The sequence below is a fragment of the Drosophila miranda genome (assembly GCF_003369915.1).
Source record: "Drosophila miranda strain MSH22 chromosome Y unlocalized genomic scaffold, D.miranda_PacBio2.1 Contig_Y6_pilon, whole genome shotgun sequence".
NCBI lineage: Eukaryota > Metazoa > Arthropoda > Insecta > Diptera > Drosophilidae > Drosophila > Drosophila miranda.
The window spans coordinates 694,968-766,721 of record NW_022881651.1 but is presented as its reverse complement, the minus strand read 5'-3'; the positions used below and the strand labels follow the sequence as shown (position 1 = coordinate 766,721).

The following is a 71,754-nucleotide window of genomic DNA, read 5'->3' as shown; positions in this document are numbered from 1 at the left end:
CCATTATTTTGAGAGCCATGAACACTACAGTTGTAGCATAATATACTGGGTTTCTGTTGAAATCTTCTTTAAACGATACTTTATTATGTTTATAAAAATTGTTGATAAATGCTTGCCACGTTCCTCGAAGGTATTGCTGTTCATGTTGTTAAAACATATTGGTTCGTTTCTAAATTCGAAATGTTTTTCAACAGCGCGTAATAAGTTCATTATTTCATTTTTAATGATTTCTTTAACTTTATCAGACATTAGGTAGTCGGGCAAGTAGTCTACCGACTTCGTAGCCTCAAAGATACTCTTGTAATTTTCTTTCCTGTATTCCTTGACATACATATTTGACAACAACACATCCTCATGTATATCATTTTTTAGGATAACCTTTTTGAGGTGGGGCAGATCCCACAATATGGGGAAAATTCTGAGTCGCTTAGTTTCTGTAAATTTACAGTCATGTTAATGCGTCCATCATTATGTTTCCTTGCATTTTCAGTTCTTCCAATGCGTCCGTTACCAGATTTTCGGGGGCCTGTACCTTTGTGCAATTCATTGCTCGCTTGAAGGCGACCAATATCGTTGACCAGATCATCGTTACCGACGATACCTGGAGGAAGAAAAGTCTGATTCACCTGGTCCAATGTAATTGCCACAATCTACTCACCTTCAGTGTCGTCGTCGTCAACATCCATAGGCAATGTACTAACCAGCCGGTCCAGCGGTCCACACGGCAGATGTTCCTCTGCCTCTTTGTCCTGATATGGCTCGAACAGATTGAGTTCATTTATGTCCTCATCGAAACACGACAATTGCGACGGCTCCAACAGATTGAGTTCATTTATGTCCTCATCGAAACACGACAATTGCGACGGCTCGAACATATCTTCCTCTATATCCTGATACGGCTCGAACAGATTGGGTTCCTTTATGTCCTCATCGAAACACGACAATTTATTCATTTCTGAATCTATCTTTTTATCCATCTTGGCGCGGTTCTTGGGTTACTCTTATTAACTTATTTCACTCTTTTCTCTATTTTTGTCGATCGTCGAATAACTCGCCTCAGACTTATAGCAGTATAATATCGCATAAAACCTATCGCAGTATCATATCTGTAATGTGCCAGAAATTCATATTCGTAGAGGTGTGAGATTGTATGTACGGATGGAGATTGTACATACTTTTTTTGACGGTCAGACACCAATAGTATAGCAGGATTTCGGAACGTGTACCTCTAGCTATGCTCTAACTAGCTTGCCGGAATGTCGTGGGATCTTTCCTACTCTCCTATCTGCTATACGAACACATTCGCAAAGATGTTTTAGGTACACTTGATTTAATGTTCAAAAGGAACTCTACAAAAGAAATCAAAAAGAAAATATTGTGAATTTTAACTAACTGTTTAACCGACTACCGACAAATAGTCAGGCTATATTCCGTCGCTCTTGGGGAACTCATATGACTTTGACCCCTTCTCTACCCTCCCTACCTTTGTATGCCGTTTAATCGACAGCATAACCCTAATCGAGCGCATCTCTATTTGATCATCGGACTTCCTCAGGCTCTACTCAGGACAAACACGAAAGGTTTAATGTTCCATTATTATCTACTAATTATTATTTAATAATTCAAAATTTAAGGGTTTGGACTTCATGGTTTTCCAGATAAGTATAAACTTAGCATAAAGTAATTAAATAAAGAAGGAGGAAATAGTAGCAAGTTATACCTAGTTATATGTGTATATGTATATAGGACTTATGTGTAGAGAATATGGCGTAAAAGAAATTAAATTGGAAAGAAGAGAAAAATATGATAATTATATAACTAGAAGGCAAACGTGAAAGAAAAATTAGTAGCCGATCCGCTTTAAATTATGGCACGGATATGGTTGTTTTATATACCGGAATAGAAGTTTTATAAGACAGATATATATTTCGAAAATACTCGAGAATTCCGTTTAAGGAAGTTTCGTAACTCACTCATACTTTATACGAATTATACGGCGTGTCCGTTGAGCTCAAGGGGCGACGTAGGAACATATTCTGAGGAAGGGAGAAAAATTTTGAATATACAGGTCTTCACTTCTAATTCGGATAAAACACCGATTTTCTTTCCATTTCCATACCCGTACGACGACGATTTGCCACTCAACGGCTGATCTAAAAAAATGTGGTTTTCATTTGCGCTAATTTCTAATTATGGGTAATTATTTACATTATTGGTTTTTTTTTTTCTTTTTAAATCTAGACAATACAAAAATAGTTAGTGCGTAGCCTAATCTTTAATACATGGAAAATCTCATGACGAGACTCAAAACTAATACTTTGGTACATTTTCACACGACGACTATTAAACGGCAGTGTGGATCGCCGCAGAATAATGTTTTATTTTCACAGTTAGAGAGCCACTCCACACATTGCGAAGAACTACATGCGAAAGCCTTAGCCGCGCGCTTAATTCATAAGCGAGAAGGGTGACGAATTCGCAAGAAAACCATTCTTCTCGTCTTACTCCAAAATGTACTTCAGCTCAAGTATGCCTCCACATAACTTCGGGTTTCACTCTAGTATATCTTCGGACGGCTCTTTCTGGTTTATTTGGTTGTAGTTATCGTTGGTTTATGTAGATGCTGGTTCCTGGGAAATCCGAGGTCTTTCCCAGATCTACTAAGAAATCGATGGACTTTGACGACCTCGTTCTTGGAGGTGTCGAACGTAGTAAGATTTCCAGCCCTATGATACGAGACTGTTAAAGCTGTGTCACTATTGTAAGGTCCAAATACCTTTTATTTTTCTTAATCCAATAGGAATAATGTAGTCCACCAGAACTTCAATTTACTTGGCACGTGTTTGATTGCACAACGTTTTCAAAATCAATTGTATATATATATTTGTATAAAAAGACACATCCGAATTCGCACAGCTTCACTATAGCAATGATCTAGCCAGAAGTTCTATTACTTGCATTAGCCCTTACGATCGGAACTTTACCTTCCACAACCAACGGGGTAATCGTACGATTTTAGACAAAGCTTACACCTTGCTTCCCTAGATAACGGAGTAATCGTACGATGCTAAGTAAAGCTTACACATAGCTTCCACGACTAACGGAGTAATCGTATGATTTCTAGTAAAGCTTTAAAACATAACTCCCACAAATCCACGCTGCTTCTCTAAATTAGACATTAAGCTCTTCAATGTAATCTTTAACTACTGCTCTTTTGTAATTGATCTCTTATCTTGTTTTTGTAAAGAGCAGAGTTAATGTTAAACGCGAGGGCCGTACTTCCCAAGCTGTTCTCTGGAGTTTTAGAGTCACAACTGGCCACTACACCACAGTTGAGGAAGCGCTAGTTTTAACTGGCGAAGCCTAAACGGAAAAAGGACAGTTGCCTAGTGTTTCACTTGTATGTCTTTGAGGTGAAATATTCCTAAGTTTTTACCCTGTTCGTTCTTCAGTTGATAATAGGATGAGCCAAGTCGTCTAGATACCACGGCTGAAATAAAAACCGGCGCTAACTTTGCATTGAACTTTTTAATAGCATTGCTTTGGCAGAAATTGCGGGCAAGTACTGGCTCTCCAACCTTAAACTCTACTTTCCGACAGCGTAGATTATATCGCCTAGCATTTTGTTCATGTGACTCTATCACCTTTTTCTTTGCCGATTCGCGAATAATTTGTAGTGCTTCCGGATAACTAATGCGGCTATCCTCCGATAAGAGTCTTAAGCGGCGAAGCAACTCATAGTCTTTGCCATTCAGAATCATATTTTGTCCAAAGGTTAGGAAATAGGGCGAGTACCCGGTGCTTTGGTGAATGTTGGATCTGAGAGCAGCACTGATTTCCGGTAATTTGGTATCCCAAGTGGAATGATCCCGGCTTATGTAAGCTCTTATAGCTGCTAACACCGATCTATTGAGTCTCTCACTGGCATTCGCCTGTGGTGAATATATCGCCGTACGAATATGTTGTATCCCAAAGCGGGTTAGAAAAGCCTGAAAGGCTCCAGAAACGAATTGAGATCCGTTATCTGTTAATATCACCTCGGGGACTCCAAATGTACAGAACAAATAATTTTCGAGGTAATCGCACACCCGATTGGAAGTAAACACCCTAAGGTGGCATAGGAAATGAAATTTTGTGAAGTGATCTACGATAATAAGTAAACCAATATGCCCTTTCTTGGATCGGGGATATGGACCCAGCAAATCCATATAAAGCTTTTGAAACGGACGATCAGACACCATTGGTTTTCCCATGGGTGGTTTCAACACGGTGTTCGGGTGTTTGGTGTGACGACACACTTCACAATGAGTTACATACTCACGTATTTGCTTGTTCATTTTGGCCAAAACAAATATCTTTTAATCTTTTCGATGGTTTTCCCTACTCCACTGTGAGCGGCATTGGGCGGATCATGAGCCCGCGAGATTACACCTTGGGTGAGTTCCCTAGGAATCCACAATTTCCAAGATAGATTATCTACACCATTATTTCCCTGATCAGGTTCGGTTCTTTTGTAGACAAAATCATTGAGAATCTTCAAGTCTGGTAATTTGTCTTGCTTAGCGCGAATATTATCAATTAAGGTCATATATTCTGGTGATTTAAATTCTGAGGCAGATAGATCAACTATCGGACCCTGCTCTTCCATTTCAGAAACAGTAATTTCCTCTTTACGCGATAGGGCATCCGCTACCACGTTTAGTGAGCCCTTCCGGTGCGTTATCTCAAAAGAGAATCCCTGTAGTTTTATGGCCCATCGAGCTAATCTACCAGACAACTCCTTCTGACGCATAAGCCATTGTAATGAGGCATGATCGGTTATCACCTCGAATGCCTGACCTTCTACATAAGCACGAAACTTTTTAATTCCCTTTATCACCGCTAAACATTCTAATTCCGTGACTGAGTAGTTTTTCTGAGCTTTAGATATCTTCTCGGACACGAATGCTACGGGTAATTCTTCTCCTTCTTCGTTTTTCTGAGCTAACACACAACCAATTCCTACAGTACTAGCATCACATAACAGCAAAAAGGGTTTTGAGAAATCAGGAGTAGACAAAATATGAGCTGACGTCAGGCACTGTTTAAGTTTTTCAAATGCCTGATTGGCCAAAGTGTTCCACGCATACGCTTTCGGTTTCTTTAATAGTTCTGTGAGGGCGCAACTTACCGTTGCATAATTGTCGACGAAACGACGGTACCACCCAGCAAGACCAACGAAACGTCGCAATTGTTTTACCGTCTTGGGAACGAAGAATTCTTTAATAGCTTCAATTTTACTCGGATCCGTCTTTACCTGTCCTTATCCAATGATGAACCCCAGATACTTAATCTCACGCATGCAAAAGTGCGACTTGGCAATGTTTATCGTAAGATTAGCCTTTCGAAAGTGTACTGCAACTTCTCTCAGTAACATTAAATGGGATTCGAAATCGTCTGATAAAATTAGTAAGTCATCGAGGTAAACAAACACTCTCGTACGCAAGTTAGCAGGTATTACCTTATCCATTAAACGACAGAGGGTTTGTGAGGCATTGGTTAGACCAAAAGGCATAACTTGTATTGATACAGCGGTCGGTTAGGTATGGTAAACGCGGTGTATTGGCGTGAAGACTCCTCTAGGGGAATTTGCCAATAAGCATGCTTCATATCGAGTCCCGTTATGTATTTGGCAGGTGGCAATCGACTGAGTATCCCATCTATATGGGGAAGGGGGTATGCATCTTTTCGGGTATATTTGTTGGTCTCTCGAGAATCAAGGCATAACCTATTCTTGTTCCCTTTCTTTACTAGGACGCAATTGCTACTCCATGGACTATTTGAAGGTTCTATCACGCCCAGCTTAATCATCTTCTCTACTTCTTCGAACATCACTTTCTCTTTCGCGGGGGAAATGGGCCAATGTCGTTGTTTGACGGGTACTTCGGCATTGATAACCATAGAATGTTGTATTAGGTGTTGTAACGGACCTGCTTCTTGGTTCGCTTGAGTTTGCTGGGCTCGCTCAGCGGTCGGCCGATTCGTCGCAACGTATTTTTATTGTTGCCCCCAACGACAAATGATAAGACCTTCCTTTTTTTTAATCGAATCTCTCTTTATTCGTGCTTATATTAGGACTTAGGGCTAGATGCTACAATTCAGCTTAGCTATGGATCTCCACCACGCGTGGGCTCTCGTCGGGTGTGGCAGCGTTGAGGCTATTGATTGGGGCAGTTTGACCTCCGCTATTGCTTTGGCCCGCCACGCAAATCCGCACTCTACGTCTCGCACTCCCCTCTTAGCTTCCGCCGGCAACTGTGGATCACCTCTTTACTTAGACTCACTCTGGGGGCAGGCGGGGCCTGTCTTCCTGTTGCTATTCACTTCACTGCACTTCTTCGAACCGTACCGGGTATTACTCTTACGTTTCGGCGGGGTTTCAACGTGCGCGCGCGATCACTTCTCCACGGAAAAAGAGACCCGCTTCGTTGCCGCAGCCTCCTTTTATAGCCCCTTGACGGGCCCCGGCTCGGCTTTGGTAGTTTTCCATCGCCGTCTCCTGGTTTCCACGGCCTTCGTAACGGGGCCTGGCCGGTGGCGTGATCCCATGCCCATATTTGGTCATGCGTCGGATCGCTGCCGGCCCGATCCCGCCGTCTCCTCTGCCTTTCGCGTTTCTCTTGCTCCGAGAGCGGGACACTTCTCCTCTCGGGGCCCTTGGCCTCTTCGCCGCATCCGGATATCCGTGGGTATCTGGGCTGACCTTCGCCTTATCCAGCCAGCCATCAGCCTTTATCCGACCGTCCCACCGCCTTTATCCGGCTATGCTTTGGTCGAACTCGGCCTGTGGGAACCACGGTTCCTCACACCCCCCTCTTTCTTCCCGCAGCGGAATACTCCCGTTTTCCGCGACCTTGCGACGGAGTGTGCTTTCCTCATTCAAACGGCCCCATTTTACGCGCGCTCCTTACGGCATCTGGGATCACGGGCGCCCTGGCGCCCTCTGGCGCCTTTGCTCGGGCGGCGCTGCCAGCCCTTGCAATTTTCTGGCTGGGGCCGAACCCTCGCCTATCGATAAGGTGTAGGGGCGTTTAGGCGATCCACTCGATATCTCTCCCCAGTGAGTATTCCACTTTTCTCTTTTTCGTCTCTCTTTATTCATTTTCTTCCCGCGTGTTTCGCCCTTGATTTTGTTCTTTCTTTTTTTCCTTTTGCTCTTTTTTTTCCTTTCCTCTTTTTTTTCCTTACTTCTGCTCGCGGAACACCTCTGTGCGTGTGGCCGACATCGCAATGCGGTACCGGGTACCCCGCTCGCTCACCAGCTTCTTCACCCTCCTACCCACGAGGCGAATCTGGGTCTGCGCGCGGACCACCGCCGCCGGCCACTCCTCCCGCGGGATCGCCGTCCAGTGGACCGTGGCTGCTGGTGCCGAGCTCTGCCGTTGCAGGGCCGGTCGCTTCGGTCCTGCACAGGGCTCCGGGCAGGAGGCCTGCCGCTTCAGAGCCGGGCGCTCGGCCGCCGTCGACCTCTCCGGTGCGGGCCACACCCACGGTCCGCGCTCCCACTCCTCGAGTTCCACCTCCGTCGGTGCTGTCGCCGCCGTCGCCGTTTCCGCGGCCCGCGTCTCTGCTTCTGCCGCTGCCTCGGCCGTCGCCGTCTGGGCCGCCGTCGCCGTTTCCGCGGTCTGCGTCCCTGCTGCCGCCGTCGCCGCCTCTGCCGCTGCCTCGACCGTCGCTGTCTGGACCGCCGTCGCCGTTTCCGCGGTCTGCGTCCCTGCTGCCGTCGTCGCCTCCACTGCCGTTCACATCGCCGCCTCCGCCGTCGCCGCGGCTGCCGCTGCTTCGGCCGCCGCCGTCGGGACCGCCGTCGCCGTCTGGGCCGCCGTCGCCATTTCCGCGGCCTGCGTCTCTGCTGTCACTTTCGCCGCTTCTGCAGTCCGCATCGCTGCCTCCGCCGTCGCCATTGCTGCCGCTGAGGTCGTGGGGGCGGGTCCGGGGTCCCTCCTCCGCGGGTCCCTGTTGTTGCTGCCGCGTGGACTCTCCTCCCACACCCGGGCGCCGGCCTCTGGCTGGGCTTCGCTCGGGGCGGGCCGAGGCCCACGTGATGTGCAGGATCTGGTGGTGCCACACCATCCCCTGGCGCACGGCGGTCCGCACCTCCTGCGATACATACGGACCCATTACGGCCGCCTCCGGTCCCCTCCACTGTGGTGGCTGCTGCCACTGCTCCTGCCCCTGCTGCTGGTGATGCGGCTGCTGGTGCTGCTGGTGCTGCTGGTGCTGCTGTTGCTGCTGCTGCTGGTGCTGCTGCTGCTGCTGGTGCTGCTGGTGCTGCTGCTGCTGGTGCTGCTGCTGCTGGTGCTGGTGCTGCTGGTGCTGATCATCCTCGGCCTGCGGCTGCCGCCTCTCGGGGCCCTCGTCATCCTCGGCCGGTGGCGTAGGTTGCCACAGCTCGCCTTCCTCCTCCTCGGCCTGCTGCAGCCGCCGCTGCCACTCGGCCTCTGGTTCGTAGCCTGCTTGCCCGTGGCCTGGGGCGGCGTTCCCTCGGTCTCCGCCTCGTCGGTCCGGGGCTGCATCGGCGGCAGCACCACCCGGAATGGTGGGGGTGGCGGCGCCTCGTCGCTCTCTTGGCCGTGCTCCTCCGTACTGGCGGCTCTTTCCGCCTGTCGCCGCCGCGCCTCCATCCGCTCGTCCCTCCGCCGCCTGATCGCCCGCGCCCTCTCCAGCACTTGGTGCGTCCGGCGCTTCTCCTCCGGCGTCGCCTCCTGAAACCTCCGCCTCACCGCCTCGATTTTGTCGCGCAGGGTCAGCGGTCTTCCATCCCTCGTCTGCGGCTCCGCCCTTTGCTGCCGTCTCCATCTGGCCTTCTCCTGAGCGGTTGGCGCGCGCGGGCCGTCGGTGCATATGACCTCGTCGTCGTCCTCCTCCTCCTCATCCGATGACACCGTCGGAGACACCGAGTCGTGCCCCGATGGCGCCGGTGACACCAACGGCGAGGCCAGCAGTTGAAGGAACTGGGAGCCATCGCACCAATCCTCCTCGTCGCTACGCGAGAGCAGAGACACCCGTCGCTGACGAGAAGTACCGGCGCGATAGCCCCCTTCTCCCACGATCGCCTGTTGCTCCTCCAGGAAGGCCCTCATATCATCCATCTTCTTCCTGCCATCCTCGTGGTTGAGCCCGCGTTTCATCTCCATTTTTTTTCTTGCTGCTTTTCTTGCGTTCTTTCTGGTGATAATTACCTTCAAGTGTTCGCTGTTCCGTTCTCCACCCGCCTATATAAACGCGTTGCATTGCCAATCGTTCCCTCTACCGGTGCCGGTGCTCCGTGTTTCGGTCTCTCCCGCCTGGTTCTAACGGTTGTTGCGTTTGTACTCATGGCCCTCAGCCTCGTCTCTCTGCCGGCCGCACTCTCTAACGGCATCTTTCCCCTGGTTGTGTGAGTGCCGTCGCGCTCTCCGCTCTCTATCCGATTTCGCCTTATCCCTTTTTTTTGGATACTGTTGTGTTCTCGCCGCGTTTCTCTGTTGCCTCATGGATAAAACTTTTCCATCTTTGATGGACCCACCCCCTTCCCGTTCATGATTATTTTGCTTTTTATTCCCCATTTTATTTTTGCTTATTCACAAATTTTATTTAGCCCTTTATTCTTGTTTATTTTAATTGCTATTTAATGGATTGATGGATTGCTAATTATTTACTTTTAATTGTTATAAAAAATTGCTATTTATTCTTACATGCCACCGCCGACCTGTCTTCTTCTTCCCGTGCTGCTTGGACCCTCCTTGGCCTGGGTGAGTTCTCCCGACCCGGATGACTTTTACTCCATCCTTTCTCCCTTTCCAGCTCGCCCTCTGCCCTCAATGCGGGCCGCTTGCCGCGATTCCGCTCGTGAACAATGGGTCCTCCGACCCTCCGCCCGGGCTGGAATCTTGGGCTCACATCCCAGGGCAACTCCTATGCGCCACCGGCCGGACTCTTTTGACAGGTGTCTCCCTCACACAGTGGCTCGGACCCGAGGATCATCCGACTCCTCGCCCGGTAGTCCACGCATGAGCGGCACCCGTCGTTCCGGCCCGACGCTCGTAGTTGCCCCGTGAGTCCGCGTTGAGGCGTGAGCCTGGCCCTTGGGTTTTTCCTGGTCATCCGCTGTCTGAGATTACACTCCCCGACCCTGGATTCGCCTCACAGCTTTGGGTGACGCGTTTCCTGTTCAGGTTTGCTGAGCTTTTCCTCTTCTCGTTTTATTTTCCTTTCTTTTTACTAATTTTCGCTTTTTTTTAAGATTTCTCAGTCTCAACCACAGTCTTCCTGTTCGCCTTTTTTTTTTTTTAATCTAAGTGCACAAGTCCATCACCCTGCGTGCTGACGAGTCTCGTGCGTGTCCTGCGCGGCACCCTTCCCCAGTGTCCTGCGTGGCACTCTACCGTTCCTGGTCCTGCGTGACCCTTTAGGGCGACCTATTACAGCCATTCTCCTTCACCCCTGTGTCTCTCGCTCCTCGGGTTGAGGTTTCAGATCTCGTATGTGTGCCGTCCTCTTCTACCTGTCGCCCTCCTTTCTTAGGTTGCAGATAACCGGGGATATAAAGTCCTCTATCTGGTATGGCCCATCGTACCTTGGTGCCAGCTTCGCGGCGAATCCCTCCGCTGCATTGGAAAGGTGGTGCTGTTTGGCCCACACGACCTCTCCCACTTTGGGTCTCCACGGTCTTCTTCTCAGGTTGTAATGCCTGGCCTGATCCTGGGCTGCCCTTTCCAAGTTGCGTCGAACCAACTGAAACAGCTCCTTTAATTTCTTCGCATTTTCATCCGGCGTCTCTGTGCCTTGTCCCGTGCCTACCGTCTCCTCGTCATATAGGGCCTTTGGCAGCCGGGGTTCCCTTCCTTGCACCACGAACGCCGGTGAATATCCCGTTGTATCCGACACTCCCGAATTCATGGCCAGCATCAGCTCCGGCCATTTTTCATCCCAACACCTTTGATCACCCTCGGTGAACTGAACTATCATGGTCTTTACCGTTCTGTTCGTTCGCTCTGTCGGATTCTCTTGCGGCGTGTATGGCGCCGTAAACTGGTGGCGAACTCCTAGCTGCTGCAGGAATCTTGTAAATGCCCTGCTTGCAAACTGCACCCCATTGTCCGTAATGAAGACTTTGGGCGTGACAAAACGGGCTATTATGCGCTCTCGACAGGCCTTTATTAGTGCCTCTGCTGTGGCCTTCCTCAGCGGCCCCAACTCGGTCCACTTGGAGAATCGATCCACCAGCACCAACAACATCGAGTTCCCATGTTTCGACCTCGGCAGAGGACCCACAAAGTCCGCGCATACCGTTGCCCATGGTTCTTCCGGCACCTGTGTCAACATTTCTCCTGCCGCTTGTAGCTGACTTGGCTTAAAGCGAAGACATAGTTCGCACTTCCGCACGTAGGCCCTCACGTCCCTGTACATCCCTGGCCAGTAATATATTGCCGCCACCCGTGCCGCGGTTCTCCTTCCGCCGGCGTGGCCTGCTTCCGGGCTATCGTGGCTTTCCTTTAAGACCCTTTCTCGGGCATATTTCGGCACACATAACTTCCACGAGGCGACTTCTTCGCTCCCTGCCCGGTGAGGAATGTGCCGGTACAAGTTTCCCCCCTTCTTCACATAGTCGGGGTACTTCGGGGATTCTTTTCTGATCTTTTCTTCCCTGCCCTCTAACCACTTGCAGGGCGGCTCGCCTACTGGTTGTGTTCCCTCCTCACTTCTTATCCGACGGCCTCGCTCCTCCACCGGTTGTCGGGAGAGCGCGTCGGCTACCACGTTGAGCTGGCCTTTCCTGTACGCGACTTCAAAGTCGTACTGCTGTAGCTCTAATGCCCATCTCGCCACTCTTCCCGACGGACTTTCTATGCTATTTAGCCATTTCAGAGCCATGTGGTCCGTGACCACCTTGAAGCGATATCCTTCCAAGTATGGCCTCAACCGGCGGATGGCCCATACAATGGCCAGACATTCTTTCTCGGTCGCCGAATAGTTCCTTTCGGGTCCATTCAGCGTCCTACTAGCATATGATATTACCCGTTCGCCCCTTTCCGTCTCCTGCGTGAGAATCGCACCCAGCCCGTAATCACTGGCGTCTGTCTGCAGAATGACCTTCTTCGAGAAGTCGGGGCACGCCAGCACGGGGTCCGCCACTAGTCGTCTTTTCACCTCCTCGAACGCTTCTTGCCGTTCTTGTGTCCAGACCCATTCCGTCTTCTTCTTGAGGAGCCCGGACAGGGGCTGCACGAGGGTGGCGAAGTCGGGCACGAACCTCCGGTACCATGAGGCCACTCCCAAGTACTGTCTCAGCTCCTTGACATTTGTCGGCGGTTTCAATTCGGCTATGGCTGCGACTTTCTCGGGGTCTGTACATATCCCCTCGCCGGTCACCTTGTGGCCTAGATACCGCAGCTCTTTCCTAAAGAACTCGCACTTGTCTGCGTTCAGCCGCAGGTTCGCCAAGCGCAGCCGTCGAAACACCTCTTTCAGGTTTCTTCGGTGTTCTTCCTCTGTTCGCCCGATGACCACTATGTCATCCTGGTACGCGAACGCGTGCGGCATCATTTCTGGCCCAATCACTTGGTCTAACGCCCGTTGAAAGGTGGCCGACGCGGAGTGTAACCCAAACGGCATCACCTTCCATTGGTATAGCCCCTTTCCGGGCACCGTGAACGCCGTGATCGGCCGGCTGCTCTCGGCCAGGGGGATCTGCCAATATCCATCCTTCAGATCTAGGCTACTTATGAATTTCGCTTCCCGCAGTTGATCGAGGATGTAATCGATCCTGGGCATTGGGTACGCGTCCTTTACTGATCTCGCGTTAACTTGACGAAAGTCCACGCACAATCTCCATTTGCCATTTTTCTTCTTAACCATCACTATAGGCGAACTGTAGGGGCTCTTTGACGGCTCTATGCATCCCATTTCTAATAATTCGTCCACTTTCTGGTTAATCTCGGCCTGCATTTTGGGGTTCTTCGGGTAATATCTTTGCTTAATCGGTTGCGGGTCACTCATGGTGATGGTGTGCACCGCCACATTAGACACCTCCTCGATCTTGGAAAATGCCTCTAACTCTCGGGCTAAGAATTTCTCCACTGGCTCTTCCTCGTCCCCTCATTCTGCCTCATGCCCGCTGACACCCCTCTGGCAGCCATTCTTAGGATCGTGTCCGTTTCGTTGTCGGACTCCGGAGCCGTGTCTCCAGCTTCGGCCTTCGCCACGGACAGAATGAATCTGATCTCTCAGCTTTATTTTACGTGGCGGTTCCTCAGGGAGGGATTTCAACCACGGCGTCTAATGTTTATTTGCAGCTTAGCCTCGATTAGTGCGATATATATACATATATCACGCCATCACGCACCACCGCTACATACGCAGGAACCTGGTACGATGCGCCAGTTAGCGCCCCTAAAAAGAAGCTATAGCTATGTACATAGCGACTCTTCCTGTACCAATTGAAAGTATCCTGGTCGGGCATACAATCCCCCTTGGTGAGGGGCGAGGTGTATCTAACACGTCTTCCGATCTATGGGTCTCGGCACCCGGTTGAGAGCGCAACTCCACGAGGAGCCTAGCGGCTCTCCCGCGTAACGTTTGGGTATCAACCACAGCCACCACGATACTCCCACTAGGGGGCCAACCTCAATGTGCAGCCTTGGAACTGCACAACCCGTGGTACCGATCTTAAGGACTCAGCTCGATCCTCCCTTTTAGCCCCGACCGGCCTGGATAGGGAATCCACCCAGCCCGTGCGCCGCTTGCGCGTTCAGCAGCTGCTGTCGCCTGGAGAACGCCAGTCCGGCGAACCCGTCGAGAGTCCGCATTCTCTCCTGAGAAGCCGTCACATCGGAGAAGGTCCAGTCGCCATCCGTGTACTGCACTCCAAGTCCATCGAGGTCTCGCAAGTCTGCATAGAGGGGACAAGCACATAGGAAGTGCTGCCAATCCTCGCGTTCTGCGCCGCATAGACATGCTGGCGTGTCGCTAAGGCTTCTTCCATGCAAAAATGCATTGAGCGATCCGTGGCCCGTCAGCAGGAACCCAGCGCGCAGCGTGAAGCCAAACCTTCGTTCGCTGTAAACGAAGCCTGCGTTCGGGATGAAGCGGTGCGTCACCCGACCTGGGGAGTCACCATCATCCCATCTGCGTTGCCACTCGCACAACAGGCCTTCGTCTAGTCGCGCCATCTTTTGCTTCCAGCTAAGATTTGCCAAATCTTCGCCGTACAGCCAATCGCTCTCCTCCAGCGGGTAGTCACGCTTTAGTTTGAAGCTGATTGCCAGGCGTCTGGCAACCAGATCAAACGGGGGGGCTCCAGCTAGTACTTGCTGCGCCATGGTGGACACTGTTCGGCATACCGGTAGGCATCCAATCAGGATGATCCTTTGGCACGCAAGCAGATGCCTCCTGGCAACCACTTGCGTCGTCGTCACGACAGACCAAACCGAGGCACCAAATAGTGCGCAGGGCACCATGAGTCCGGCATATATTGTCCGCTTTGCGCGGGGACTGAGTCCCCAGTCAACCCGCAGTACGCGCGACAATGCCCCTACGACTCCGGTCAGCTTATCACGCAAGCCCGTGATGTGCGGGAGAAAACTCAACCGCACGCCGACCGTGATGCCCAGGTACCGATACTTGCGCTTATATGGCAGGCTTGCTCCAGCAAACCGTACCACTGGCGGCCGTCTAAGTATGCCTTTGAGCAGCATGATCGCCGTCTTGCTAGTTGAAACGGCAACGCCGACTTCAACTCCCCAAGCGCCTACGATGGACATTAACTCACCTCCTTTTTGTTCGAGCTCTGATCGGGCATTCCCTTCGATGAGGAGGAGCAAGTCGTCAGCATACGCGCTGAGCGCACCAAGGGGCTCTAAGCGCTGGAGCAACACGTCCATTAAGATGTTCCATATAAATGGACCACTTATGGACCCCTGCGGGCAACCTCGTGTCACCGGAACAGTGGCTACTCCATGCCTACTGACGATGCTCGCACTCCGGCCGGAGAAGAAACTTCGCCACAAGCTCAAGGAGGCGGCGTAGTGCAGCATTCCACTCGACGTTGTCGAAGGCTCCCTTGAAGTCCACGAAGACTCCGAGCACGTATTTCGACCGGCTGGCCGAAACAGTACTCACGACGTGTTTCCAAGCATCCTCCACACAACGTCCTTGGCGAAAGCCAAATTGCCATCTGCAGCCATCCGGAATGGTGTCCTTCAGACGATTCACCATGATGCCCTCAAGCACTTTGCCCAGCACTGGCAACAGACAGATACCCCGATATGAGGTAGGATCGGTCCGGTCCTTATCGGGTCCCTTCAGAAGTGGAACCACCCTAGGATGCTTCCATTCCGTTGGGAAATACCCTGTCTCCAGGCAGCGGGAATACATCGCTGTCATGTGCTGAGGGATGGCACGCCACAATGCCTTGCAAATGGCACCTGTGATGCCGTCCATGCCGGGAGAGCGTCTGCTCTTCAACCTGGCGACGCATGCATCAACCTCGAAAGCTTCGAGGCGTCCTGGAGCCTTCGCCTCAGTCTCCTGACCTCTCGGCGTTTGGAGTGTAGTTCGGCAGTCCACCAAACTACTTTTCTCGCGGCTCTCGGTGTGCTGCGTCCCAGCACTCTGTCGCACACACTGTGCACTACAGAGCGCAGTGCAGACACTTGGTTGTCCAACGGCGATTCGGCGGTGTCTTCCGGTAATTCGGCTGTCTCCCTTACCACTTCCTCCTCGAACAATCGCCAGCGCGCATTGGAAAGCTTCCAGGACGGCACAGGAGCAATGGGCTCAACTGCGTCGTTCGGGTCAGTCGTCACCACAACATGGATCATGTTGTGATCGCTGGTGTCCCATTCCTTCACTTCCCAATCGTATGTGGCCCACATAGTCGCAGCTTGGTTGACGATTGTCACATCGATATCGCTTTGGCCTCTACGGTTATCGAATGTAAACACCCGACTGGCTTCATTGAGCACGCCGTCTCTCATCTCGGTTATCCATTCAGACAGCAGCTCACCCCGTGCATAGTTAGCTTGCCCCGATTGTGTCCGGAGAGCTTGCTAAACCACGCTGGGGATACTGCGTTCGCGTCGAGCCCAAAGATGACAGGAGTGCGGCGCCAAGTCGGTGTCGAATTGGCAGTACACGGAGCATAGGAAGATTGAGCCGAATCTTCCCGTAACTCTGACGCATACTCCAAAATCCGTGGTAAGGGTCTCCATTGGCATGCAGATGGCGTCCGGTTCGTCGACGATGATAGCACCTTTTCCTCGGCGGTCCTGGAATACTCGCATTCCAGAAGGACGGCCGGTAATCCGCCCTGCTCCATCGACGTACGGCTCCTGGACCAGTGCGAACTGACGGCCAGAGCTGCGCATGATGGCTCCGAGTTCCATCACAGCCGCTCGGCCACGGCCGAGCTTGGATGAAGCTAAACATTAATGTCTAGCTTGCACCCTCGCCAGTACCGCTGCGTAGTTCGGGCACGCCGCTGACAGCATGGAATGTGCTGCAGGGTACCCCTTGAAGCGGCAGTTGCGGCAGTCCACGGGGTTGGGACACCGTGCAACGTTGTGGCCGTTCTGTCCACACCGGTGGCACACGTTCTCCTTAAGGCGACATTGCGACACCTTGTGGTCAAAGCCTGCACATCTGTGGCAGCGTATGTTCGGACCAAGGAGCGGCAGCGGCATCTGAACCACTTTATGTACACGCATTCGTGCAACGCCTTCTGTGCCTTCGTGTCGACCTCTAGCGTCACGTTGATCGTGGCGCCGTCGGTGACCGACCAGGGTTTACTGCCCAGGTGAACCGACTTTTTAAATTCCGCTGCAGTCATGGTCTCCTCCAGGTTCTTCGCGAAGAGCTCCTCCATGAACTCTTCAGGTGTGATCGACGTGTCCACGTCATACACCACGACCTGAGGCTTGGTCTCCGGCCTCTTCTTGACCACCAGTCCTGCTTCGGCGAATTTGCTGCTGGCCACTACCTTCCTCAGTTCGCTCACTGAAGGGGTGCGAATAATCGCTCCTCCGCTCTTCAGCTCGCGAACCTCGTGAACGCGGACTCCAAGTGCCGGCACCACGGTCTTCTTTACACGCTCCACAAGCTCCTTGCTGGTCTCCTCCGGGTTCTTGCTCCTTATTAGAGCAGACCAGGTATCCCTAGGCCTTGGGATCGGTGCAGCGACGGCGCTCGGTGCGGGCAGGCCTGGGAAGGCTGTCGCATACGCAGCGGTTGTGACGGCGGTGGTGCCCGTGTGGGCAGCAGCAGCGGGTCTCGGTGGAGGCGGCATCCTTGCCCTCTCCTCCAGGCGCACCTTTTCTCCAGCCAGGGCCATGACCAACTCGTCGTACCGGTTGGTAGCGACGAGGATTCCTATGGAAGCCTCTGGCGGCATCAGCCCCTTTGGCACAGCCTCGTTCACCGCCATCCTGATCGCAGACATTTCCGCAATGATGGCCGAGTAGCCTGCCGCGACAATGCCAGTTGCCGGGCATGTGGCAGCGGCAGCGGTGGTGGCAGCGGCAGCGGTGGCAGCAGCGGTGGTGGCAGCGATGGTAGCAGCGGCGGCAGAGGTACTGGCAGCGGTGGTGGCAGCGGCAGCGGCGGCGCCAGAGGTGCCTGGAGCCTCCTCAAAGGGGAGCGATGGTGGCGGCGATCTCTCGGCAGGGATCGGCAGCTCTCCGGCTATCCCAATCCCAAGCCCGATCTTTTTGGCTCCCTTTTTGGCGGCTGAGGACTTCGGCCGACCCCGCCTGCGGGCGGGAACGCTCGACGACGAGCTCGCCCCTACACTAGCCAGGCTAGTGTCGCTGGCGTCGGCCTCCGTATCCACTTCCATACCCGGCTAGTTATGGCTCCCTCTATTGGCGTGACTCGACACTAACCGGCACTAGTGGAGACGCGAACCAAAAGTCTCGGCGGAGACACGAACCGCAAGTTCTAGCGGAGACTAAAACCGAAAGTTTTAGCGGGGACACCAACCGAAAAGCTCCGAACTCAAGCCAAAGCTTCGAACCAAAGCTTCGAACTCGAACGTGCTGACGAACTATTCCGACTTTTTGTCGAACTATTCGCACTTGTTGACGAACTAAGGTTCCGCACGTGGCTGTTTTTAGCGTTTATTTTACAAATATTAATTTGCAAATAGCTGCTCTGTTTTTTCACCAAATTAACACGCGATTGCACTGGCGAACAGCGCGTGATCTCGCGGCAATTTTAATATATTTTCCACTTGGAAAAATCATTTTTTACTTTACTCGAACGACGGTATAGCGGACCTCTTGAAAAACACGTCTGCTTCGAGTGGCAGTCAAAAAGCAACTGAGAGGTGGCATATCAGCAGTCATTTAATTAGCTCTTTCAGATTCCGATTGCTTTTTGGGGACTTTTGCTTACGTTAAAGCGCGCTTTCCACACCTCTGCCTCCGCCGCCGTTCTAAAGGGAAACTGTAGAATCTGATTTACGACTCTCTCCAACTTCAAGTATTTACCCCACTGCCAGCGTGCCAGTTGTACGCCAGCGTCGACGCTTTGGTTATCTCATGCAGGGCAATTTGTCAAGCCAAATAACGGTCTGCGTGTCAGTTTCAGTTCCATTTTTTGCATCACGGAGAACAGAACAGAACACAACATGTCCAAGGGATCGGTCCTTCCACAGTATATAGCCGGTTTATCGGCCAGCTTTGGCGCCATGTGTATGGGCGCCTCAATCGGCTGGTCCGAAATTTGTAATTTCGAGTTCTTTAAGAGATTTACTAACTAATTTCATCTGTAAATAAAGAAGCATTAGTGTACAGCTTATAATTCTTTAACATTGACATGGCGTTTTCGCACAAAATGTTCTTTGGACGCCAGTGACAGCTCTGCCAGTTCAATATTTCAATTTTTGCAGCGCGTCTCGCCCAATTTTCCGCAATTAAATTCCACCAGCAAAGCTATCAGCAAATATGCTGTCAGGCCACAAACCTTCTATAATGTACTTTTAGAAAAGTAATATTTGTTAAAGTAACGCGTGTGAGTGCTGGGATTCGAATCTACGGAAGTCCTTTTCGTTTGTGCTGTTGTTGTTTTGTTGCTTTGGCTACTGCTGTCGCCCTGTATACGCCCTTGCGTATAACAATGGACATGGAATACGCCAACATCAATGAATTTAATGACCGCGACCTAGCGACACGCATGCGCAACAGCAATTATGAAAAATACAAGTCTCTGGTGCGCAAGCACCTCTCCTTCGAGCTGGAACTAAACACCGACGAGTAAGTTGCCACGAGCGACGCTGCCATCCCATCGAAATATAGTGCTTACCGATTTATGGGTTGCAGGTTCGACATGCCGTGCCATGAAATCGTCTACGAAGATAAGGGCAAGATAAAGAAGTGGAATCGCCTCTCCAAGAAGAATCGCGGACCTGCCACAGGCTGCACGGCTGGGGCAGGCAGTAAGTCGGCGGGCAACAGTCCCACTGAAACGCTGCAGCAACAAATTGATGCAGGCTTTCTGATGCACCTGGAGGAGCTCAAAGAGTTTCTTATGCTGGAGAAGAGTAGGTGGCAGGGAGAGTCCGCAAAATTGAATTATTCTAAATGCGGAAATGCTATTCTGCAGATCTCACCCAGGAGGGACTATTTCGCAAGACAGGAGCCGTTTCCAGGCAGAACGAGCTACGAATGCACATACAGCACGACCAGCCCTTGAATTTGGAACTGACAGGATTCTCGGCTCACGAGTGTGCCACTGTTTTTAAGAGCTTTCTGGCCGAGCTGCCAGAGCCTTTGCTTACAGACGCCCACTATCCAGCACATCTTCAGATAGCGCCGCTAGGCCAGGCATTAATGAGGGGTCAGGCGCCAACAACATCTTCTCAACTCGGTGCAGCTGCTCCTTCTCCTGCTCCCCGAAGAGCATCGCGAGGTACTGCAGCACATTATTAAAATGCTCCATTCGGTGGCAGCGCGTGAGGAGAGCAACAAGATGTCCGCGGAGAATTTGGCCATCTTGTTTACACCGCACCTGATTTGCCCCAGGCAAATGCCGCCTGAGGCGCTCCACTATACGGCGAAGAAGATGTCCAGCATTGTGTCCTACATGATTCAGCAGGGTCTGGAAATCTTCGAAGTTCCCGGAAAGCTAGCCACCGATATTCGGGCGCAAACGCAAAAAAAACCATGTCACCGGAGCAAACCCTTGAAGAATCCATCTCGGACGACTCGACGGTCAACACGGTGTACACTTTTGTAGATCGTGCCGCCACGGCAGCGGCAAACAACAGCAATTACACGGACACTGCACTGGCGCAGCTGTACGCGCACAGAGCCTTCCGGAGTCCTCCAAGAAACGTCGCCTCATCAAGCAGCTTAACAAGCAAAACGGACAAGGTAGCACATTGTCTCCACTCTGTTGCGTTCCTTTGGAACACAGCTCATTAATTCCACTCGCTCCTTTCAGGCACACCGCTGCAGGTCATCGCGAGGAGCTCCAGCGTGCTATAAGGGAGCATCACGAGAAGCATGATGCCAAAGCGTAAGAAGTAGAAATCCATATGGATCACTGCACCCAGCCGTTTCGTTATATAACACCATTTCGATCATCCTGCAGCTATGCCATAAATGCGGCTAAACTGAAACTGTAAACACTTTTGTATGCGACGTAATAAAGACTTGAACGTACCCAAAGCACTAATCCATTCTGAGGATATGAGTGGAAATTATCTGTAAATTATCGTCGAACCATGGCTTGTGTGTATGTGCAGTGCCATACTTGAAAAAAAATAGAATGTTATCTAGGGAAAAACACCTCTATTGCATTAACACAAAACGAGGAAACGGGTGCAAAGCGGATTCTCCCCAGTGGAACACTTGAAATGTTCAACACATATCAAACGATAGACGATTATCAGCAGGCCAGCCGCTCCACTTCGCTGCCACCTGGTTGAATGTGTCCACTGCCTGTTCGATGCTCCACCACACGCGTATACAAATTCGAATCCAAACGATCAACATCAATGAGGACGCCACTTTCCTGATAACTTGACCGCCATGTGACCGTTGGAATAGGAATTTTGTCACAGTTTAGAAACCTACCTACATGTATTTTCGGCGTGATGAGTACGATGATGTGTGTTAAGAGCCAGATTAGATGCTCTCCAGGCGATTTACGCCAATTCAATTATTTTGGTAGGTAATGCTTTTATCTACTTTCACACGATGCAATAAATAGAAAAATGCCCCGGAAATGAAGCCTTACGCCGAAAATGAAATACTCTTGTAAGTGGAATTCCACATAGATATATTGGATTTCTAGAATTGGAAGTATCCTGCATGCATGTGCTCCTAAAGTCAGATGACCAATAAATCTGTATCTTTCAAAATGGATGTTGGGCTCCCCACGCAACATACCCAACCATCTATATTTGGTACTTATGTATGAGCGTATAGTGATATTAAAGCACGATCCAGTACAAATTATAGTTCTGGCTGATGTTTCCTATAGCAGATATATAATTTTGCGGTGATCCGATACTGATTCAATCTGTGTGTAATAAATACCATTTTCGTAGCGTAGCAAGATGAAATATAAAGAGCCTAAGTTCCGCGCAAAAGTATAATCAGTAGCTCCAGATAGCCGACTGGCAGCGAACGGATTGTTATATAGATTGTTATAGAGGCTCTTGATTGTTCTTATAACAATAGGCGGGGTGTGTGTATTGGGGGTGGGTGGAGGTGGAGGTGGCATATCAGCAGTCATTTAATTAGCTGTTTCAGATTCCGATTGCTTTTTGGGGACTTTTGCTTACGTTAAAGCGCGCTTTCCACACCTCTGCCTCCGCCGCCGTTCTAAAGGGAAACTGTAGAATCTGATTTACGACTCTCTCCAACTTCAAGTATTTCCCCCTCTGCCAGCGTGCCAGTTGTACGCCAGCGTCGACGCTTTGGTTATCTCATGCAGGGCAATTTGTCAAGCCAAATAACGGTCTGCGTGTCAGTTTCAGTTCCATTTTTTGCATCACGGAGAACAGAACAGAACACAACATGTCCAAGGGATCGGTCCTACCACAGTATATAGCCGGTTTATCGGCCAGCTTTGGCGCCATGTGTACGGGCGCCTCAATCGGCTGGTCCGAAATTTGTAATTTCGAGTTCTTTAAGAGATTTACTAACTAATTTCAGCTGTAAATAAAGAAGCATTAGTGTACAGCTTATAATTCTTTAACATTGACATGGCGTTTTCGCACAAAATGTTCTTTGGACGCCAGTGACAGCTCTGCCAGTTCAATATTTCAATTTTTGCAGCGCGTCTCGCCCAATTTTCCGCAATTAAATTCCACCAGCAAAGCTATCAACAAATATGCTGTCAGGCCACAAACCTTCTATATTGTACTTTTAGAAAAGTAATATTTGTTAAAGTGAGCGTGTGAGTGCTGGCATTCGAATCTACGGAAGTCCTTTTCGTTTGTGCTGTGCTGTTGTTGTTTTGTTGCTTTGGCTACTGCTGTCGCCCTGTATACGCCCTTGCGTATAACAATGGACATGGAATACGCCAACATCAATGAATTTAATGACCGCGACCTAGCGACACGCTTGCGCAACAGCAATTATGAAAAATACAAGTCTCTGGTGCGCATGCACCTCTCCTTCGAGCTGGAACTAAACACCGACGAGTAAGTTGCCACGAGCGACGCTGCCATCCCATCGAAATATAGTGCTTACCGATTTATGGGTTGCAGGTTCGACATGCCGTGCCATGAAATCGTCTACGAAGATAAGGGCAAGATAAAGAAGTGGAATCGCCTCTCCAAGAAGAATCGCGGACCTGCCACAGGCTGCACGGCTGGGGCAGGCAGTAAGTCGGCGGGCAACAGTCCCACTGAAACGCTGCAGCAACAAATTGATGCAGGCTTTCTGATGCACCTGGAGGAGCTCAAAGAGTTTCTTATGCTGGAGAAGAGTAAGTGACAGGGAGAGTCCGGAAAATTGAATTATTCTAAATGCGGAAATGCTATTCTGCAGATCTCACCCAGGAGGGACTATTTCGCAAGACAGGAGCCGTTTCCAGGCAGAACGAGCTACGAATGCACATACAGCCCGACCAGCCCTTGGATTTGGAACTGACAGGATTCTCGGCTCACGACTGTGCCACTGTTTTTAAGAGCTTTCTGGCCGAGCTGCCAGAGCCTTTGCTTACAGACGCCCACTATCCAGCACATCTTCAGATAGCGCCGCTTAGCCAGGCATTAATGGGGGGTCAGGTGGCGGCTACCGCAGAGCGCCAACAACATCTTCTCAACTCGGTGCAGCTGCTCCTTCTCCTGCTCCCCGAAGAGCATCGCGAGTTACTGCAGCACATTATTAAAATGCTCCATTCGGTGGCAGCGCGTGAGGAGAAGTTCTTCGAAGTTCCCGGAAAGCTAGCCACCGATATTCGGGCGTACTTTCTTGAGCGCAAACGCAAAAAAACCATGTCACCGGAGCAAACCCTTGAAGAATCCATCTCGGACGACTCGACGGTCAACACGGTGTACACTTTTGTAGATCGTGCCGCCACGGCAGCGGCAAACAACAGCAATTACACGGACACTGCACTGGCGCAGCTGTACGCGCACATTCAGAGCCGTCCGGAGTCCTCCAAGAAGCGTCGCCTCATCAAGCAGTTTAACAAGCAAAACGGACAAGGTAGCACATTGTCTCCACTCCGTTGCGTTCCTTTGGGACACAGCTCATTGATTCCACTCGCTCCTTTCAGGCACACCGCTGCAGGTCATCGCGAGGAGCTCCAGCGTGCCATAAGGGAGCATCACGAGAAGCATGATGCCAAAATGATGCGCGCCATGGAGGAGGCAGAGCGTAAGAAGTAGAAATCCATCACTGCACCCAGCCGTTTCGTTATATAACACCATTTGGATCATCCTGCAGCTATGCCATAAATGCGGCTAACCTGAAACTGTAAACACTTTTGTATGCGACGTAATAAAGACTTGAATGTACCCAAAGCACTAATCCATTCTGAGGATATGATGAGTGGAAATAATCTGTAAATTATCGTCGAACCATGGCTTGTGTGTATGTGCAGTGCATACTTGAAACAAAATAGAATGTTATCTAGGGAAAAACACCTCTATTGCATTAACACAAAACAAGGAACCGGGTGCAAAGCGGATTCTCCCCAGTGGAACACTTGAAATGTTCAACCCATATCAAACGATAGACGATTATCAGCAGGCCAGCCGCTCCACTTCGCTGCCACCTGGTTGAATGTGTCCCCTGCCCGTTCGATGCTCCTCCACACGCGTATACAAATTCAAATCCAAACGATCAACATCAATGAGGACGCCACTTTCCTGATAAATTGACCGCCATGTGACCGTTGGAATAGGAATTTTGTCACAGTTTAGAAACCTACCTACATGTGTTTTCGGCGTGATGAGAACGATGATGTGTGTTAAGAGCCAGATTAGATGCTCTCCAGGCGATTTACGCCCATTCAATTATTTTGGTAGGTAATGCTATTATCTACTTTCACACGATGCAATAAATAGAAAAATGCCCCGGAAATGAAGCCTTACGCCGAAAATTAAATACTCTTGTAAGTGGAATTCCACATAGATTTCTAGAATTGGAAGTATCCTGCATGCATGTGCTCCTAAAGTCAGATGACCAATAAATCTGTATCTTTCAAAATGGATGTTGGGCTCCCCACGCAACATACCCAACCATCTATATTTGGTACTTATGTATGAGCGTATAGTGATATTAAAGCACGATCCAGTACAAATTATAGTTCTGGCTGATGTTTCCTATAGCAGATATATAATTTTGCGGTGATCCGATACTGATTCAATCTGTGTGTAATAAATACCATTTTCGTAGCGTAGCAAGATGAAATATAAAGAGCCTAAGTTCCGCGCAAAAGTATAATCAGTAGCTCCAGATAGCCGACTGGCAGCGAACGGATTGTTATATAGATTGTTATAGAGGCACTTGATTGTTCTTATAACAATAGGCGGGGTGTGTGTATTGGGGGTGGGTGGAGGTGGAGGTGGCATATCAGCAGTCATTTAATTAGCTGTTTCAGATTCCGATTGCTTTTTGGGGACTTTTGCTTACGTTAAAGCGCGCTTTCTACACCTCTGCCTCCGCCGCCGTTCTAAAGGGAAACTGTAGAATCTGATTTACGACTCTCTCCAACTTCAAGTATTTCCCCCTCTGCCAGCGTGCCAGTTGTACGCCAGCGTCGACGCTTTGGTTATCTCATGCAGGGAAATTTGTCAAGCCAAATAACGGTCTGCGTGTCAGTTTCAGTTCCATTTTTTGCGTCACGGAGAACAGAACAGAACACAACATGTCCAAGGGATCGGTCCTACCACAGTATATAGCCGGTTTATCGGCCAGCTTTGGCGCCATGTGTATGGGCGCCTCAATCGGCTGGTCCGAAATTTGTAATTTCGAGTTCTTTAAGAGATTTACTAACTAATTTCAGCTGTAAATAAAGAAGCATTAGTGTACAGCTTATAATTCTTTAACATTGACATGGCGTTTTCGCACAAAATGTTCTTTGGACGCCAGTGACAGCTCTGCCAGTTCAATATTTCAATTTTTGCAGCGCGTCTCGCCCAATTTTCCGAAATTAAATTCCACCAGAAAAGCTATCAACAAATATGCTGTCAGGCCACAAACCTTCTATAATGTACTTTTAGAAAAGTAATATTTGTTAAAGTGAGCGTGTGAGTGCTGGGATTCGAATCTACGGAAGTCCTTTTCGTTTGTGCTGTTGTTGTTTTGTTGCTTTGGCTACTGCTGTCGCCCTGTATACGCCCTTGCGTATAACAATGGACATGGAATACGCCAACATCAATGAATTTAATGACCGCGACCTAGCGACACGCATGCGCAACAGCAATTACGAAAAATACAAGTCTCTGGTGCGCCTGCTCCCTCTCCTTCGAGCTGGAACTAAACACCGACGAGTAAGTTGCCACGAGCGACGCTGCCATCCCATCGAAATATAGTGCTTACCGATTTATGGGTTGCAGGTTCGACATGCCGTGCCATGAAATCGTCTACGAAGATAAGGGCAAGATAAAGAAGTGGAATCGCCTCTCCAAGAAGAATCGCGGACCTGCCACAGGCTGCACGGCTGGGGCAGGCAGTAAGTCGGCGGGCAACAGTCCCACTGAAACGCTGCAGCAACAAATTGATGCAGGCTTTCTGATGCACCTGGAGGAGCTCAAAGAGTTTCTTATGCTGGAGAAGAGTAAGTGACAGGGAGAGTCCGGAAAATTGAATTATTCTAAATGCGGAAATGCTATTCTGCAGATCTCACCCAGGAGGGACTATTTCGCAAGACAGGAGCCGTTTCCAGGCAGAACGAGCTACGAATGCACATACAGCCCGACCAGCCCTTGGATTTGGAACTGACAGGATTCTCGGCTCACGACTGTGCCACTGTTTTTAAGAGCTTTCTGGCCGAGCTGCCAGAGCCTTTGCTTACAGACGCCCACTATCCAGCACATCTTCAGATAGCGCCGCTTAGCCAGGCATTAATGGGGGTCAGGTGGCGGCTACCGCAGAGCGCCAACAACATCTCAACTCGGTGCAGCTGCTCCTTCTCCTGCTCCCCGAAGAGCATCGCGAGTTACTGCAGCACATTATTAAAATGCTCCATTCGGTGGCAGCGCGTGAGGAGAAGTTCTTCGAAGTTCCCGGAAAGCTAGCCACCGATATTCGGGCGTACTTTCTTGAGCGCAAACGCAAAAAAACCATGTCACCGGAGCAAACCCTTGAAGAATCTATCTCGGACGACTCGACGGTCAACACGGTGTACACTTTTGTAGATCGTGCCGCCACGGCAGCGGCAAACAACAGCAATTACACGGACACTGCACTGGCGCAGCTGTACGCGCACATTAACATTCACATTCACATTCGGACTGCTTCGGCAAAAATTCTGGCCTTTTGAAGGACGCAAATATGTTGCGGGAATCATTCGCAAATGTGTTAGATGCTTTCGTTTGAAGCCAGTGCTGAGGGAACATACCATGGGAAACTTGCCTGAGACTAATCCAGCATTCCACACAACGGGCGTTGATTTTTGCGGACCCTTTTATCACAAGTCGGAAGTCAGAGGCAGGCCTCCTATCAAATGTTACATCGCTGTCTTCGTATGCTTTATCACCAAAGCAACTCATTTGGAAGTCGTTCGGGATCTATCTACAGAATCCTTTCAGGCAGCATTAAGGCGTTTTATAAGTCTACGTCCCAAACCTCGAATCATCTGGTCAGACAACGCTACAAATTTTGTAGGAGCAAAAAATGAGCTTTTGGAGCTTCGGCAAATGTTCCTCAGCGATCCTCATACGTCGGCTGTGTCACATCTCTGCGTTTCTAGTGGAATCGATTGGAAACTCATTCCCCCTCGCTCACCTCATTTTGGGGGTTTGTGGGAGGCGGCTGTTAAAGCAGCTAAATATCATTTTCATCGCATCGTCGGGACCTACATTTTTACTCTTGATGAAATTCAGACCTTGGCTTGTGAAATCTCAGCTTTGTTAAGTCCCGTCCGATTTATGCAATTACAGAAAGTCCCGATGATCTAGATGTGCTCACGCCAAACCACTTTCTCAATGGAGCCCCGAAAGCTGCATTCGACGAGCCAGATGTGGCGCATCTCCGGGTCAACCTACTTAGTCGATGGCAGCGGCTGTGTCAAATGAAGCAGGCGTTTTGGAGAAAATGGAGCACGGCGTATCTTTCGATTCTTCAGGAGCGGAGCACGTGGCGGTCATCGTCTCCAAACATCAAGCTAGGAGCGCTCGTCATGATCAAGGAGGAAACGCTGCCACCATTAAGGTGGCCGCTTGGCCGCATTGAGAGCGTCATCCCAGGAAAAGATGGAACCATCAGAGTAGCCGTCATCCGCACTCAAAGAGGCCTTTTCAAGAGGGCCGTTGGAAAAATAGCGGTTCTGCCCCTTCAGGATGGATCTGTTGAAAGCCTTTGCCTTCCAACTGGGGGTGAATGTTCGGAGCAGAACCCAGCCGATTAGCTGCTTGCCAAATAGCACCTAATTCTCGGCCCTCAGCCGCTTATTTTGTTTGTTACTTATGTCTATGTCACTCATTTGTTTGTTAAAGCTTTGCGCGTGCTTGCCCTGCTAAACGCTCTCTGCCAGCTCGCTCTTCGCTATCTCCGCTTTGCGTCTGCCTACCGACGTCAGCCGAGCGAAGCTGCGCTTAGCGATCGGAGCGGCAATGTAAAGGGCAGGCAAGCCACACTTGCAATTTGGATGTCACGCATTAAAGAACACATCGTAATTTTATTTCTGCGCCGAGTTTTATTTAATTCGAAATAATTAGTCGGCCGATTGGGGATAAAAAACATTATCTCCACAGTCTTATTTAATAATTATACCCGATACTCAAAATGAGTATTGGGGTATATTAGATTTGTGGTAAAAGTGGATGTGTGTAACGTCCAGAAGGAATCGTTTCCGACCCCATAAAGTATATATATTCTTGATCAGCATCAATAGCCGAGTCGATTGAGCCCTGTCTGTCTGTCCGTCTGTCCGTCCGTCCGTCCGTCCGTCCGTCCCCTTCAGCACCTAGCGCTCAAAGACTATAAGAGCTAGAGCAACGATGTTTTGGATCCAGACTTCTGTGATATGTCACTGCTACAAAAATATTTCAAAACTTCGCCCCGCCCACTTCCGCCCCACAAAGGACGAAAATCTGTGGCATCCACATTTTTAAAGATACGATAAAACCAAAAACGCAGAATCGTAGAGGATGACTGTATGTTTTAGAGTGTAAAATCTCAACCAGATCATATAATTAATATAGCCAGAATCAAGAAAACAATTTCATTCTTTCTCGCTCTGTCTCTCTCTAACACACATGTTTCATGGTCGGTTTTGACAATTGCAAAATATGAGTTCAAGGATCTCAGAACCTATAAGAGCCAGAGCAACCAAATGTGGTATCCACACTCCTGTGATATTGGACCTTGACCGTTTCGTGTCCAAATTACGCCAGACCCCCTTCCGCCCACGCAAAGGACGAAAATCTGGGGCATCCACAAATCTCATAAACTATTAAGGCTAGAGTAACCAAATTTGGTATCCGCATTTCTGTTAGATCTCACTATAAAACGTATATCTCAGAATTTCGCCCCACCCCCTTCCGCCCCCACAAAGGACGAAAATCTGTTCCATCCACAATATTGCACATTCGAGAAAACTAAAAACGCAGAATCATGACCATATCTTTCAGATTGCTGAATCTGGTTTAGATCGGATCATTTTTGTAGCCAAAAGGAACAAATCAATTTGCAGTGGCTACGCAGCGCCCGACGTCACGCACAGACTGATTTTCTGTCTCTCTCTCACGCATTTTTTGTCGTGTCGTTTAATATTAGCGGCGACTGCCGGAGGAGAGCCATACTGACTAAGTATCGGGTATAACTGTAGAGTTGCGGTGTCCGCTGCAACTCACAACGTTCACCCTCGTTTAATTTTTTGGTCCATTATTTTGAGAGCCATGAACACTACAGTTGTAGCATAATATACTGGGTTTCTGTTGAAATCTTCTTTAAACGATACTTTCATTATGTTTATAAAAATTGTTGATAAATGCTTGCCACGTTCCTCGAAGGTATTGCTGTTCATGTTGTTAAAACATATTGGTTCGTTTCTAAATTCGAAATGTTTTTCAACAGCGCGTAATAAGTTCATTATTTCATTTTTAATGATTTCTTTAACTTTATCAGACATTAGGTAGTCGGGCAAGTAGTCTACCGACTTCGTAGCCTCAAAGATACTCTTGTAATTTTCTTTCCTGTATTCCTTGACATACATATTTGACAACAACACATCCTCATGTATATCATTTTTTAGGATAACCTTTTTGAGGTGGGGCAGATCCCACAATATGGGGAAAATTCTGAGTCGCTTAGTTTCTGTAAATTTACAGTCATGTTAATGCGTCCATTCATTATGTTTCCTTGCATTTTCAGTTCTTCCAATGCGTCCGTTACCAGATTTTCGGGGGCCTGTACCTTTGTGCAATTCATTGCTCGCTTGAAGGCGACCAATATCGTTGACCAGATCATCGTTACCGACGATACCTGGAGGAAGAAAAGTCTGATTCACCTGGTCCAATGTAATTGCCACAATCTACTCACCTTCAGTGTCGTCGTCGTCAACATCCATAGGCAATGTACTAACCAGCCGGTCCAGTGGTCCACACGGCAGATGTTCCTCTGCCTCTTTGTCCTGATACGGCTCGAACAGATTGAGTTCATTTATGTCCTCATCGAAACACGACAATTGCGACGGCTCCAACAGATTGAGTTCATTTATGTCCTCATCGAAACACGACAATTGCGACGGCTCGAACATATCTTCCTCTATATCCTGATACGGCTCGAACAGATTGGGTTCCTTTATGTCCTCATCGAAAAACGACAATTTATTCATTTCTGAATCTATCTTTTTATCCATCTTGGCGCGGTTCTTGGGTTACTCTTATTAACTTATTTCACTCTTTTCTCTATTTTTGTCGATCGTCGAATAACTCGCCTCAGACTTATAGCAGTATAATATCGCATAAAATCTATCGCAGTATCATATCTGTAATGTGCGAGAAATTCATATTCGTAGAGGTGTGAGATTGTATGTACGGATGGAGATTGTACATACTTTTTTTTGACGGTCAGACACCAATAGTATAGCAGGATTTCGGAACGTGTACCTCTAGCTATGCTCTAACTAGCTTGCCGGAATGTCGTGGGATCTTTCCTACTGTCCTATCTGCTATACGAACACATTCGCAAAGATGTTTTAGGTACACTTGATTTAATGTTCAAAAGGAACTCTACAAAAGAAATCAAAAAGAAAATATTGTGAATTTTAACTAACTGTTTAACCGACTACCGACAAATAGTCAGGCTATATTCCGTCGCTCTTGGGGAACTCAGATGACTTTGACCCCTTCTCTACCCTCCCTACCTTTGTATGCCGTTTAATCGACAGCATAACCCTAATCGAGCGCATCTCTATTTGATCATCGGACTTCCTCAGGCTCTACTCAGGACAAACACGAAAGGTTTAATGTTGTATTATTATTTACTAATTATTATTTAATAATTCAAAATTTAAGGGTTTGGACTTCATGGTTTTCCAGATAAGTATAAACTTAGCATAAAGTATTTAAATAAAGAAGGAGGAAATAGTAGCAAGTTATACCTAGTTATATGTGTATATGTATATAGGACTTATGTGTAGAGAATATGGCGTAAAAGAAATTAAATTGGAAAGAAGAGAAAAATATGATAATTATATAACTAGAAGGCAAACAAACGTGAAAGAAAAATTAGTAGCCGATCCGCTTTAAATTATGGCACGGATATGGTTGTTTTATATACCGGAATAGAAGTTTTATAAGACAGATATATCTTTCGAAAATACTCGAGAATTCCGTTTAAGGAAGTTTCGTAACTCACTCATACTTTATACGAATTATCCGGCGTGTCCGTTGAGCTCAAGGGGCGACGTAGGAACATATTCTGAGGAAGGGAGAAAAATTATGAATATACACTTCTAATTCGGATGAAACACCGATTTTCTTTCCATTTCCATACCCGTACGACGACGATTTGCCACTCAACGGCTGATCTAAAAAAATGTGTTTTTCATTTGCGCTAATTTCTAATTATGGGTAATTATTTACATTATTGGTTTTTTTTTTTCTTTTTAAATCTAGACAATACAAAAATAGTTAGTGCGTAGCCTAATCTTTAATACATGGAAAATCTCATGACGAGACTCAAAACTAATACTTTGGTACATTTTCACACGACGACTATTAAACGGCAGTGTGGATCGCCGCAGAAGAATGTTTTATTTTCACAGTTAGAGAGCCACTCCACACATTGCGAAGAACTACATGCGAAAGCCTTAGCCGCGCGCTTAATTCATAAGCGAGAAGGGTGACGAGTGCGGCATATTAGTTTCTCCGAATTCGCAAGAAAACCATTCCTCTCGGCTTCCTCCAAAATGTACTTCAGCTCAAGTATGCCTCCACATAACTTCGGGTTTCACTCTAGTATATCTTCGGACGGCTCTTTCTGGTTTATTTGGTTGTAGTTATCGTTGGTTTATGTAGATGCTGGTTCCTGGGAAATCCGAGGTCTTTCCCAGATCTACTAAGAAATCGATGGACTTTGACGACCTCGTTCTTGGAGGTGTCGAACGTAGTAAGATTTCCAGCCCTATGATACGAGACTGTTAAAGCTGTGTCACTATTGTAAGGTCCAAATACCTTTTATTTTTCTTAATCCAAAAGGAATAATGTAGTCCACCAGAACTTCAATTTACTTGGCACGTGTTTGATTGCACAACGTTTTCAAATTCACTTGGATCTATATATTTGTATAAAAAGACACATCCGAATTCGCACAGCTTCACTATAGCAATGATCTAGCCAGAAGTTCTATTACTTGCATTAGCCCTTACGATCGGAACTTTACCTTCCACAACCAACGGGGTAATCGTACGATTTTAGACAAAGCCTACACCTTGCTTCCCTAGATAACGGAGTAATCGTACGATGCTAAGCAAAGCTTACACATAGCTTCCACGACTAACGGAGTAATCGTATGATTTCTAGTAAAGCTTTAAAACATAACTCCCACAAATCCACGCTGCTTCTCTAAATTAGACATTAAGCTCTTCAATGGAAGCTTTAACTACTGCTCTCTTGTAATTGATCTCTTATCTTGTTTTTGTAAAGAGCAGAGTTAATGTTAAACGCGAGGGCCGTACTTCCCAAGCTGTTCTCTGGAGTTTTAGAGTCACAACTGGCCACTACACCACAGTTGAGGAAGCGCTAGTTTTAACTGGCGAAGCCTAAACGGAAAAAGGACAGTTGCCTAGTGTTTCACTTGTATGTCTTTGAGGTGAAATATTCCTAAGTTTTTACCCTGTTCGTTCTTCAGTTGATAATAGGATGAGCCAAGTCGTCTAGATACCACGGCTGAAATAAAAACCGGCGCTAACTTTGCATTGAACTTTTTAATAGCATTGCTTTCGCAGAAATTGCGGGCAAGTACTGGCTCTCCAACCTTAAACTCTACTTTCCGATAGCGTAGATTATATCGCCTAGCATTTTGTTCATGTGACTCTTTCACCTTTTTCTTTGCCGATTCGCGAATAATTTGTAGTGCTTCCGGATAACTAATGCGGGTATCCTCCGATAAGAGTCTTAAGCGGCGAAGCAACTCATAGTCTTTGCCATTCAGAATCATATTTTGTCCAAAGGTTAGGAAATAGGGCGAGTACCCGGTGCTTTGGTGAATGTTGGATCTGAGAGCAGCACTGATTTCCGGTAATTTGGTATCCCAAGTGGAATGATCCCGGCTTGTGTAAGCTCTTATAGCTGCTAACACCGATCTATTGAGTCTCTCACTGGCATTCGCCTGTGGTGAATATATCGCCGTACGAATATGTTGTATCCCAAAGCGGGTTAGAAAAGCCTGAAAGGCTCCAGAAACGAATTGAGATCCGTTATCTGTTAATATCACCTCGGGGACTCCAAATGTACAGAACAAATAATTTTCGAGGTAATCGCACACCCGATTGGAAGTAAACACCCTAAGGGGGCATAGGAAATGAAATTTTGTGAAGTGATCTACGATAATAAGTAAACCAATATGCCCTTTCTTGGATCGGGGATATGGACCCAGCAAATCCATATAAAGCTTTTGAAACGGACGATCAGACACCATTGGTTTTCCCATGGGTGGTTTCAACACGGTGTTCGGGTGTTTGGTGTGACGACACACTTCACAATGAGTTACATACTCACGTATTTGCTTGTTAATTTTTGGCCAAAACAAATATCTTTTAATCTTTTCGATGGTTTTCCCTACTCCACTGTGAGCGGCATTGGGCGGATCATGAGCCCGCGAGATTACACCTTGGGTGAGTTCCCTAGGAATCCACAATTTCCAAGATAGATTATCTACACCATTATTTCCCTGATCAGGTTCGGTTCTTTTGTAGACAAAATCATTGAGAATCTTCAAGTCTGGTAATTTGTCTTGCTTAGCGCGAATATTATCAATTAAGGTCATATATTCTGGTGATTTAAATTCTGCGGCAGATAGATCAACTATCGGACCCTGATCTTCCATTTCAGAAACAGTAATTTCCTCTTTACGCGATAGGGCATCCGCTACCACGTTTAGTGAGCCCTTCCGGTGCGTTATCTCAAAAGAGAATCCCTGTAGTTTTATGGCCCATCGAGCTAATCTACCAGACAACTCCTTCTGACGCATAAGCCATTGTAATGAGGCATGATCGGTTATCACCTCGAATGCCTGACCTTCTACATAAGCACGAAACTTTTTAATTCCCTTTATCACCGCTAAACATTCTAATTCCGTGACTGAGTAGTTTTTCTGAGCTTTAGATATCTTCTCGGACACGAATGCTACGCGTAATTCTTCTCCTTCTTCGTTTTTCTGGGCTAACACACAACCAATTCCTACAGTACTAGCATCACATAACAGCAAAAAGGGTTTTGAGAAATCAGGAGTAGACAAAATGGGAGCTGACGTCAGGCACTGTTTAAGTTTTTCAAATGCCTGATTGGCCAAAGGGTTCCACGCATACGCTTGAGGGCGCAACTTACCGTTGCAGAATTGTCGACGAAACGACGGTACCACCCAGCAAGACCAAGGAATCGTCGCAATTGTTTTACCGTCTTGGGAACGAAGAATTCTTTAATAGCTTCAATTTTACTCGGATCCGTCTTTACCTGTCCGTATCCAATGATGAACCCCAGATACTTAATCTCACGCATGCAAAAGTGCGACTTGGCAATGTTTATCGTAAGATTAGCCTTTCGAAAGTGTACTGCAACTTCTCTCAGTAACATTAAATGGGATTCGAAATCGTCTGATAAAATTAGTAAGTCATCGAGGTAAACAAACACTCTCGTACGCAAGTTAGAAGGTAAACGACAGAGGGTTTGTGAGGTATTGGTTAGACCAAAAGGCATAACTTGTATTGATACAGCGGTCGGTTAGGTATGGTAAACGCGGTTTATTGGCGTGAAGACTCCTCTAGGGGAATTTGCCAATAAGCATGCTTCATATCGAGTCCCGTTATGTATTTGACAGGTGGCAATCGACTGAGTATCCCATCTATATGGGGAAGGGGGTATGCATCTTTTCGGGTATATTTGTTGATCTCTCGAGAATCAAGGCATAACCTATTCTTGTTCCCTTTCTTTACTAGGACGCAATTGCTACTCCATGGACTATTTGAAGGTTCTATCACGCCCAGCTTAATCATCTTCTCTACTTCTTCGAACATCACTTTCTCTTTCGCGGGGAAATGGGCCAATGTCGTTGTTTGACGGGTACTTCGGCATTGATTACCATAGAATGTTGTATTAGGTGTTGTAACGGACCTGCTTCTTGGTTCGCTTGAGTTTGCTGGGCTCGCTCAGCGGTCGGCCGATTCGTCGCAACGCATTTTTATTGTTGCCCCAACGACAAATGATAAGACCTTCCTTTTTTTTAATCGAATCTCTCTTTATTCGTGCTTATATTAGGACTTAGGGCTAGATGCTACAATTCAGCTTAGCTATGGATCTCCACCACGCGTGGGCTCTCGTCGGGTGTGGCAGCGTTGAGGCTATTGATTGGGGCAGTTTGACCTCCGCTATTGCTTTGGCCCGCCACGCAAATCCGCACTCTACGTCTCGCACTCCCTTCTTAGCTTCCGCCGGCAACTGTGGATCACCTCTTAACTTAGACTCACTCTGGGGGCAGGCGGGGCCTGTCTTCCTGTTGCTATTCACTTCACTGCAGTTCTTCGAACCGTACCGGGTATTACTCTTACGTTTCGGCGGGGTTTCAACGTGCGCGCGCGATCACTTCTCCACGGAAAAAGAGACCCGCTTCGTTGCCGCAGCCTCCTTTTATAGCCCCTTGACTCGGCGTTGGTAGTTTTCCATCGCCGTCTCCTGGTTTCCACGGCCTTCGTAACGGGGCCTGGCCGGTGGCGGATCGCTGCCGGCCCGATCCCACCGTCTCCTCTGCATTTCGCGTTTCTCTTGCTCCGAGAGCGGGACACTTCTCCTCTCGGGGCCCTTGGCCTCTTCGCTGCATCCGGATATCCGTGGGTATCTGGGCTGACCTTCGCCTTATCCAGCCAGCCATCAGCCTTTATCCGACCGTCCCACCGACTTTATCCGGCTATGCTTTGGTCGAACTCGGCCTGTGGGAACCACGGTTCCTCACAGTGTGTACGACCTAGTCCGTCGCATTCATATGACGGGAAGGTTCTTATTACCGCCTCTAATTGGTTCCTTTGTTCTTCATTTAGGGAATGCATTTTAGGCGTTTCCTTCATAATCGTGTCGTCTCTATTCTCCAAACAGCTCACAGTTCCTTCTCGGGTCAATAATTGGGATAGAAGACCGAAATCTTTCCAAAAGTCAACTCCTAAATAAACATCTTGCTTTAAATCTGGTATGATAAAGAACTCTACTTCCTTAACTATTTTACGGAATTCAATCGGAACCACCAATTTGGACACTACGGTACAAGCTTCGTTGCTGGCAGTGCGTATGGTTCCCAAACACTTCTGAGATTGTGGGTGATGTGCTAAAAAGGTTGCTGCTCTCCCACCCAAACAACTAATGGTTGCTCCTGAATCCAGCAAAGCCTTATAAGTTTGCCCTTCGATCATTACCTCCGTGTACAATCGGTTATCTGTACTCAGAATAACTGCTGAGACTAAACGTTTTCGAACAGATTGGACTTTTTTCCAGAACGCTCGTCTCCGGACCGTCGATCGTTTGGGCTTAACTATCAATTTAAACCACGTATTCACATTTTCTGAATCTAACTCTTTGCTCTCCATCGTTTGAGTCGCTACATCTATACCTGTACAAATTTGGTGTAGTATCATATCCGGTTTTACGTCAACTCCCCCTTCGGAAAGCCCTCTTAAGGTAGTTGGTTTACTTTCGTTTAGTTGCTGCTCTTGGTCGGATGTACTGACTGGGCTCCGGTCGGTACATCCCGTTTCAAGTTTTTCGCTGGGTTACATTTGACGCATCGAGGTTTATAAATATCCTTAGCACCACAACCATAGCAGAAAATTCGCCTTTCTCCTAAACAATCATCAAAACGATGCCCTTCCTGGTCGCAGTTCCAGCATACCAGTTTCTTACGATAAATCTGCGAAACGTCTTCTTCCTCCATATCTTCATTGTCCGTAAGTATTTCTGCTACATTCGGTTTGCTGAATTTACCTCGTGGAAAAGGGTTATGGTTGTCTTTACAGAAGTTTTCATGCTTGCGAACTTCTTCTCTCAGGCCAGTTCGATCGCTGATTTTGAGATGCAAGAGTTCATATCTGAGGGCCGTTTTTGCGTTACGTTTTAAAATGTCTACTAACTTATTTTCGCTAACCTCGTGTGAGAGCCTGGACACTAATTCTTCGACGGCCGTCTGATAATCGTCAAACGATTCACCCTCTCTCTGACGGCGTTTTCTAATCAACTCCCACAAGTCGAAATCATCTTTAGCATCATCGAAACGTTGTCTAAACGAGGCAGAAAAAGTTTGCCAAGAAAACTGTGGGTTCTTTCTATGGAAGTTCCAAAACCAATCGCTGGCTTTAGACGAGAAAAGCAGATGCATATTGTCACAGAGTAATTCGTAATCGTTATTTTAAGTGGAGGATGTGAGTGAACGAACCCTGTACAGGAATTCGTCGACGTGCATAGCGTCTTTGGATCCGTCAAACTTTAGTCGCCAACTGGCTAAGATATTAGCGGCCTTCCCAGGAGCTATTGCCCTGTTAGAGACATTTGGATGTGGTAATCCCCTTTGCCTTCCATTTTCTGAAGACAACGAGTTTCCTGTTATATTAGGCTCGTGATTTTGCCTTGTCGCTTGCACAGGCGTGCTATCTGAAGCTATAGTCATCCTACCTAATTGTCCGCGTAGATTTTTTTCGATCAAATTCTTAACGAATGAACTTAGCTCCACCATCATATCTTTCTGCTCACCTTTTATCAGGGCTTGTATAACCTCAAGGGTTCTTTCCGGCATATCTCCTTCGCCCGACCTATGGCTGATACTGCCCAAAGAACTATCCCGAAATTGTTGAGACTGCAACCTAGTATGCCTCCCTCTGCGCGATGTATTTCCCCGTCCCTGTTTAGGCCTAGCCCCTCTTGACTTTTGATGTCCTCTCTCTGAAGCGTTTGACTCCGGGTTGGATCCCCCTTCTAACGGCACTGTGGAGATAATGTTTTTTATCCCCAATCGGCCGACTAATTATTTCGAATTAAACAAAACTCGGCGCAGAAATAAAATTACGATATGTTCTTTAATGCGTGACATCCAAATTGCAAGTGTGGCTTGCCTGCCCTTTACATTGCCGCTCCGATCGCTAAGCGCAGCTTCGCTCGGCCGACGTCGGTAGGCAGACGCAAAGCGGAGATAGCGAAGAGCGAGCTGGCAGAGAGCGTTTAGCAGGGCAAGCAAGCGCAAAGCTTTAACAAACAAATGAGTGACATAGACATAAGTAACAAACAAAATAAGCGGCTGAGGGCCAAGAATTAGGTGCTATTTGGCAAGCAGCTAATCGGCTGGGTTCTGCTCCGAACATTCACCCCCCGTTGGAAGGCAAAGGCTTTCAACAGATCCATCCTGAAGGGGCAGAACCGCTATTTTTCCAACGGCCCTCTTGAAGATGCTTGCTTGGGCGCATCTGGCGGCTACGCTGGGATGATCGTCGAACGCAGCAATCGGCGCTTCTTTACGAAGGCGGCTTGTCGTGACTACGTCTTGATCATCGGGAACCTCTGTAATTGCATAGAATGGGAGGAAATTTGGCAATGTAGAAACTGTTGAAAGTTGAATTTCATTTGGCGTGGATATGTAGGTTTTTAATATATGGAAAAGTTCGCGCTGCAGTTCCTGATTCTCCGATCGCAGTTTTTCCACTTGCACCTGGCACTCGAGCAGCTGCTTCCTGCATTGCTGCTCTAAGTTTTGGTACTCCAGCGTTGTGGGTCGAAAATCGTCAATAGAGATGCACGAGGAATTTTCAAAAGCGGCTAAAGCTGCACGCTTATTCTCCGAGCTATCAATGCTTCCTGATACTATCCAACCAAGTTTAGTCTCCTGCAATGTTGGCAATTGGGCTGATAGTCGAATCTGTCCGACGCACATTAAATCGAAGAACAAACCAGAACCTATCAACAGATCGATACGTTGGGGCTTGGAGAAATTAGGATCAGCTAGTTTTAGATTATTCGGCATTGGCCAATCCTTTGCGTCTACGCCGAAGTTAGGCTGCATTTCCGTAATTGAGTTGGTGACAATTGCAGCGAAGGAAGCTCGATAGCTTGCGTCCTGGGATTGTACAACTATATGTACAGACTTGCTCGAAGGTAGAATGGAATCTCCAATTCCAGAGATGTGAACATAAGACGAGCGATGATCCAACTGCAACTGATCAGCAAGTCTAGATGTTACAAAGTTTGCCTGTGATGCAGAATCCAAAATGGCACGACATGGGATAAGTGCTCCATAACGATCTGTTACATGGACGAGGGCAGTAGGTAGCAACACGTTCTGGCTAGGCTGAGATTTCTGGATCGAGGGGGGAGGGCTGGAACACCCGCTTGCTAGAAGCACAGTCGCGGCCTCTTGCTGGATCGATTCCTCGGCCGGTGAAGAGGAAGATGAAGCACCAGTTCCCGATGGAATGTGGAGTAGCGTGTGATGTTTGGCCTGGCAATGCCTGCAAAGTCCTGACCTGCACCTCTGCAATTCATGGCCTTTGTTGAGGCAGTTCAAACACAAGCGGCTCTTCTTTGCTTCTTTGTATCGTTCAAACGCAGAGAGATTCAGGAATGCCTGACATCTAGATATGTAATGCTCGGAGGAATTGCAATGGTTACATATGGGGTTAGGATGGTCGTTACTGGAGGTGATAAGGGTGACAGGTTTGTCTTCTCCCACCTGTTGACTAGGACTTGTTGCCATGGCTGATCCCAAATTCTCCAGCATCCGACATCTCGCTTCCAGAAATGAGGCCATGCTTGACCACCGAGGCAATCCTGACGTCGGCAAGTTCTCTTCCCATTTCTCCTTTGTTTTGTGGTCCAGTTTCGTGCCTATGATGAAGATCAGCAACCCATCGGATATCTCCTGCGGGGTCGCCAAGGTCTGAAGTGCACGCAAGTGCGAATTGATTTTGTCGCTGAGCGCGCGCAAGCCGATAGCCGAGCCCTTCTCCACCCCTTGCAGCCCGAAAATAGCCTTGACGTGTGCCTGAAAATGTAACAGTTTATTATCGAATCGCAACATTAGTAAATTCAACGCCTTGTCGTAATTCTCCTCAGAAAGTTCCAAGGAACGAATCGTATCCAGCGCAGCACCATCTAGACATCCACGAAGATATTGGAATTTTTCGATGATTGGTATACGATGGTCTTTGTGCACCATTGTCGAGAACATCGAGTGGAATTCTGGCCAATCCATGTAGTTCCCCCCGAATCGCGGAAGCTGCAACTCGGGCATTCGAGAACGGCCTATACTATTATAGGCGAACAACGACGAATTCCCCTCGAGAGTATGCCGAGCCGTTGAATTGGCAACATTTACCGTGCGAGCAGCCATCAACTCCCGCGACAGCCTGGACCTAACCTTGACATAAACATTCGAAGAGTCCAGCCGGGCATCATGGGCTAACTGCAGGAAATCCAGCCTTTCAAGGCTCGTTTGAGCGGCATCGAAATCCGCATTCATTCGCTCGATTTGCTCTAAGCGAGCTTGAAGTTCTGCCTCATCTAACTCGGCAAGCTCTTCCTTGGTAAGAAAGCGATCCATGGCCTTTAGTTGGCGCGCGATGGACTCGGCCTTGTGCTTGTAGAAATCTACATCACTCGGCATTGCTGCGTTCGCGACATTGGTAGGCTCAGGTGCTGCCATGTTGAGGTTTTAAAAGAGTCTCTCAGCACGACCGAAAAAGACACCCTGTATACGTATAAACGTGGGAACCGAAAGCAAAGGGATTAGAGCTAATGCCTTTAGCTGTGCGGCTGTGCGAGCTGTCCGATTCCGCTTTGTACTCCGCTTGTGTGTATTAGTGAGTTCGCTGCACTGCCTACCGCACTGCACTGACCGAATTGTCGCGACAGAGAAATTAATAGCCAGCAATGCGTGTATGTAGGTGTATGTAAGTGTGTTTTAGCACCGAATTGTGCTTAACCGCCGAAAATTTGCTAGGGCTAACGAATGTCGATCGCGAATGATTATTAATTGACACTGCAACTCAGAGATCACGTCGGGGTCACCAAATTTTATGTGGAGATAATGTTTTTTATCCCCAATCGGCCGACTAATTATTTCGAATTAAACAAAACTCGGCGCAGAAATAAAATTACGATATGTTCTTTAATGCGTGACATCCAAATTGCAAGTGTGGCTTGCCTGCCCTTTACATTGCCGCTCCGATCGCTAAGCGCAGCTTCGCTCGGCCGACGTCGGTAGGCAGACGCAAAGCGGAGATAGCGAAGAGCGAGCTGGCAGAGAGCGTTTAGCAGGGCAAGCAAGCGCAAAGCTTTAACAAACAAATGAGTGACATAGACATAAGTAACAAACAAAATAAGTGGCTGAGGGCCAAGAATTAGGTGCTATTTGGCAAGCAGCTAATCGGCTGGGTTCTGCTCCGAACAGGCACTATACCCGAACCCATGTCGGGTGGTAATTCGGCTACTAGAGTATTCTCATCAAACGAAAGTTCCTCCGGATTCAACTCCGCCCTACATACGGGGCAATTTCTGTTATTTTTCACGAATTCTTTCATGCAAGTATCATGATACCGGTGCCCACAAGACGCAGTACATATTAGTTGACTTCTTCTTATGGCTTCTTGACATATACCACAGATCTGGGCGTCCACGTCACCCGACGCCTTGCCCCCTGGGGTACGTTGTACTGGTGACATGTTAAGGTAACCCAGTAATACGAGTTCTGATCACTAAATGTGGAAATCCCTAATTATAGGACCAAAGCTTCAATAAATTCTACAAAATTTTCCTAAATACCCAATATTTGTCCTCTTCGAGCTTGACTCCGTCCGATATACGCTTTCTCTTGTCGCCGGAATATAACCTCAATGAAATCTAAATTGATCTATGGTATGTTTATGTGGTCAGTAACCTTGGCAATGGCTAATTTCCAAATCTATATCTAGAAAATTAGACTTCCGAAAGCCATCGATACTCTTCCTTCATAAACTCTTTTGCGGTTATCCTATCATAATTTGGCCGACCTATCCGCCTTTGTGAATAGCTGTCGTATATTCGCAAATTAATTCTGGTAACAAAAAAAAATATCAGTTTCCATCCCTTGCTACCTGGCGGATTCTATTTGGTTAGGCATTCCGAAACTCAGAATCTTAAACCCAAAATTCCATCAATATCCTCCGTTACAGTAGTTGGACGGGAAGTATTAATTTTAATGTGGAATTTAAAATTGCAACGAGCAAAGTTTTTGGGGGTTTTAACCAGTAGTAACTCGTACTCTGGCCCCACGTTGGGCGCCAATCTATGTAATGTGCCAGAAATTCATATTCGTAGAGGTGTGAGATTGTATGTACGGATGGAGATTGTACATACTTTTTTTGACGGTCAGACACCAATAGTATAGCAGGATTTCGGAACGTGTACCTCTAGCTATGCTCTAACTAGCTTGCCGGAATGTCGTGGGATCTTTCCTACTCTCCTATCTGATATACGAACACATTCGCAAAGATGTTTTAGGTACACTTGATTTAATGTTCAAAAGGAACTCTACAAAAGAAATCAAAAAGAAAAGAATGTGAATTTTAACTAACTGGTTAACCGACTACCGACAAATAGTCAGGCTATATTCCGTCGCTCTTGGGGAACTCAGATGACTTTGACCCCTTCTCTACCCTCCCTACCTTTGTATGCCGTTTAATCGACAGCATAACCCTAATCGAGCGCATCTCTATTTGATCATCGGACTTCCTCAGGCTCTACTCAGGACAAACACGAAAGGTTTAATGTTCCATTATTATCTACTAATTATTATTTAATAATTCAAAATTTAAGGGTTTGGACTTCATGGTTTTCCAGATAAGTATAAACTTAGCATAAAGTAATTAAATAAAGAAGGAGGAAATAGTAGCAAGTTATACCTAGTTATATGTGTATATGTATATAGGACTTATGTGTAGAGAATATGGCGTAAAAGAAATTAAATTGGAAAGAAGAGAAAAATATGATAATTATATAACTAGAAGGCAAACGTGAAAGAAAAATTAGTAGCCGATCCGCTTTAAATTATGGCACGGATATGGTTGTTTTATATACCGGAATAGAAGTTTTATAAGACAGATATATATTTCCAAAAAATACTCGAGAATTCCGTTTAAGGAAGTTTCGTAACTCACTCATACTTTATACGAATTATCGGGCGTTTCCGTTGAGCTCAAGGGGCGTTCCTCAGAACATATTCTGAGGAAGGGAGAAAAATTATGAATATACAGGTCTTCACTTCTAATTCGGATGAAACACCGATTTTCTTTCCATTTCCATACCCGTGCGACGACGATTTGCCACTCAACGGCTGATCTTAAAAAAATGTGGTTTTCATTTGCGCTAATTTCTAATTATGGGTAATTATTTACATTATTGGTTTTTTTCTTTTTCTTTTTAAATCTAGACAATACAAAATAGTTAGTGCGTAGCCTAATCTTTAATACATGGAAAATCTCATGACGAGACTCAAAACTAATACTTTGGTACATTTTCACACGACGACTATTAAGCGGCAGTGTGGATCGCCGCAGAATAATGTTTTATTTTCACAGTTAGAGAGCCACTCCACACATTGCGAAGAACTACATGCGAAAGCCTTAGCCGCGCGCTTAATTCATAAGCGAGAAGGGTGACGAGTGCGGCATATTAGTTTCTCCGAATTCGCAAGAAAACCATTCTTCTCGTCTTACTCCAAAATGTACTTCAGCTCAAGTATGCCTCCACATAACTTCGGGTTTCACTCTAGTATATCTTCGGACGGCTCTTTCTGGTTTATTTGGTTGTAGTTATCGTTGGTTTATGTAGATGCTGGATCCTGGGAAATCCGAGGTCTTTCCCAGATCTACTAAGAAATCGATGGACTTTGACGACCTCGTTCTTGGAGGTGTCGAACGTAGTAAGATTTCCAGCCCTATGATACGAGACTGTTAAAGCTGTGTCACTATTGTAAGGTCCAAATACCTTTTATTTTTCTTAATCCAAAAGGAATAATGTAGTCCACCAGAACTTCAATTTACTTGGCACGTGTTTGATTGCACAACGTTTTCAAATTCACTTGTATATAGTTAAATATCCGCAACTCGAAATTTAGTTTTTAAAAAAGATTTTATTTTTAGTACTTAATTTCTTTATGTCACAAGATTCGTTGAATTCCCCGACTTAACTTTACGTCTGCTTGTCTCAAACGGAACTCATCTCTCTGCTGCTGGCTATGTTCCATGAGCCCTTCTCTTGGAACTCCCGACTCTGGCTTCGGGCGTTGCTTTCCTCGGCTGCATCTTCGTGTCGGTGGCGTACGTGCCTGGATCGATATTTGGGGATGCGTCGGCTTTGATGAAAGGCATCCACTGCTGGCGATCGGTGTTGCATTACATGACGGAGCTAGGAATGTGATACTCCTTGGTTTTATGTCTAGCTTTGATTGGTCCTCATGAGTGGCGTGATTCTAAAGAATCCATTTCTCGAGAGTGGCGTGATTCTAATTTTTATGAAACAATGTGGTCCATTCTTTATATTATGGGGGGCCCTAGCTTGGAGTATGGGAAGAAACAGTTATTGATTCTTGAGTGGGGTCCTGTTACTTGTGTGGATGGGGTGGATGAATTGTACATAAACATAATGTGTATGGGATGTGGGGAACTATGGATATGTCACTCCCCCAACGTTTGTTATTAGCCTGTCCCTAGGCGATTACCCTCGGGTATAGTGACGGGGTGTCAAGTGCGGTGGCTGAGGTTGGTTCCTCTTCTGCTTCTATTATAGGGTTAATACATTTAACCGTGACTCTTTTAGAAGTTTTCTTAAATTTAACAGCTACATAACTTAGTAGTACTAATATAATTATGACAAATGAAATTAGTAGACTTATTTGTAATAGGTTACTATATTTGGTGTATTGCATAATTATTTCATTAGTTTGGACATACGACAGTGGTTTTATTTTAGTTATGTTGTTGTTGACATAAACATTCTGGGCAAAATCTAACATTGTGTTTGATATTGTAAATTCATTTAATTGGATTGAACAGTTGTAGATTTTTATAATGGTATTTCCCTTCGCTATGATTTCTTGGTTTACACAATTCTGGTTTAGCGTTGTTTTTGGAAGATTCCATGTGATTAGTATATTGGGTTCAATAAAGTTTATTTGAAAGTTTTGAAAAGTTTTGGAGTATTCACATTTAGTGGGAATTTGCATTAAAATTCCTTTTATACAATTGTCATTGGTTTTCAAACTAGTTTCTTTAACAAATACTTCTTCATTTTTTATGTAGTACTTGTCGTATGTCATATCTGTTAACATGTTATTTAATTCGTCTGGATACGGAACGATTTTATAGATTGGTACTTTTGTAATGTCTTTGGGAATGTTGGAAATTATTAGAATTTCGTTGGTATCGGATTTTAGCCATGTGGAGGTTTTTATATTTAGTATTTTCTCAGAATTTATTTGTTCCAGGTAGTCTTGTTTTAATAATTTTGGATTAAAAATATACCGAGCCTAGTTAATTGCATACCTAGTTCTATATCTTCGATATATTCTGTGAAATGTTGTAGATTGAATATCAAAATTTCTATTTGTTGATTCCTGTCTTTTTCTTCATTTAGTTTGTTTATAACGTTTATTCCGCTATTAACTGCATCTATTACCAAATTTAGTTCATTCATTTGAATGCTATGGCTGGCTAAATTTTCTATTTTTTGTTCCAAATCGACTTTATCTTCCTGATAAAGTTCCTACTATATTGATTAGGCCTCTTTTATTTCTTTTGTTTATTTTTAGCCCGTTCATTTCTCTTTGCAATTTGTCTACTAGATATTTTATTTGGATTATGTCCTGGAATTTAGTGGCTTGCATTAATAAATTTTGGTATAGTTTTTCGGTTTTAGTTACATTAACAGTTAGATAATGGTATTCGTAATTGATAGGTATGTTAATCGATCCAGTTTTGAATATCATATATCCGTTTTGGAATTTTATAGGATTTATTTCTATGTTTTGGCCCTGTGCCATTACGATGGTAATTATGAGGAAGATGAGGATTTTAATTGTGTTGAAGTTCGCCGATTCCATTAACTTCCTCGGTTTCTCTGGAATTATTATATTTGCTTCTATTAGATTTCTTCTTTTTCTTGAATTTTGATTTATAATGAGTTATTTTCCTACCCCTATTCTTTTCTTCATAATGTTTTTCGTCTACCTGTCTAATTTCGCCCGTCCTTTTCAAAGGATTTGTTACCTTAGACTTAACTAGAGGTGATAGTTTATAGCGGGTATCTACTTCATACTCTATGCGGTTTTTATTTAATTGAGTGATTTTATTCACTTTATTTAGTTGGGTGTCATAATAAGGTGAGCCTGCATAAATGAATATATCAGCTGGTGTCCTATTTGTGGTATTATGTTTGGCTTTATGATTATAAGTATAAAGAATTAATTCAAACTTCGTGAATCTATCTTCTGGGTTATCCTTGCTAGATATTATTCTTAATTTTTCATTTACTGTTTTATGAAATCTTTCTACGTCAGATATTCCATTTTTGCTGGAAGTGATCTCTATTTTGACGTTTTCCGCATTCAGCCATGCTTGCAATGCTGTGCACATAAAAGCTGAATCAGGTGATTTCAATTGGTTTGCCCATCTCGTTAAAAACTTTCATGATGGCTCTTTTTGCTTCTAACCAGTCACGACTTTTTACTTCTACAAGAGTGGCAAACTTCGAGTATACGTCAATACATGATAGGAACTGTTGGTTACCTACCATATAGAAATCTATGACGTATTTCTCTCTGATGTTCAGTATTTCAGGTGTAGTTTCGAATGCCAACTTCGTATTTCTATGCTCTGTTTTGGCAATATTACAAGTAGGACATTCGTTTATTATGTTTTTGATTAGTTTTTGATAATCCGGGTAATAGTATTTTCCCCTAAACCAATTGACGGTTTTCTCTATCCCTGGATGGAGTAAGCCTTTATGATTTTTTAATATGGTTTCTTTAAATTCAGCGTAATTCTGAATATCTAGGAGTTTCGTGCTTGATTTAATAGCTTTGGTTATATTTTTAGAATTAATGATTTCTAAATAGGCTTTTTGGAATGGAGGAAAATCTATTTCGTTATGGAAATATAATGCGCTCTTTTTGGTGCATAGATATTCCTTTATTATATCCTTCGCTAAGGTGTTAGTCATTTCCTTATACGTGATCTTGATGATTAGCTTGTGAAAATAACGAATTGTTTCTACCTTATCTTCATTGCCTTTTATTAGCTCAATTTGCCGATTGTAATAGTTAATTGGTCTTTCCGGGATATCAATGTGATTTAGATTGTCTTCCTGTGCGCTATGTACAGTTGCACCAACGCTATTGGAAGCTTCTCCAAGGAGATTTTCATTAATCTTTACCCTTGATAAGGCATCAGCTACATGATTTTCTTTGCCTGGTAGATATTTCATTTTAAAATCAAACTCATTCAGTTTTATTTTCCACCTTTGTAATTTCATATTTGGCTCCTTGAGGTTGTTCAACCAAATCAAGGGTTTATGATCGCTTTGTATCTCGAATGTTCTACCGAACAGGCATGAACGGAAATACTTGGTTGCTGAATAGTTTATTTCATGTTCATTTAGGGTTCTGCTAGCGTAGCAGATCGGTTTGTGTTCTTGTGACAAAACCGCTCCCAATGCTATGTTACTAGCGTCGGTTGTTACCGTGAACATTTTGTCAAAGTCTGGGAACGCAAGGATAGGGTCTGAGGTGATGAGTACTTTTAGTCTCTCACATGCCTCGACGTACTTTTCTTCCTTGGCGTCTATGACAGCTCCTTTCTTTAGTTTGAGTGTCGTGGGTTTTGCTATGTTTGCAAAATTAGGAACGAATTTCCTGTAGAACCCGCACAGACCTAAGAATGACTTTATTTGCTTAGTCGTTTCTGGTATTGGAAATTTGACAATGGCAGAGATTTTGCCTGGACTTGGTACTATTCCTTCAGTAGTGACTACATGACCTAGGAATTCAGTTTCCTTTTTCATGAATTCACATTTATCCATTTGTAGCTTCAAGTTGGCGTCTCTCAACTTTCCAAATACTCTCCTTAGTGACAACAAGTGTTCTTCCAATGAAGTGGAAAATATAATGATGTCATCTAAGTATACAAAGCAATCTTTGAAGATTAACTCTTCTATCAGATTGTTCATACATCTTTGGAAGGTAGCTGGGGCAGTGGTTAGCCCAAAGGGCATACGAGTGAACTCGTAATGTCCATGCTTAGTGGAGAACGCAGTTTTGGGGATTGAGCTAGGTTCCATGGGTATTTGATGGAAACCTTTCGCTAAATCGATTGTCGTAAAATACTGACATTTACCTAGTTTGTCTAGGATTTCATCCATTCGTGGAGTTTGGAATTTGTCCTTAACTGTTATTTCATTTAGACTTCTATAGTCTACTACCATTCGATATTTTTTCTTTCCTGAAGCATCTATCTTCTTCGGAATCATAGATATGGGCGAGCAGTAAGGAGAATTCGACTTTCGAATTATTCCCTGCCTGATCATATCTTTGATTTGCTGGTTTACCTCCTGATCATGTATCTGGGCATATTTGTATGGTCGTCTGTAGACCGGGTCTTCATGTTGAGTTTTGATCTCGTGCTTGATTGTACTTGTGAAAGTCAAATTGTCACCTTCTCTGTACTGCACATCCTTAAACTCATATAAGACCTTCTTTAACTCTTCCCTCTCTTCGTCGTTTAAGTGTTCCAATCTTAATTGATTACATTCCCTTAATTCACTGTCTAGAGCGGAAGCGAAGTATTGATCTCCCTCTGGAGATGGGTCAAGGCACTTAGGTGCGATCTTCTCTTCTTTTGTAGAGGGATCAGTGCACTTCTGTGCGGTCTTGCCGGCTTCAATAGCTTCTCCACTCTGAATGATTGGGTGCGACCTAGCTCCTAGTGTTACAGTGTCATTTCTGTAATCGATGACGGCTTTACTTGCCATCAAGTATTCTCTTCCTAATAAAATATCATAATTTTCGGAAAAGTTATGTATGTAGAACTTTTGTACGGACGGACATGTTTTGTTCGCATTCCTCATTATACTCTTAGTTAAACGGACAGGTCCATTGATGGTATGGACCGTAAGGTTATCGTCTTTTATCTCGGAATCTGTATAATTTTCTTTCATGATGTTGATCGATGATCCCGAGTCAGCGATACACCTTAATATTATTTTATTAATGGTAATGTTTATATAGGGTCCTCCTCGGTTTCTTCCGAGGCGGCTTGATGAAACATTCCTATCATCTTCGTTGGGCCACTCTGGCTCTCCCTCCCTCTTTTAGTAGGTTGGTTGGGTCCACTCCCACTAGCTTGGTTTTGAGATATTTTCTGATTGAATGGATTCTGAGCCCTACCTTGATTCAAGGAATTTTTGAACTCATTGTATAATCCAGGATATTGGGAATTTTGATTTTGATTTGTTCGATTAGTCTGACCTGTTCCAGATGAACTCTGAGTTTGATTGTGATAGTTAGTAGTATTATAATTTGCATAATAGTTTCCAACATTCTTTCGGTTTGATTGAGACGATTTCGATTGATCTTTATTTGTACCTGAATCTGTTGTACTAGCTTCGTACAATCCTTCTTCTTGTGCCGCCTTCTTAAGATTAGACAATGTGGTAATATCTTTTCTTGCTAAGGTCATGAACATTCTGTCAGGAAGTTTTCGAGTAATGACATCTTTAATTGTGTTGTTCAAAGCGTTTTTATAAATGACATTATTTTCTGGTATGTTTTCTAAGTTTAGCTTATTGTTTATTAATAATGCTTTTATCTCTAATTCTTCTATAAACTTACGAAGACTGCCGTTGAATCTGGTGGTGTATAGTTGTCGTAAGAGTTCTTCATATGGTGTGTGATTTTTGAACTCGTTGATCAGCGCCGTCTTCAGTTCGAGCCATGTGTTGGGTTGTATCATTTGCGATATGCGTTGTGCCTCTCCTGACAGTTGGATCTCGGTCGCTCCTAATAGGATCCTTTGTTGGCGAAGATCTTCAGTTGGATATAATCCGCATACATATTCGATTCGTTTGATAAATGAGCTTAGCTGTCCAGATGAACCGTCATAGGCAGGTATTTGTCTGATCGACAGCAGTGCCTGGTTCAAGTGGATTTCGCTCAATGATAGTGGTGGTAACGCCATGTTGTTGGTGTTGATTGGGTTTTGTTTTGTTTTCAGTAGTTTTTAACTTTATTTTGGTTCACTTGTAAGTTTTTTGATTTTGTATTTAGTGTTTCACTGTTCTTGGTGGATCACTATCTCCGCTTACTTCAGTTCACTTAATTTAAGTTTTGCAAATCGCATGTGCTCGTAACACATAGGTTCTTTGGCGGATTTCACAATTTTATTAACGATTCCGGGATTACGTGATCACAGTAATTAGAAATTACACAAGCTGACCATTACCGAAATATAGGAGTTAATTTTAAACGAAATCCTACCGACTGCGCCAGTTAAATATCCGCAACTCGAAATTTAGTTCTTAAAAAAGATTTTATTTTTAGTACTTAATTTCTTTATGTCACAAGATTGGTTGAATTCCCCGACTTAACTTTACGTCTGCTTGTCTCAAACGGAACTGATCTCTCTGCTGCTGGCTAGTTTCCATGAGCCCTTCTCTTGGAACTCCCGACTCTGGCTTCGGGCGTTACTTTCCTCGGCTGCATCTTCGTGTCGGTGGCGTACTTGCCCGGATCGATATTTGGGGATGCGTCGGCTTTGATGAAAGGCATCCACTGCTGGCGATCGGTGTTGCATTACATGACGGAGCTAGGAATGTGATACTCCTTGGTTTTATGTCTAGCTTTGATTGGTCCTCATGAGTGGCGTGATTCTAAAGAATCCATTTCTCGAGAGTGGCGTGATTCTAATGTTTATGAAACAATGTGGTCCATTCTTTATATTATGGGGGGCCCTAGATTGAAGTATGGGAACAAACAGTTATTGATTCTTGAGTGGGGTCCTGTTACTTGTGTGGATGGGGTGGATGAATTGTACATAAACATAATGTGTATGTGATGTGGGGAATTATGGATATGTCACTTTATATATATTTGTATAAAAAGACACATCCGAATTCGCACAGCTTCACTATAGCAATGATCTAGCCAGAAGTTCTATTACTTGCATTAGCCCTTACGATCGGAACTTTACCTTCCACAACCAACGGGGTAATCGTACGATTTTAGACAAAGCTTACACCTTGCTTCCCTAGATAACGGAGTAATCTCGTACGATGCTAAGCAAAGCTTACACATAGCTTCCACGACTAACGGAGTAATCGTATGATTTCTAGTAAAGCTTTAAAACATAACTCCCACTAATCCACGCTGCTTCTCTAAATTAGACATTAAGCTCTTCAATGGAAGCTTTAACTACTGCTCTCTTGTAATTTATCTCTTATCTTGTTTTTGTAAAGAGCAGAGTTAATGTTAAACGCGAGGGCCGTACTTCCCAAGCTGTTCTCTGGAGTTTTAGAGTCACAACTGGCCACTACATATCGCAGTATAATATCGCATAAAACTAATTGCAGTATAATATCTCGATCGGTTAGGGTTAATATATGTTGCCTTACAATTATTTTATTTTTATTTTTATACATGTTGAAATCAGGAAACTAGACGCGGAATTATGTGATATTTATCGGTCCGTATCGTATAGCAACAAAATATCTGTAAACGTTCTTCCTTCTTGATCGTCGTATTCGAATAAATGTGTGTTGGCATATCGAGTACATTGGTATTTCTTATAATACTATCGATGAGTAAATACCAAAACCATACATGCCCCGTTATTTAAAACATAAATAAAGAACACAAAATAAGACAAAGATGTACATTAATTTGGGAGGTGTAAGAATTGACGGAGTGGACAGTGCCCTTGTTAATGTATTATGCGGGATATACTGGGACCATCTGCAAGGCCGGAAAGTGCAAAGCCCGAAAGCACAGGAAATTGCCAACATGACGTTGTCGTTCGGTGGACCCCAAGTTTGCGACATAAGTGCAGCAGGAGTGATTAATTTGTACTTTTTTTTCTGGACCATCAACGTAAGGGTAAGTAAATTAGTTACATTTATATTATATTCTTCTAATAATGTATTCCATTCAGCGGGGACGACGCACGCGAAGTATGCTGAGCCTGTTACTCCGGTGCAGAATATTTCTGTTCTGATGATATCTCAGGATATTGAGGATATTGACAACAATATGAACGGTGATACGGAGGAGTCGGCCACAACTCAGGATATTGAGGATATTGACAATATGCACGGTGATACGGAGGAGTCGGCCACAACTCAGGATATTGAGGATATTGACAACAATATGAACGGTCATACCGAGGAGTCGGCCACAACTCACGATATTGAGGATATTGACAATATGCACGGTGATACGGAGGAGTCGGCCACAACTCAGGGTATTGAGGATCTTGAAAACAATATGCACGGTCATACGGAGGAGTCGGCCACAACTCACGATATTGAGGAGAATATTGACAACATTTCTGACAATATACACAATATTTCTGATTATACAGTCAATGATATGGAGTGTACTATTTCTGATGAAATATATGATTCGTCTGAGCCAGTGCAACACGTGGAGGAGAAGCAGGAGCAGGAGGTTCGGGAGGATCCGGACTTAAGTAAGTAAATAAGTAAAATTTTTAAAAAATACATATAATAACTTCTTAATTCTCCAGACATGTTTACTGAAGACATTCTTAGTACTGAAAGTGGAAAGGACAATTTGAAAACACCGATTTCCCCTAAGGCTTCGCCCCCCGTGCATGGCAGCAAGTGCAAACTATGCGGCAAAATGATTGGAAGGTTGAGCACCTTGGGAAACCACGTAATGAACCAACATTACACAGCAATAAGAGGTATGGTTTCAAGGAATTCGAAGACAATGCAAAAAATTGCTGCCGTTTTTAAGGAAAAAAAAAAGTGACTATCAGAGGAAACTGGGGTGCCGGCCGAGTATTTGAGGGCGATAGTCATGTGCAACGATGACTATAAAAAAATTGGGTGCCGCTTGTGGGCCGCCAAGACGGATGCAGAGAAGCTGAAGGACATCAACCAATAACTGTATCATTTTTTAATTTTAATATTTGATTTGGCTTGAGTAGACTGATCCAGAGAAGCTGAAGGACATCAACCAATAACTGTTTCGTTTTTAATTTTAATATTTGATTTGAGTAGAAAAACTCGCCTGTTATTCGTAAATGTAACGACTGAAAATAAACTTATTGACAAAAAAGGGAGGAGTATTTATATTGTGTGGGCGCCTTTGGGCCAAGAAATCATCAAAGTTATTCACGTCGCACAGTTTGGGAAAAAACTGGACTGGAGTGGAGTCGACTGGAGGGACTGCAATGACACTTGCCGGCTGGCGGCCTCTTGGAAATTTTAAGCCTCGTTAAGCTTCTGGTCAACCGCCTGGCTGGTCTGCTTGAGCGCTCCATCGAATGGATTAACCTTCGCTCTGGATATACTGGATGCCCTTTTGGATTACAGGACTACCCTCTTTAGCGCCTTTGAATGGATAAACAAAGTGCATGTCCTACAAGGATTACAGCCGTATAGCGCATCATAAAAGGTAAGAAATCAAGCCACAAATTGAATGCCGAACACAGCAAATGCTTAACCCATGACACCACCAAAAGGTGGAGAGGGAGTAGAGGGGGATGAGTGCCCCCTATTAATCCTAAGTGCTTCCTGTGATTTTATGTAAATTTGTACACGGGGAACAGAGGACTCCAAAGAGACCTCTTGAGCAGCAATTCAATGTACAAATGACAGGTTGGCTGTGACACAAAACAGCAGCTTAAGGAAGATGTAAAGCCAAGCAAAAATATACCCCCCCCCCCCCCCCTACCACTCTCCTTAACCCTTAATCCCAGAATGGTAGCCAACATTTCGGCCACACCAAGGAGTATGGTGACATGGTATTTATCGCAAGTCCTATCCCAAACCAACAAAGTCGATCAACTATTGCAAGTCGCAGCTCTGGCCAGGGAAAGTACGTCACCTGACCTGTGATTCGAAACACAACATCGAAGTGGGCCCTGAACTATCACTTGGAGCCGTTCAGAACTGGCTCTGGAAATCATTCAGTACGAATATCTGGAGAGAGCGGCACAACACAGAGAACGGCAGCAAATATCGAAAGCACAGGGAACATAAAGTAAATAGAAATACAAATACAAAACAAAGCCCATGAACGAATATTTCCTCACAGGTGCTGGAATAAGATGAATCCAACTATTAACAATCCACGTTCCCCATTCACCCGATCCGATCAGGCGATTCATCACTGAAGATTTTCTCTCCTGTCGCTTTTCTGCCTAGTGGGGTCCCAAGTGTGGGAAAAGCCACGAGGGCGTGAAACTCAAGAAAAGCATGAAGAAAATTACGATTGAACCGGTGACTAGCTCATGGTCTTCCTCGAGCTAACCGACTGCCTTTGTTCAACTGGGACGATGAGGTCTGAGCGTGTCCATCTCGGCCAGTGAGAACTTGCTCGTAGCGGGTCAGCAGATTGGTGCGGACAATGGCGCCGTTCAGTTCCGCCTGGGCCTTGATGGCTTGTGGGAAAAGAGAGGGGAGAAAACAGTTGGATAAAGCCGTGGAAGAAAAGGAAATATAAACCCACCTGAGTATCGCTGACAGCCAGACCATTCAGGAGACAACAGCACAATGGTCATGAAGAACAAAGAGCAGGAAGATCAGGTAAGTGTAGACGCTGTCAAACTTTATGTCACCGGCATCAAATTCTCCCGTGAGCATCACAATCGTCTTGATGAGCGCCTCGATGGGCACGGAGAATGTGTTGAAGTGACCATCATCTTCTCCCTCCTTTGCTGGCTCTGGCGTGCGGTCCTTCGGAGAGGAGGAATCCACCTGGGGCTTGCCAAACAGTATGGAGAAGCACAGACTAAACGTAAGCACAAAGATCGAGTAGAGAGCAAAGCTCTTGATGAAGCTGCTGGAGACGGCGCGCAGCATGAGCATGTGCGTCGAAATTGAGAGTACTGGCAGGGAGCCAACCAGCAGGCAGAACTCCACGGACACCAGCAGAATGGTGAAGACGGCCAGTAAGGAGCGTATGCGTGATAATGGAGGCAGTGAAGAGGGAGTAAAGTAGAAAGTTCAGATAGAAGATCACCGAGAGGCGGTGCCTCTTGAGGAAGAGGAAACTCGAGATTAGCGGGTGCTGCAGCAGGTAACGCAGCTCCTTGGAATCTCATCAGATTCTTGTAGTTGATGATGATCTCGAAACTTTGGTCACCGGGCTCCTCCCCGTTGGTGGTGATGCAGGAATCGAAGTGCTCCTCCAGCACTTTCGGGTCCATCTCCTGTATGGGAAGATCTCCGAACGCGCTTCTCGCCCCTATGTACGCTCCCTGCCGTAGAAGCTCCTGTGCCACCTTTGTGTTGCGATACTTGACCGCATAGGAGAGTGGCACCAGGCCAGCCTTGTCCGCCTCATTAATGTCCACACGATCGCTCTCGAGCAGCAGCTGGAAGCAGCGCTGGTGGTCACAGAAGTCGTCCAGCGGCTGCTCACCCAGGCGACTGATAACCGCGTTCAGCAGCTTGGAATGCGATGTCAGCCCCAGCTGCGGATGCTACAACAGCTTCTCTAGCGCCCTGTGGTTGCCCCAGATTACGGCCAACTCCACGGGGCTGATGTCGCTCAATTTTGAAGGATTAATGTTGATGCCCGTCTCGAGGATGGCCTCAAAGGCTCGCTGCTTGCCCCGCTTGATACTCTGCGCCAGCAGGGACTGATACTCCTCCTGGTTGGCATTGCATTGGTTGTCTGCGTTTCCGCTGACGTTCTGGTGGTACTCCGCGAACTGTTGCTCGAACTGGTTCTCGTCTCCGTCCCGCAGCGTGCGGAGGAGTCCCTCGCAGTCGATCTCTGTTCCGGCCTCGCGCAGCTCCGGCCACGGCAGTTCCGGATACTGATCTCTCAGCATCTGGCGTACCTGCCCGTTCCGATAGCTGTCAATGTCCAGCTGTGGTTGTTTCAGGAAAAGTCGGATCAGCTCCAGCTTAGTGCCTGCCTCAATCTTTATATTCTTCAGCACATGGTGGAGGGGCGTGAACTCGCCCTGATCCACCAAATTCGGAGAGGCAGTGTGGAATTCCCGTATGTCCCGATTAGCGAGGGCTGCGCTCAACTGGCCCTGCGGATCGATGAAACCGCAGTTGTTAGAGCTCATTCTGCTGTCTGCAAAGAGTCAAGTGAGAATGGGGAGAATGAGCTATGTCTATGTGGGCTTTCGTTAATCTTATCCAACCCACGCTGCGTATGAGTAACTTCTCATACAGTTCCTATGAAAATGATGCCAGAACCCGCATTGTTAGAGCTCTGCTCTGGTCAATGGAGGGAGGTCTGACCCAACAGACGGTTTCTGTACAGACCTTGAAATGGCCGAAACAAAAGCATGAGAGTGGACCGACCCCCGCAACAAACGGTATTTGACAACGCTTCATGCTACGATGATTTTCACATAAATGACTGTCTGTCCATGGAGCTGGCCAGCAGCTGGAGGCAGAGCCACAGTCAGAGCCACAGTCACAGCCACATCCGCAGCCGAAAGCTACCCCACAGGTTTCTCGAAAAATAAAAACCAAATCTTCGTTTTGGGGGCAATTAAAGAAAGCGTATTTAAGTGGTTTTTGTGGTATCCGAAATACAGACTTAATTTGCCCTCCCGTGTAGTTATTAAATTATAACAATCCAACTGAAGACAAGGTAAGACAAGGCCTGAGAAGTACTCAGGGAGTGGCTTGATTGTTCAAAGTGATCTACAAATTTGAATCAAGTTTGGTGTTCGATCTCGCTCGCCTTTTGGTATATCAAAATTTAACGATCATAAAGAATAATCATAAAATAATCGACACATCAATATCAATTAGCAATCAATTGGTTACGCTTTATGCTTTGAATACTGTTCCGAATGGAGCTTTAGATAAAGCCCTGGGCAGTGCTGAAATCTTGCGATTTATAGGCGGCTCTTTTCGTAAATTTCAAGGCGGCTTCTTCTGTGGGATCTGATCCCTCCAGCCGTCAGCTCAACGTCTTCTCCGCTCTGTTGTGTTCTGTTCTGTTCTGTTCCGTTCTGTCTGCTGTCTGCTTTGATGCTTGAAATGTGTGAGAAATCGGCTAATCACACATGAGACCTGGCTAATTTGAATATTCCCCCACTGATTGTTTATCAATAGCCTACGAATTGGGAATCAGGAAACATCGTCTTCTCTTTTGTAGGTAGCTCTTCGGCAAATGTTGCTTTAGTATGCAAACAAATTGAGGATTGTAAATGACGCCCCTGGGGTCAAAATTTGTCGTTGATAAGATAAACAGAATCGCACAATCACCTTCCTTAACTGGCCCTTTATTTGATATTTTCTTGTCTCCCATCTTAACCTCTTCCCCATTCTGGTATTTGTTTTTCCACCTGAGTACGAGTATTTGCCCAAGCAATTGACAAACAACTTCAAACAACTTGTCCAAGCTGAAGCTCAACCCAAAGTCTTACTAAGACATCGGTTGACAGAATGGCGTAATATCACAATAATTAACAGAAAACTTAACAGCAAACGATTTCAAAAGTGAGCAACTGCTCTCTCAGTCGCATCTGACCCTAGCAATTAAGAGCACTACTTTCAGAAATATTGATGTAGTCAAGGTAATCTATACTTATTGCGAAAAGCTTCGGAAACACAAATTGCCCTTAAACTCTTAACCATTTGCTTCATCTACGGAAACCAGTCGAAATCACAGAGTATACGGAGTCTGGAGTGGAATTTTATTCCCCCATATGTATATTTACCATATGTATATACTATAACACTGGTAAAAAAAAAGTACTCGTATCACTCTGGAATTTGAGAATAAAGTGTGTCACAAAGGAAAGGGAGTCCAACGACATTATTTCTAGTTTTAAAAGAAAAATAATAATGAGATTATCTTCATTCGCGATTCGAAAACTGTTTCGACTTCTCATTTTTTCTTTGAGCGAATTTATATTTATAAACCTTTCAGCCCTGTTCTTCTTTCTGTCTGTGGGAACATCTGGAATTTGGAGACTGAGAGAGCTGGAGCCTAGGAAATTGCCCAACAAAATTGGCTCTGAGCTGCACACCGAATCATCTACTAAAGTTCTTTGTGTTGGTGCAGCTGCAAAAGGGAAATCAGCAAATGACAAATTTTCGGAAAGAGTAAGTAGAAGGGGGACAGACGTGATTAATGTAAAGTTTTTAACGCGATAAACTGAATATGTATATGTCCAGCTGCACAGGATCAGCCGCGTTTCTCCGATCGTCTGTCAATAATTTATACTATATACGTACTGTCTTACACGTTATAACATTCTCACATGATATTTTACCATACCCTTCCCGAATACGTGATGTGATCAGATCGAGAGACCATCTAGCTGCGTGGGAGGAGGAGAGCAGAGTAAACACTAAACTAAATTGCTTGTCCATAAAGTCTGTTTTTTGGCAAACTGTGCTTGGATTGTTTATCCAATTTATGGCATTATTATACCCGATACTCAAATATATTAGATTTGTGGTAAAAGTGGATGTGTGTAACGTCCAGAAGGAATCGTTTCCGACCCCATAAAGTATATATATTCTTGATCAGCATCAATAGCCGAGTCGATTGAGCCATGTCTGTCTGTCCGTCTGTCCGTCTGTCCGTCCGTCCGTCTGTCCGTCTGTCCGTCCGTCCGTCTGTCCGTCTGTCCGACCCCTTCAGCGCCTAGTGCTCAAAGACTATAAGAGCTATAGCAACGATGTTTTGGATCCAGACTTCTGTGATATGTCACTGCTACAAGAAAATTTCAAAACTTTGCCCCGCCCACTTCCGCCCCCACAAAGGACGAAAATCTGTGGCATCCACAATTTCGACGATATGAAAACCAAAAACGCAGAATCGTAGAAGATGACTATATCTTCTAGAGGGCAAATTCTGAACCAGATCGTATAATTATTATAGCCAAAATCAAGAAAACAATTTCATTCTTTCTCGCTCTGTCTCTCTCTAACACACAGGTTTCATGGTCGGTTTTGCCAATAGCAAAATATGAGTTCAAGGATCTCAGAACCCATAAGAGCTAGAGCAACCAAATTTGGTATCCACACTCCTGTGATATCGGACCTTGACCGTTTTGTGTCAAAATTTCGCCCCACCCCCTTCCGCCCCCACAAAAGACGAAAATCTGTTGCATCCACAATATTGCAGATTCGAGAAAACTAAAACCGCAAAATCATAGATAATGACCATATCTATCAGACTGCTGAATCTGGATCAGATCGGAATATTTTTGTAACCAAAAGCAAGAAATCAATTTGCAGTATCGGGTATAAATGTAGAGTTGCGGTCTCCGCAGCAACTCACAACGTTCCCCCTCGTTTTTTTTATGCATTCTCAGCGTTTTGCTGCACTTAATGAACAACATTCGATGGTCTGGCCCGAGTCGCTTTGTTTGCACTTGGCATTAAAACTGGAAAAACAAAGGGAAATAACCAAAAATTCTAGTATGAAGAAAAAAGTACTCGGGTGTGGCAGAAAAAAACTACAATCTTGATCTACAAATGAAGTTTTTTTACAGTGAAATATATACTTGACTTGTAGTGAAACGCAGCCCCGAAATTGTCATCATAAAAACTTCGTAATTAAGATGAATGCGTGAAAAGATGGGGCTGGATCTGAGACCAAGCATGACTTCATGCTGAACCGCCTCCGAGTGGCATCCGCAGATAAAAAGCAACAAAATATAGTTGTATACAAGAAATGTTTAGCTGGCACCGAAATACGGACAGCTCACAAACACATGGACACATGCTTAACTTAACTAAAGTGGATACACACACATGCATCGCATATACATGCTCTATATTGGGTATATACATATGTACTACTCGTACTCGCTGTGCACTTCATAAACAATTGGCTGGCCTACATCATGTACTCGTACAACACACAACCAAAGATTTGAGTGGGGTGTGTGTGGAGTGGGAGAATTGGGGGGGATGTCAGTCAGTGCCCGCACGTTTCGATAATTTCGAATAATTTAATTAAGCCCAGACGAGGCGGCAGTACTGGGACTTTCACGATTCTCCCCGGAACTTCCAAAAGCCCTGAAAATGGCAAGATTAAAAAAAAAATTAATTAAAGATCACTTTGATTTAGCACCCCTTTTGGGACTACGCCCTTGTGTCCCGCTGAAAGTAGAAAACGAATAAACAAAAGCTTTGTGGGCGGAGCCAGATCGGCAAACGAATGAATCCAGCCAACGATTTAGGTAGTAGTCGTATATGGGGAGGGAGGGAAACTGAGACCTGGTCGCTCGACTCTCCACATATCGCCTAATCGATGGATTATTTAATTGTAATTGGTAATAAGAAATGCAAATTCAGCTCTCGGTACATGTGTAATGTGGTATGTGAGGACGGAAGCACTCGACGCCAAAAGTCCATGCAAATGAAGCGAGGCTTGGATTACTCCCGAACCCGATTGGGTAAACATGGAACTGGACTCCGTTTACTGCTGTTTCACACTATCTGAGGGGATCGACTGACGGTCAGGCACGATTATTTCGTTTATTTCTTATTTATTTTCTTTTCTTGAAAGAAACAATAGACACTTGAGAAAACGAGCCACCTTCGGCGTTTTCTTTTAGGGCATCAAAAAAGTGATCGTGACCATTGCCGGCCCACATTCGAAAATCGTTTTTCAAAAACTCTCGTTCGTTCTGGCGATGATGTCACAGTTTGAGTGTATATATATAAAGTATATATATTCTTGATCAGCATCAATAGCCGAGTCGATTGAGCCCTGTCTGTCTGTCCGTCCGTCCGTCTGTCCGTCCCCTTCAGCGCGTAGTGCTCAAAGACTATAAGAGCGAGAGCAACGATGTTTTGGATCCAGACTTCTGTGATATGTCACTGCAACAAGAATATTTCAAAACTTCGCCCCACCCCCTTCCGCCCCCACAAAAGACGAAAATCTGTTGCATCCACAATATTGCACATTCGAGAAAACTAAAAACGCAGAATCATAGATAACGACCATATCTATCAGATTGCTGAATCTGGTTTAGATCAGATAATTTGTATGGCCAAAAGCAACAAATCAATTTGCAGTGGCTACGCAGCGCCCGACGTCACGCTCAGACTGATTTTCTGTAGAGGCGTCTGCCGGAGGAGAGCCATACTGACTTAGTATCGGGTATAACTGTAGAGTTGCGGTGTCCGCAGCAAATCACAACGTTCCCCCTCGTCTATGATTCTGCGTTTTTAGTTTAGTTTTTTTTTTAGTTTTGCCGCATGGTTTGCCATTGACTGCCTCGTTAGCTAGCCCCTTAGACCCATCAACTTTTGATTGATTTTATCCGATACGCTACGCTCCTCAGCTTAGTTAAAGATTAATTTATAAAACAAAAGATATACAAAAAGGGTAATAAAAGAGTAACGAACAAGATTAAGAACCATTAACCATAATATGTGCGTAAACAACACCCACATTTTGAACCGAATCATATCAAATGCAAAAAAAAAAACAAAACGAAAACAGAAAACCAATTAAAGATACTAAAGCTATTATAACGAAAAGAAAAAAAATAGAAAATTCAAGAATGCATAAATCTAACATTTGCAATTACAAAATATTTACTCTGGTACAAAATGGTACATACAGTGAAGATATTCGTTTATACAATATTTACTGTCTATATAACCATTATATACTACTTACTTACTGACAACAAATTATTAAGGGTTTTGTTGAATTTCATTATTCGTATGTTAATAAAAACAATTTCAGACTAACTTAAACTTACAGTCTGCTCTGAATACGGGTTAAATGCTAGTGCTGTGCTAGTTGATTATTACTCGTACAATAAATACTATAGCTTAGAGCCATCCTGCGTCCCTGGTCACCGGTGGATCAAGCCTTCAGAACAACAAAATCAATCAAACAACAACAATCAATTCAAAAATCAATCAAACAACAAACAAAAATTGAACACTACAGCTAAAAACCTTGTACAGGCTTCTACAGCTGAAAATCTTGTACAGGCTGAAATATTCTACATTCTACAGCTGAAAATCTTGTACAGGCTGAAAATATTCTACATTCTACAGCTGAAAATCTTGTACAGGCTTCTACAGCTGAAAATCTTGTACAGGCTGAAATATTCTACATTCTACAGCTGAAAATCTTGTACAGGCTGAAAATATTCTACATTCTACAGCTGAAAATACATTAATTATGTATAGTACATGTATAATACATACTACATAAAATAAATAAAATAAGAAACAAATTATTATTATTATTATTATTGTTATTATTATTAAAATTAATATAATTATACTACATACTACAAAATATTTTCTAACGTCTTATTTAATAATTTAATTTTTTGCTCCATTATTTGGAGAGCCATGAACACTACAGTTGTAGCATAATATACTGGGTTTCTGTTGAAATCTTCTTTAAACGATACTTTCATTATGTTTATAAAAATTGTTGATGAATGCTTGCCACGTTCCTCGAAGGTATTGCTGTTCATGTTGTTAAAACATATTGGTTCGTTTCTAAATTCGAAATGTTTTTCAACAGCGGGTAATAAGTTCATTATTTCATTTTTAATGATTTCTTTAACTTTATCAGACATTAGGTAGTCGGGCAAGTTGTCTACCGACTTCGTAGCCTCAAAGATACTCTTGTAATTTTCTTTCCTGTATTCCTTGACATACATATTTGACAACAACACATCCTCATGTATATAATTTTTTAGGATAACCTTTTTGAGGCGGGGCAGATCCCACAATATGGGGAATTTTCCCCTTACACTTTTGCACGGCATGAAATTTGCCAAGCAGTGGTCGGATCCAACTGCCAACAGTTGACTTGACAAGCCCCCACTCTCAACCTCCCTCAATACTAAATCGAGTCCTTCCTTGACCGCATTCCTGCCTAGTGCAGATGTTTTGGAAACGGGACAAATGTGGAAATACAAATAATGAATTTCATTCCCGTTAATTGGGATTGCAGCGACTGCAAGAATTTTCCATTTATGTACCGGTCCTTTTTTTGCATATTGGTACCACGGCATGTGATACTCATCCATATAAATGGAAAATTCTGAGTCGCTTAGTTTCTGTAAATTTACAGTCATGTTAATGCGTCCATTCATTATGTTTCCTTGCATTTTCAGTTCTTCCAATGCGTCCGTTACCAGATTTTCGGGGGGTTATTATTATTAAGGGTTTTGTTCAATTTCATTATTCGTATGTTAATAAAAACAATTTCAGACTAACTTAAACTTACAGTCTGCTCTGAATACGGGTTAAATGCTAGTGCTGTGCTAGTTGATTATTACTCGTACAATAAATACTATAGCTTAGAGCCATCCTGCGTCCCTGGTCACCGGTGGATCAAGCCTTCAGAACAACAAAATCAATCAAACAACAACAATCAATTCAAAAATCAATCAAACAACAAACAAAAATTGAACACTACAGCTAAAAATCGTGTACAGGCTTCTACAGCTGAAAATCTTGTACAGGCTGAAATATTCTACATTCTACAGCTGAAAATCTTGTACAGGCTGAAAATATTCTACATTCTACAGCTGAAAATCTTGTACAGGCTTCTACAGCTGAAAATCTTGTACAGGCTTCTACAGCTGAAAATCTTGTACAGGCTGAAATATTCTACATTCTACAGCTGAAAATCTTGTACAGGCTGAAAATATTCTACATTCTACAGCTGAAAATACATTAATTATGTATAGTACATGTATAATACATACTACATAAAATAAATAAAATAAAAAACAAAATATTATTATTATTATTATTATTATTGTTATTATTATTAAAATTAATATAATTATACTACATACTACAAAATATTTTCTAACGTCTTATTTAATAATTTAATTTTTTGGTCCATTATTTGGAGAGCCATGAACACTACAGTTGTAGCATAATATACTGGGTTTCTGTTGAAATCTTCTTTAAGCGATACTTTCATTATGTTTATAAAAATTGTTGATAAATGCTTGCCACGTTCCTCGAAGGTATTGCTGTTCATGTTGTTAAAACATATTAATTCGTTTATAAATTCGAAATGTTTTTCAACAGCGCGTAATAAGTTCATTATTTCATTTTTAATGATTTCTTTAACTTTATCAGACATTAGGTAGTCGGGCAAGTTGTCTACCGACTTCGTAGCCTCAAAGATACTCTTGTAATTTTATTTCCTGTATTCCTTGACATACATATTTGACAACAACACATCCTCATGTATATCATTTTTTAGGATAACCTTTTTGAGGTGGGGCAGATCCCACAATATGGGGAATTTTCCCCTTACACTTTTGCACGGCATGAAATTTGCCAAGCAGTGGTCGGATCCAACTGCCAACAGTTGGCTTGACAAGCCCCCACTCTCAACCTCCCTCAATACTAAATCGAGTCCTCCCTTGACCGCATTCCTGCCTAGTGCAGATGTCTTGGAAACGGGACAAATGTGGAAATACAAATAATGAATTTCATTCCCGTTAATTGGGATTGCAGCGACTGCAAGAATTTTCCATTTATGTACCGGTCCTTTTTTTGCATATTGGTACCACGGCATGTGATACTCATCCATGTAAATGGAAAATTCTGAGTCGCTTAGTTTCTGTAAATTTACAGTCATGTTAATGCGTCCATTCATTATGTTTCCTTGCATTTTCAGTTCTTCCAATGCGTCCGTTACCAGATTTTCGGGGGCCTGTACCTTTGTGCAATTCATTGCTCGCTTGAAGGCGACCAATATCGTTGACCAGATCATCGTTACCGACGATACCTGGAGGAAGAAAAGTCTGATTCACCTGCTCCAATGTAATTGCCACAATCTAATCACCTTCAGTGTCGTCGTCGTCAACATCCATAGGCAATGTACTAACCAGCCGGTCCAGCGGTCCACACGGCAGATGTTCCTCTGCCTCTTTGTCCTGATACGGCTCGAACAGATTGAGTTCATTTATGTCCTCATCGAAACACGACAATTGCGACGGCTCCAACAGATTGAGTTCATTTATGTCCTCATCGAAACACGACAATTGCGGCGGCTCGAACATATCTTCCTCTATGTCCTGATACGGCTCGAACAGATTGAGTTCCTTTATTTCCTCATCGAAACACGACAATTTATGCATTTCTGAATCTATCTTTTTATCCATCTTGGCGCGGTTCTTGGGGTACTCTTATTAACTTATTTCACTCTTTTCTCCATTTTTGTCGATCGTCGAATAACTCGCCTCAGACTTATCGCAGTATAATATCGCATAAAACCTATCGCAGTATCATATCGCAGTATAATATCGTATAAAACTAATTGCAGTATAATATCTCGATCGGTTGGCCGTCAGCCATCGGGTGCTACAGGGGGACAAACGGATGACGGGTCAGCTCGCACAACTGTGAACCCGGAACTGAGGCGCAGTCGCTCCGGTTAGTAATACCCGAAGGGCGAAGCGGATACCGGGGTGGCTGCCAAGCAGAGCGTAATCGCGGCTGGTAAGCGCACCGGGACCGAAGAACCCATGGGAGCCCCGGCGGGCAGCGTCTCTGCAAAACGGGGTGGAAAGCCGTCGTACCAGGACAGGAGACGAGCGGCTTTCATCCTGTCCAACGAAGACCCGAACTTCAAGGCGTCAGCCGAAGGAAAGGAGCAGAGGCTGTGGGCCTGCTCAATCCTTCCACTGTTCCAGCCAGCCAAAGCCGGAAAGGGCGCAGCCAAGGCCCCCAACAAGCGGCAACGCTCAGCGGAGGACCCCGCAAATCAGCCAGGCCAAGCCCAGCAAGCCAAGCGGGTGAAGACCCACCTCACGAACCGGTCGTTCGCTGAGGTGGCGAGGGGCAAGACCCTGATCGGTGTCCTGGACAGGGGCGCCGAGGACGGCCATGTCCCTCGCGATAAGTGGCACCTGGTGGAGAACGAGCTCCAGGACCGGTTCCTACTGGAACTGGAGGAGAACGGCGAACAACCGCCAAAGTGTGAGGACGCAGGGTGGCATCAAGGCAAGGTGAAAGCCATCGCCTGCCAAGACGCTCGCTCTGCGGCCCTCTACATGAAGGCGGTGGCGGCCCTAAAAGAGGTCTATCCAGGGGCGAAACTGGAGGCCGTGAAGTGGGAAGATGTCCCTAGTCGCCCGAGAGCCAGAGCGTGGGTCTCGGCTAAGCCTGCAGAGCCTGAGAAGATCCTCAGGTTACTGCAGGTCTGCAACCCCCACCTTCCTACAGCCGATTGGAAGGTGGAAAAGGTGGAGGATATCCAAGGGCAGAGGCGCCAGATTATCCTCGTCCTAAATGAGGAATCCATTGATCTCCTCGCAAAGTCGGACGGTGTAGTGGATTATGGCTACAAGAAGGTCACCATATCCACTTACAAGTCCGATCGCAAGGGCAGGCAAGCGGCGGTCGAGCCAGACCCGGAGCTGCCGGAGATCCCGAAAGAGGGGGCCTCGTGCGAGGAAGACAACCCGGCGTCGGATGCGGCGTCCATGATGTCGGACGATATCTTGGACGACTACGCGTTCGACGAGAGCGACCTAGCCAGAGGTCTCAGCCACATCGTTGTCGGGGAGGAGCCGGAGTCCCCTGACAGCGATCTAGAAGCAACAATGGTGGAGGCGAGCCTCAGGAATGTCGTTGACGCTCCTGCAGATAAACCTCCACCATTGTAAGGCAGCATGCGCTGCTCTACTGCTCCACCTGGCCAAGGGTGGAGCCGACATAGTCCTCATTCATGAACCCTGGATCCTCGGAAACAGGGTCTCCGGTCTGAGGACTTCTGACTACAAGCTATATGTAGCTGAAACCGCAGGTAAAATTTGTACCTGCATTCTTGCAAAAAGAGAGTTGCACTTATTTTTGCTCCCAAATTTCAGCAATGAAGACCACACCGCAGTGAGCCACGAAGGCCAGGAGCGCTCACTGAGGATCTGCTCCGCATACATGTGGCATGAACAACCAGAACCCCCTCCACACGCGCCTCTCCGGGCTCTAATCGCAGACTGCTCGGCCAAGGACATCGGCCTAATTGTGGGGTGCGATGCCAATGCACATCACTGTCAGTGGGGAAGCACTGACACAAACGAAAGGGGTGAGTACCTTTTCAGTTACTTACTGACCACTCAGATGGTCTTACTAAACCGGGGTAGTGATCCCACCTTTATTATTAAAAACCGAAAGGAGGTCCTGGACCTCACGCTTGCCTCTCATGAGATACAGCGTAACATTGTATCCTGGAGGGTCCTGGAAGAGCACTACTTCTCGGACCACAGGTACGTGGAAACTGTCTTCTCCATCTCAGTACCGAAGCCAGTCCGATTCCGGAACATCAGGCGGACAAACTGGACTCGGTACTCTGATTACCTCTGTAGTGTTCTCCCTGAGCGCCCATCTGAGGAGGAGTTCTCCACGGAGGCCACGAATCGTCTTCTTAAGATCTTTACCGACGCCTGCAATAAGGCGCTCGACAAAGCATGCCCCTCTGGCAAGAACAGAGGCCGGAAGAAACCTGAATGGTGGAATCCGAAACTGGGCGAACTCCGGAAAGCCTCCCGGAGACTCTTCAATAAAGCTAAGGCTAAAACCTTGAGCAAAACTGGGCCGAATACAAGGCCAGTCTGTCAACCTACAACAAAGAACTTAGAAAAGCCAAACGCGCCTCCTGGCGTAAGTTCTGCAGCGAAATCGAGAGTAACTCAGAAGCCTCACGCTTGCGCAGAGTTCTCTCGAAGACAACACCCACCCTGGGCTACTTGAAGAACACCGACCAGTCGTGGACTACGTCCAGCGAGGAGTCGCTAAATCTTCTCCTAAATACCCACTTCCCTGGCTGCGATGAAAACAGACCCAACTACCTCGCGCCTCCTTCTGTCGCCTCAAATGCCATCTTGAGACTGCTAAGCCAGGATAACATTTCCTGGGCGATCAGAAGCTTTAAACCCTACAAGTCCGCGGGGCCAGACGGCATTTTTCCTGCCCAACTGATTCACGCGGGACATAAAGCCATTAACTGGCTCAAAATAATTTACGAGGGAATCTTCTCCCACGGGTGCATTCCTGACACCTGGCTTCAGACCAAAGTCGTATTCATACCCAAGGCAGGCAAGCCCTCGCACACTGCCCCAAAAGATTTCAGACCAATAAGTCTATCGTCTTTTCTTCTAAAGGCGATGGAGCGGCTCCTGGGGCTGCATCTAACGGCGTGCATTCCGTCCAGTCTGATCTCAGACTCCCAGCATGCCTATCGGAAGGGAAGATCCACCGAAACGGCCCTACACTCGATCACATCGATCATCGAAGCATCCCTTAATTTTAAGGAGTACACCCTAGTAGCCTTCCTCGACATAGAAGGCGCCTTTAACAACATCCTTCCGACCGCAATCACGGGCGCACTGACGGATCTGGGCGTTGACTCCAGGACGGTGAGCCTGATCGATCAGATGCTACAATGCAGGACGGTTGAGGCATCACTGGGGACGTCAACGTGTACCAGATTTGTCAGCAGAGGCCCACCGCAGGGCGGAGTCCTCTCGCCCCTCCTATGGAACGTGGCAGTGAACACACTGCTGCTGCGGGGTGGCTGCCGTGTGGTGGCGTACGCGGACGATGTTGCCATAGCATTCTCCGGAAAATTTCCGCAGACATTGTGTGAGTGCATGACAAGTACTCTCACGAAAATGTCGAAATGGACAGACAAATGCGGGTTAGGCGTCAACCCGTCTAAAACGGAACTGGTGCTTTTCACTAGGAAGTACAAAGTTCCGGTACTGATTCCCCCAAGACTATGTGGGGAAACGCTAGTCTTCAGCAACAACGCCAAGTATCTTGGCCTAATCCTCGATAGAAAGCTCGATTGGAAATTGAGCATAGAGGATAGAGTAAAGAAGGCCACAGTGGCCCTCTATACTTGCAGGAAAGCCATCGGACTAAAATGGGGAATGACCCCCTATATAGTTCGGTGGCTCTACACCGCCATCATACGACCAATCATGCTCTATGGAGTGGTGGTATGGTGGCCAGCCTTGGACAGAAGGACATGCCTCAACACACTCAGCAGAGTTCAACGCATGGCAGAGCTATGCATAACAGGCGGGCTACGCACTACTCCAGGGGAAGCCCTGGATACTGTGCTGGACCTCCTCCCTGTGGATCTCATGGGAAAGAAGGTGGCAACACTTTCCGCACTCAGAATGAGAGAAGCCAGACTGTGGAAAGCATCCGCGGTTGGGCACTCGGGAATCCTGATGAGACTCCCGCAATTACCAGAGAGCACAGATTACTGTATCCCCAGTGATCACCTCTCGACGCCCTTCCAGGTATCAATCCCATCTAGGGAGGACTGGGAGATGAGCGAACCAGGACCTGCAAATGCGGTCCACTTCTACACTGATGGCTCAAAGCTAGACGGCCGCGTGGGAGGCGGAGTCTACTGCAGCGAGCTGAACATCAGTCATTGCTTCAGGCTCCCGGATCACTGTAGTGTGTTCCCAGCGGAGGTTGTAGCCATCAAGGAGGCCATTTCGATCGTCTCCAAATTACTTCTAGATACGCACTTAGTGTGCGTCTTCTCGGACAGCCAAGCAGCTATCAAAGCTCTAGGCTTAATATCGTCGAGCTCAGCGACTGTAAATGACTGCCGCAGGTCTCTGCACGAGATCGCAGAGCAGTTAGATTTCTTCCTTATATGGGTCCCCGGCCACAGGGACATCGAGGGGAATGACGCCGCCGACGAGCTAGCCAGGCAGGGTATTACGATTCCTCTCCTATCGGAGAGGGAGCAAGTAGCGATGCCCTTGGCTACGTGCAGGCTCCTAACGCACGAATTGTTCGAGCAAAATGCCAATAGGAGATGGCAGCAAACCGTTTCCTGTAAAGTCTCAAGATTGATATGGCCATATCGATTGAAGAAGCGCTCAGCAGAGCTGTATAAACTCAGCAGAGCACAGTGCTCTGCAGTTACTAGAGCCATTACGGGACACTGGCAGATCGGCACTCACGCCTCTAGACTGTCAATCCCTCATAACGACTTCTGCAGGAGTTGTCGCGACGAGGAGGAGGAGGAATCGGTCCCCCACTTCTTCTGCCACTGCCCAGCCCTTGGAAATCGTCGTCTTCGTATTCTCGGGGCCGCTTTCCTCACGGACATTTCGGACCTGTCCGTAATCAAACCAGGGACCTTGTCCAAATACATCCAAGCCACCGGATGGGACTGCCCTTAACCTGCAGTAGTATGCTCTCACGGTTCGGGCAATGCGAAGGGGCACATGCCCATTCGGCAACACAACGGACCTTTTATAGGTCCAAGTGAGCTTGGGGGCGGGAGGCTCTTATCCCCCCCCTCCCGGCTACCGCCTTAACCTAACCTAACCATCTCGATCGGTTAGGGTTAATATATGTTGCCTTACAATTATTTTATTTTTATTTTTATACATGTTGAAATCAGGAAACTAGACGCGGAATTATGTGATATTTATCGGTCCGTATCGTATAGCAACAAAATATCTGTAAACGTTCTTCCTTCTTGATCGTCGTATTCGAATAAATGTGTGTTGGCATATCGAGTACATTGGTATTTCTTATAATACTATCGATGAGTAAATACCAAAGCCATACATGCCCCGTTATTTAAAACATAAATAAAGAACACAAAATAAGACAAAGATGTACATTAATTTGGGAGGTGTAAGAATTGACGGGGTGGACAGTGCCCTTGTTAATGTATTATGCGGGATATACTGGGACCATCTGCAAGGCCGGATAGTGCAAAGCCCGAAAGCACAGGAAATTGCCAACATGACGTTGTCGTTCGGTGGAGCCCAAGTTTGCGACATAAGTGCAGCAGGAGTGATTAATTTGTAATTTTTTTTTCTGGACCATCAACGTAAGGGTAAGTAAATTAGTTACATTTATATTATATTCTTCTAATAACGTATGCTGAGCCTGTTACTCCGGTGCAGAATATATCTGTTCTGATGATATCTCAGGATATTGAGGATATTGACAACAATATGAACGGTGATACGGAGGAGTCGGCCACAACTCACGATATTGAGGATATTGACAATATGCACGGTGATACGGAGCAGTCGGCCACAACTCAGGATATTGAGGATATTGACAACAATATGCACGGTCATACGGAGGAGTCGGCCACAACTCGCGATATTGAGGAGAATATTGACAACATTTCTGACAATATTCCC

The 71,754-nt window shown here is 45.8% G+C and overlaps 3 protein-coding genes and 1 long non-coding RNA gene across 4 annotated transcripts; all 4 read left to right on the top strand.

Moving 5' to 3' along the window:
* The first annotated feature begins 19,020 nt into the window (after positions 1 to 19,020).
* On the top strand, positions 19,021 to 20,044 carry LOC117195148. The gene is made up of 3 exons (XM_033399796.1): positions 19,021 to 19,271; positions 19,338 to 19,558; positions 19,621 to 20,044. The coding sequence occupies exons 1-3, from the start codon at positions 19,135 to 19,137 to the stop codon at positions 19,944 to 19,946; spliced, it is 684 nt and encodes a 227-aa protein (XP_033255687.1). The 5' UTR covers positions 19,021 to 19,134; the 3' UTR covers positions 19,947 to 20,044.
* A 1,725-nt stretch (positions 20,045 to 21,769) lies between these two features.
* Positions 21,770 to 23,866, top strand: LOC117195133 (rho GTPase-activating protein 19-like). The gene is made up of 3 exons (XM_033399785.1): positions 21,770 to 22,672; positions 22,739 to 22,959; positions 23,022 to 23,866. Exons 1-3 carry the CDS (start codon positions 22,536 to 22,538, stop codon positions 23,864 to 23,866), a joined length of 1,203 nt encoding a protein of 400 aa, XP_033255676.1. The 5' UTR covers positions 21,770 to 22,535.
* A 2,074-nt stretch (positions 23,867 to 25,940) lies between these two features.
* LOC117195149 lies at positions 25,941 to 26,931 on the top strand. Its single transcript, XM_033399797.1, has 3 exons — positions 25,941 to 25,975; positions 26,042 to 26,262; positions 26,325 to 26,931. Exons 2-3 carry the CDS (start codon positions 26,049 to 26,051, stop codon positions 26,720 to 26,722), a joined length of 612 nt encoding a protein of 203 aa, XP_033255688.1. The 5' UTR covers positions 25,941 to 25,975; positions 26,042 to 26,048; the 3' UTR covers positions 26,723 to 26,931.
* Positions 26,932 to 53,063: 26,132 nt separating this feature from the next.
* On the top strand, positions 53,064 to 53,341 carry LOC117195152. The gene is made up of 2 exons (XR_004474961.1): positions 53,064 to 53,103; positions 53,161 to 53,341. It is a non-coding gene; the product is annotated as an uncharacterized LOC117195152 (long non-coding RNA).
* Positions 53,342 to 71,754: the final 18,413 nt, after the last annotated feature.

What these genes read in the sequence shown, in the direction of transcription:
- LOC117195148 (XM_033399796.1), top strand. Translation starts at nt 19,135, where the DNA reads ATGGACATGGAATACGCCAACATCAATGAATTTAATGACCGCGACCTA. An exon ending in CTGGAACTAAACACCGACGA is followed by an intron (nt 19,272 to 19,337) that starts GTAAGTTGCCAC and finishes TATGGGTTGCAG; the next exon opens with GTTCGACATGCCGTGCCATG. An exon ending in GTTTCTTATGCTGGAGAAGA is followed by an intron (nt 19,559 to 19,620) that starts GTAGGTGGCAGG and finishes GCTATTCTGCAG; the next exon opens with ATCTCACCCAGGAGGGACTA.
- LOC117195149 (XM_033399797.1), top strand. Translation starts at nt 26,049, where the DNA reads ATGCCGTGCCATGAAATCGTCTACGAAGATAAGGGCAAGATAAAGAAG. An exon ending in GTTTCTTATGCTGGAGAAGA is followed by an intron (nt 26,263 to 26,324) that starts GTAAGTGACAGG and finishes GCTATTCTGCAG; the next exon opens with ATCTCACCCAGGAGGGACTA.
- LOC117195133 (XM_033399785.1), top strand. Translation starts at nt 22,536, where the DNA reads ATGGACATGGAATACGCCAACATCAATGAATTTAATGACCGCGACCTA. An exon ending in CTGGAACTAAACACCGACGA is followed by an intron (nt 22,673 to 22,738) that starts GTAAGTTGCCAC and finishes TATGGGTTGCAG; the next exon opens with GTTCGACATGCCGTGCCATG. An exon ending in GTTTCTTATGCTGGAGAAGA is followed by an intron (nt 22,960 to 23,021) that starts GTAAGTGACAGG and finishes GCTATTCTGCAG; the next exon opens with ATCTCACCCAGGAGGGACTA.